This window comes from Panthera tigris, chromosome C2, assembly GCF_018350195.1.
Source record: "Panthera tigris isolate Pti1 chromosome C2, P.tigris_Pti1_mat1.1, whole genome shotgun sequence".
Taxonomy (NCBI): Eukaryota; Metazoa; Chordata; class Mammalia; order Carnivora; family Felidae; genus Panthera; species Panthera tigris.
Window position 1 is genome coordinate 100,597,913 of NC_056668.1, and position 72,089 is coordinate 100,670,001.

The 72,089-nt window shown below is 33.7% G+C and overlaps 1 long non-coding RNA gene across 3 annotated transcripts; it reads left to right on the forward strand.

The window, feature by feature from the left end:
• Positions 1–25,448: 25,448 nt before the first annotated feature.
• LOC122230720 lies at positions 25,449–33,903 on the forward strand. Of its 3 annotated transcripts, none has more exons than XR_006207771.1 (4): positions 25,449–25,496; positions 25,868–26,066; positions 32,081–32,227; positions 33,688–33,903. It is a non-coding gene; the product is annotated as an uncharacterized LOC122230720 (long non-coding RNA). The 3 variants fall into 3 exon arrangements; XR_006207773.1 differs by lacking the exons at positions 32,081–32,227; positions 33,688–33,903 and adding exons at positions 26,556–26,618; positions 30,174–30,207; XR_006207772.1 differs by lacking the exons at positions 32,081–32,227; positions 33,688–33,903 and adding an exon at positions 30,174–30,212.
• Positions 33,904–72,089: the final 38,186 nt, after the last annotated feature.

Here is a 72,089-nt window from a genome sequence, read left to right on the forward strand (position 1 = left end):
TTCTTCTTGAGTGCACATGGAACATTCTCCAGAATAGATCACAACCTGGGGCACAAATCAGCCCTTAACAAGTACAAAAAGCTGAATATTATACCATGCATATTTTCAGACCACAAAGCTATGAAACTTAAAATCAACCAGAAGAAAAACTTTGAAACAAATACTTGGAGAAAAAAATATCCTACTAAAGAATGAATGGGTTAACCAAGAAATTAAAGAGGGAATTAAAAAATACATGGAAGCCAATGAAAATAAAAACATGACAGTTCCAAACCTCTGGGGAGCAGCAAAGGCAGTCATAAGAGGGAAGTATATCACAAAACAGTCCTTACTAAATAAGGAAGAAATGTCTCAAATAAACAATCTAATCTTACTCCTAAAGGAGCTGGAAAAAGAACAACAAATAAATCCCCAAACCAGCAGAGGAAGAGATATAATAAAGGTTAGAGCAGAAATCATAGATATGAGGGAGAAAAAAAAAACAAAACAATACAGCAGATCAACAAAACCAGGAGCTGGTTCTTTGAAAGAATTAACGAAATTGATAACCCCCTACAAGACTGATCAAAAATAAAAAGGAAAGGACCCCAACAAATAAAATCATGAATGCAAAAGGAAAGATCAAACCAACACTGGAGAAATACAAACAATAATACAATCATATTATGAGCAATTGTATGCTGACAATTTGGTTAATCTGGAATAAATGGAAAAATTCCTGGAAATATATAAACTACCTGAAGTGAAACAGGAAGAAATAGACAATTTGAATAGACCCATAACCATTAAAAAAACTGAATCAGTAATAAAAAATCTCCTAACAAACAAAAGTCCAGAGATGGATGGCTTTCCAGGGTAATTCTATCAACATTTAAAGAAGAGTTAGTATCTATTCTTCTGAAGCTCTTCCAAAAGATAGTAATGGAAGGAAAACTTCCAAACTTATTCTACAAGGCTAGCATTACCTTGGTTCCAAAATCAGACAAAGTCCCCACTGAAAAGGAGAACTACCGACCAATTTCCATGAAGAACATGGAATGCAAAAATTCTCAACAAGATACTAGCCAACCAAATCCAACAACATATTAAAAGAATTATTCACTATGATCAGGTGAGATTTATTCCTGGGCTGTAGGAATGTTTCAATATCCACAAATTATTCAATCTGATAAATCACATTAATACAAGAAATAATAAAGGGATCCCAGGCAGTTCAGTCGGTTGGGCGTCAGACTTCACCTCAGGTCATGATCTTACTATTTGTGAGTTTGAGCCCTGCATTGGGCTCTATGATGACAGCTCAGAGCCCAGAGCCTGTCCAGATTCTGTGTCTCCCTCTCTCTCTGCCCCTACCCTGCTTGCACTCTGTCTCTCTCTCTCTCAAAAATAAACATTAAAAAAATTAAAGAAAACTTAAAGAAATGATAAGAACCACATGATCCATTCAAGTGATGCAAAAAAAACCCCCACACACATTTAAGAAAATACAGCAAACTTTCTTGATAAAAACCTTCAAGAAAGTAAGGATAGATGGGACATACCTCAAGATCAGAAAGGCCATATACGAAAGACACACATCTAATATCTTCTTCATTAGGAAAAAAACTGAGGAGTTTCCCCACAAGGTCAGGAACATGACAGGGATACACACACCTACCACTGTTCAACACAGTGTTGGAAGTCTTAGCCTTAGCAATCAGACAACAAAAAGTAATATAAGGTATCCAAATTGGCAAGAAAGGAGTCAAACTTTCACCCTTAATAGATAACGTGATATTCTACGTGGAAAACCCAAGAGTCCACCAAAAAAAATGCTAGAACTGATACATGAATGAATCAAAGTTGTAAGATATAAAATTAATGTACAGAAATCAGTTGCATTTCTATACACAATAACGAAGCAGCAGAAAGAGAAATTAAGGAATCAATCCTGCTTACAAATCGCACTGAAATCAGAAAATACCTAGGAATAAACCTAACCACAGAGGTAAAAATTCTGTATGCTGAAAATTACAGAAAGCTTATGAAAGAAATTGAAGAACACAAAGAAATGGAAAAACATTCCATGATCTTGGATTGGAAGAACAAATATTGTTAAAAATGCAATCTACACATTCAATGCAACCCCTATCAAAATAAAAACAGTATTCTTCACAGAGCCAGAACAAACAATTCTAAATTTGTATGTAACTAGAAAAGACCCCAAAGAGCCTAAGTAATGTTGAAAAAGAAAACCAAAGATGGAGTCATCACCATTCTAGACTTCAAGCTGTATTACAAAGCTATAATCATCAAAACAGTATGGTACTGGCAAAAAACAAACAAACAAAAAACAAACAAACAAACAAAAACAGATACATAGATCAATGGAACAGAATAGAGAACCTAGAAATGGACACGGAAATGTATGTCCAAATATTCAACAAAGAAGGAAAGAATATCCAATGGAAAAAAAAGATAATCTCTTCAGCAAATAGTGTTGGGAAACTGGACAGAAACATGCAGAAGAATGAACCTGGACCACTTTCTTACACCATACACAAAAATAAATTCAAAATGGATGAAAGACCTAAATGTAAGACAGGAAACCATCAAAATCCTAGAGGAGAACACAAGCAGCAACCTCTTTGACCTCGGCCACAGCAACTTCTTACTTGAAATGTCTCTGAAGGCAAGAGAAACAAAAACAAAAATGAACTTTTGGGACCTCATCAAGATAAAAACTTCTGCACAGCAAATGAAATAGTCAACTAAAAGGCAAACGACAGAATGGGAGAAGGTATTTGAAAATGAACTATCAGATAAAGGGTTAATATCTAAAATCTATAAATAACTTATCAAACTCAACACTCAAAAAACAAATAATCCAATGAAGAAATGGGCAAAAGACATGGACACTTATCCAAAGAAGACATCCAAAATGCTAACAGACACATGAAAAGATGCTCAACATCATTCATCATCAGGGAAATACAAATCAAAACCACAATGAAATTCCACTTCATACTTGTCAGAATGGCTAAAATTAACAACTCAGGAAACAAAAGATGTTGGCAAGGATGCAAAGAAAGGGGAACTCTTGTGCATTGCTGGTTGGAATGCAAACTGGTATAGGCACTCTGGAAACAGTATGGAGGTTCCTCAAAAAAACTAAAAATAAACTACCCTATAACCAAGCGTTTGTGCTATTAGGCATTTATCCAAAGGTTACACAAATGCTGATTCAAAGGGGCATATACACTCCAATGTTTATAGCAGGACTATCAAGAATAGCCAAATTATAGAAGGGGCCTAAATGTCCTTAAACTGACAAATGGATAAAGAAGCAGCGATACACACACACACACACACACACACACACACACACACACACTACATATATACATACAATGGAATATTATTACTCAGTGATCAAAAAGAATGAAATCTTGCCATCTGCAACAATGTGGACGGAACTAGAGTATATTATGCTAAGTGAAATAAGTCAATCAGAGAACGACAAATACCGTATGATTTCACTTATATGGGGAATTAAGAAACAAAATATATGAACATAGGGGAAGGGAAGAAAAACTAGGATAGAAACAGAGAAAGAGGAAAACCATAATAGATTCTTAAATACAGAAAATAAACTGAGGATTGCTGGATGGGTGGTGGGTTAGGGGGTGGGCTAAATGGGTGATGGGCATTAAGAAGGGTACTTGTTGGGATGAGCACTGGGTGTTATATGTAAGTGATGAATCACTAAATTCTACCTCTGAAAAAAAAAATTCAGGTACACCTAGATTTCATAATCATTCCTTTGATTCAAATGAATTTTTTAAATGTATAAATTCACACAAGTAACCTTTATTTTAATATCTTTTATTTTTATATAAAAAAACAAAAACAATGATAAAAATACCCCTAAATACACCCACTTGCATATATAAACCTACAGACTCTCCTCCCAGGAAGTTAGTATTCAGTTTCTTGTGAACCACCTAGAAATATCCTAAGCATACAAACTTATCTTTCAAACAACTTTTACTTATATGAGCATTATACATACTCTTTATATGTGCATGTGTGTATAGTTTTATATTTTCTTACAATATGTTTTACATAGTTCAATATAAGTATATAAGTACAGGAAGCCTATTTATTTCAACACCTAATATTACAATTGCAGCTATTACAATTTTTAAGCCAGACTATGACTACAAAACCTTTAGGTCCATTCCAGGATATTACTACTAGCTAATAACACTGAAATGACAAACATTTTATGTGATAATTTTCAATCATATTTGTAAATATATACATAGGTTACATAAATGGTCACATAAAAATATGTACATTTTTAAAAATTTGATATTGCCCAATTGCACTCAAAATGATTGTTACCTTCTTTCAGTTTCTTTTTTTTCCCAGCAGAATATGTGCAATGAATTATAAACTTTCACATCTGTGACAATATAAACAATAAATAGTGCCTCTAATTTTCATTCGTCCTTCTTTTACTCAGGATTTGATTTTTCTAAAGGACTTGTTCATATGCTGCATATTATTTTCTCTGTAAATTGTATGCTACTACATTTGTCCACCTTTTTATTGTTTTGGGTTTTTTTTTTATTAATACGAAAGAATTCATCATATGTCAACAAAATAAGCCCTTTACCATAAAAAATGTGATTAATGCCATAAAAGAGTAGGAAACATTATTTTCTAAAATCTCAAAAGAAGAGGAAGTTAATATAAGTCAGAATATCTATTTAGAAGAAGCAGGGACATCACTGTGGTCTTGAAAAATACATTTGATTTGCATATTGGAGAAGAGGAGTGTCAAATGTGTGTTTTGCAGTTGCCGAAGTGCCCTAAGAGTGTATTTTGGCTCTTCCTAATACATCATTTATTCGACCATGCTGTATATTGAGTTATATTTAAAATAATTGGAAGAGTTCTGGTTAAGATGTTGATGTAGGAAGACCCCGAACTCACCTCCTCCAGGTAACACACGAAATTACACCTATTAATAGAACAATTCCTCTTGAAGAAGAACAAAGGGCTGACTGAACAGCTACTGTACAACCAAAAATAGAGAAAACGTCATCAAAATAGCAAAAGAGACAGAGACATGGCTATGGCTTAAAAGAGTAATGAGCATATACAGCCCCAGCTCCAGCCAGCCAGCCAGCCAGCAAAAGCCACCAAGCACAAATAATCGGCAAGAGAGACTACATGCATAAGACCACTCCTTCCAGTTTAAGAGAAGCGGCCATTTCACCTAATCTATAGAAAAAAAACATATAAAGTGAAGCAAAATCAGGAGACAGAAGAATATGCTCCAAAAGAAAAAAAAACAAAAAGCAAAACAAAAAACAAAACAAAACAGAACAAAACAAAAACAAGAAAAGACCTCAGAAAAAGAACTACATGAAACAGAGGTAATCAATATGCCTGATAAAGAATTTATTTTTTATTTTTTTATTAAAAAAAATTTTTTTAACGTTTATTTATTTTTGAGACAGAGAGAGACAGAGCATGAATGGGGGAGGGTCAGAGAGAGGGAGACACAGAATCCGAAACAGGCTCCAGGCTCCGAGCTGTCAGCACAGAGCCCGACGTGGGGCTCGAACTCACAGACCATGAGATCATGACCTGAGCCGAAGTCGGATGCCCAACCGACTGAGCCACCCAGGCGCCCCGCCTGATAAAGAATTTAAAGTTATGTTCATAAAGATACTGGGCTGGAGGAAAAAGTGGAAGAACTCAGTGACACCTTTAATAAAAAGAACCAATCAGAGTTGAAGAATACAATAACTGAAAAAATATAACACTAGAGAGAATAATTAGTAGATCAGAGTATTCAGAAGAATCAATCAGCAATCTAAAGACAGGGTAGTGGAAAGCAGACAACTGAGCAGCAAAAAGAAGGAAAAATAGATTACGAGATCTCTTGGAAAACATTAAGTGAACATTCACATTATAGGAGTCCCAAAAGAAGAAGAAAAGAGAGAAAGATGTTGAAAACTTATTTTAAGAAGCAATAACTGGGGCACCTGGGTGGCTCAGTCAGGTAAGCATCTGACTCTATATTTTGGCTCAGGTCATGGTCTCACAGTTCTTGAGTTTGAGCCCTGTATTGGGCTCCACGATGACAGCATTGAGCCACTTGGGATTCTCCCTCTCTCTCTTTGTCCCTCCTCCACCAGTCCTCACTTTCTCTCTTTATCTCTCTCTCAAAACAAATAAATAAACTTTAAAAAAAGATAAAAACTGGAAACCTTACCAACCTAGGAGGGTGGGATAAAGGACATTTAGGTTCAAGAAGCACAGGGAGTTCCAAACAAGATAGACCCAAGGATATCCAAACCATGGCACATGATAATTAAAATACATTAACGATAAAGAGAATCTTAAAAGCAGCAAGAAAGAAGCAAAAATTTACCTACATGGGAAAACATACAAAGCTATCAACTAATTTTCTGCAGAAACTTTGCAAGCCAGTAGGGAGTGGTATGGTACATTCAAAGTGTTGAAGGGGGCAGGGAGAAAAAAAAAAACCAAAAAACCAAAAAACAAACAAACAAAACCTATTACCAAGAATATCCAGCAAGATTATCATTCAGATTTGAAGGAGAAATAAAGAGTTTCAGATATAAAAGAGTTTATCACCACTACATCAGCCTTAGAGGAAATGTTAAAGGGAGTTCTTTAAGTGGAAAAAAAATGACCATAGACTTAAGAAAACTGTGTAAAAAAGATGTAAAATATAACAATATATAAAATGTGGAGAAGGGATGGGAAAAAGAAAAAAAGAGGATTTTTTTAAAGAATGTATTTAAACTTAATATATTCTTAATTTGACCATCAAATTAATACGGACTGCTATTTAATTAGGGTATTATATATTAGACATATGGCAACCATAAACCCTAAATCTATTATAGATACACAAAACCCTAAATCTATTATAGATACAAAAAAGTAAAGAGAAAGAAAACCAAACAAAACACAAAAGATGTTCACTGATCATAAAGAGAATAAGAAAAGATGAAATGAACAAAGAACTACAAAAAAGAAAGAATAATAATTTAATAAATTATTAATAAAGGTAATAAATAAAAAAGGCAATAAATAATAGCTATCAATAATTACTTTATATGAAAATACATTCTATGAGGCCAGCATTACCCTGAAACAAACAAACAAAAAAAAACAGATACCACAAAAAAAGAAAACTACAGGGGCACCTAGGTAGCTCAGTCGGTTCAGCATCCGACTTTAGCTCAGGTCATGATCTCACAGTTTGTGAGTCTGAGCCTCACATCAGGCTCTGTGCTGACAGCTCAGAGCCTGGAGCCTCCTCTGGATTCTGTATCTTCCTCTCTGCCCCTTCCCTGCTCATGCCCTGTCTCTCTGTCTCAAAAATAAATGAACATTAAAAAAAAATTTAAAAAAGGAAAACTACAGGCCAATATATCTCATGAACATAGATTGAACATCCTCAACAAAATATTAGCAAACCACCTACAATAGATTAAAAAGGTTATTCACCAAGATCAGGTGGGATTTATTTCTGAGATGCAAGGATGGTTTATTATTTGCAAATCAATTAATGTTATACACTATATCAACAAAATAAAGGATAAAAATTATATGACCACCTCAATAGATGAAGAAAAAAGCATTTGATGAGATTCAACATCCATTCATGATAAAAAAAAAAAAAACTTTCAAAAAGAGGTATTAAACAAAACTCAATTCAACATAATGAAGGCCACATATGAAAAACCCATAACTAACATCTTATTCCATGGTGAAAATCTGAGAGCTTTCCTTCAAGGATTAGGAAGGATGTCCAGTCTTGCCATTTTTACCCAAAATTGTAGTGGAAATCCTAGCCACAGCAATCAGACAGGGAAAGGAAATACGAAGCATCTATATTAGTAAATAAGAATTTGAATTTTCACTAATTGTAGACAACTTGATACTATACATAGAAAATTTTGAAGAATCCACCAAAAAACTACTAGAATTGAAAAGTGAATTCAGAAAAATGACAGGATACAAAATTAATATCCAGAAATAGGTAGCATTTATTTACAGTAACAAAGAATTCACAGAAAAATTAAAAAAAAAAACAAAATTAAATAAAAAACAAAACCATCAAAAAGAGTAAAATACCCAGGAATAAATTTAATCAAACAGGTGAAAGACCTGTACTCTGAAAAGTATAAAACACCAATGAAAAAATTTGAAGGTGATACAAATAAATGGAAAGATATTCCATGCTCATAGATTAGAAGAATTAATACTGTCAAAATGTCCATATTACCCAAAGCAATCTACACATTCAATAAAATCCCTATTAAAATACCAATAGCATTGAGCAGCTGGGTGGCTCAGTTGGTTGAGCATCCAACTTCAGTTCAGGCCATGATCTCACAGTTCATGAGTTCAAGTACCACATCAGGCTCACTGCTGTCAGCATAGAGCCTGCTTTGGATCCTCTGTCCCCTCTCTCTTTGCTCCTCCCCTGCTCACAAACTCTCTCTCTCAAAAAATACGTAAACATCAAAAAAATACCAATAATATTTTCCACAAAACTAGAACAAATAATACTAAAAATTGTATGGAACCACAGAAGACCCAAAATAGCCAAAACAATCCTGACAAAGAATGAAGCTGGAGGTATCACAATTCCAGATTTCAAGACATACTACAGAGCTATAGTAATCTAAACAGTCATGTTCTGGCACAAGAACAGACACATAGATCATTGGAACAGAGTAGAGATGCAGAAATAAATCTTAATCTATGACAAAAGAGGCAAGAATATACAATAGGGAGAAGACAATCTTTTCAATAAATAGTTCTGGGTAAAATGGACAGCTATATGTAAAGGGCCAAAACTGGATTACTTTCTAAAAACATAGACAAAAATAAACTAAAAATGGATCAAAGACCTAAATATTAGACCTGAAACCATAAAAATCCTAGAAGAGAATGCATGCAGGAAATTCTCTGACATCAGCATGGAAATATTTTTCTAGATATGTCTCCTTTGGCAAGAGAAAGAAAATCAAAAAGAAACCATTAGGACTACAGTAAAATAAAAACCTTTTGCACAGCAAATTAAACTACTGACAAAACAAAGAGAGAACCTTATGCATCAGAGAATATAACTACAAATGGTATACCCTATCAGGTGTTAATATACAAAATATATAAAGAACTTATACAACTCAACACCAAAACAACAAGCAATCTGATTAAAAAATGGGCAGAGGAACTGAATAGACACTTTTCAAGGAAGACATAGATAGCCAACAGACGCACAAAATGATGCTAAACACCACTAATATCAGAGAAATACAAATCAAATCGACAATGAGATATTACCTCACACCTGTTAGAATGGGTAAAATAAAGAAAAAACAAAAAACAACCGTTGAATCCCACTCACAGCAATAGACAGATCATCTAATCAAAAAATCACCAAGGAAACAATGGCTTTGAATGACACACTGGACCAGATGGATTTAACAGATATTTTCAGAACATTTCATCCTAAAGCATCAGAATATACATTCTTCTCCAGTGTACATGGAACGTTCTCCAGAATAGACCACATACTGGGACACAAATCAGCCCTCAGCAAGTACAAAAAGATCAAGATCATACCGTGCATGTTTTCAGACCACAACGCTATGAAATTCAAAATCGACCACAAGAAACAATTTGGAAAGGTAACAAATACTTAGAGACTGAAGAACATCCTACTAAAGAATGAATGGGCTAAACAAGAAGTTAAAGAGGAAATTAAAAAGTATATGGAAGCCAGTGAAAATGATAACACCACAACCCAAAACTTCTGGGACGCAGCAAAAGTGGTCATAAGAGGAAAGTATATGGCAATCCAGGCCTTCCTAAAGAAGAAAGATCTCAGATATACAACCTAACCTTACGCCTTAAAGAGCTGGAAAAAGAACAGCAAATAAAACCCAAAACCAGCAGAAGACAGGAAATAATAAAGATTAGAGCAGAAATTAATGCTATCAAAACCAGAAAGACAGTAGAATAGATCAATGAAACCAGAAGCTGGTTCTTTGAAAGAATTAACAAAATTGATAAACCACTAGGCAGTTTGATCAAAAAGAAAAAGGAAAGGACCCAAATAAATGAAATCAAGAATAAAAGAGGAGAGATCACAACCAACACAGCAGAAAAAAAAATAAGAGAATGTTATGAGCAATTATATGCCAATAAAATGGGAAATCTGGAAGAAATGGGCAACTTCCTAGAATCATATACTACCAAAGCTGAAACAGGAAGAAACAGAAATTTTGAATAGACCCATAACCAGTAAGGAAATTGAGTTAGTAATCAAAAATCTGCCAAAAAACAAGAGCCCAGGGCCAGATGGCTTTCCAGGGGAATTCTACCAAACATTTAAGGAAACATTCACACCTATTCTCTTGAAACTGTTCCAAGAAATAGAAATGGAAGGAATACTTCCAAACTCATTCTATGAAGCCAGCATTACCTTGATTCCAAAACCAGACAGAGACCCCACTAAAAAAGAGAACTATAGACCAATTTCCCTGATGAACATGGATGCAAAAATCCTCAGCAAGATATTAGACAACTGGATGCAACAATTCATTAAAATAATATTCACCATGACCAAGTGGGATTTATCGCTGGGATGCAGGGCTGGTTCAATATCCACAAAACGACTGACATGATTCATCACATCAATAAAAGAAAGGACAAGAACCATATGATCCTCTCAATAGATGTAGAGAAAGCATTTGACAAAATACAGCATCCTTTCTTGATAAAAACCCTCAAGAAAGTAGGGATAGATGGAGAATACCTCGAGATCATAAAAGCCATACAATGCTAATATCATCCTCAATGGGGAAAAACTGAGAGCTTTCCCTGTAAGGTCAAGAACAAGACAGGGATGTCCACTCTCACCACTGTTATTCAACATAGTATTGGAAGTCTTAGCCTCTGCAATCAGACAGCACAAAGAAATAAAAGGCATCCAAAATCAGCCAGGAAGAGGTCAAACTTTCACTCTTCACAGATGGCATGATATTCTATATGGAAAACCCTAAAGATTCCACCAAAAAAACCGCTAGAACTGATTCATGAATTCAGCAAAGTTGCATGATATAAAATCAACGCACAGAAATCGGTTGCACTCCTATACACCAACAATGAAGCGACAGAAAGAGAAATCAAGGAATCAATCCCATTTATAGTTGCACAAAAAACATAAAATACCTAGGAATAAATCTAATCAAAGAGGTGAAAAATCTATACACTGAAAACTATAGAAAGCTTATGAAAGAAATTGAAGAAGACACAAAAAAATCGAAAAGATTCCATGCTCTTGGATAGGAAGAACAAATATTGTTAAAATGTTGACACTACCCAAAGCAACCAACACATTCAATGCAATCCCCATCAAAATAACATGAGCATTCTTCACAGAGCTAGAACAAATAATCCTAAAATTTGTATGGAATCAGAAAAGTCCCAGAATAGCCAAAGCAATCTTGAAAAAGAAAACCAAAGCAGGAAGCATCACAATCCCGGACTTCAAGCTATACTACAAGGCTGTAACCATCAAGACTGTATGGTACTGGCAGAAGACAGACACTCAGATCAATGGAACAGAACAGAGAACCCAGAAATGGACCCACAAATGTAAGGCCAACTAATCTTTGACAAAGCAGGAAAGAATATCCAATGGAATAAAGATAGTCTCTTCAGCAAATGGTGATGGGAAAACTGTACAGTGACGTGCAGAAGAACGAACCTGGACCACTTTCTTACACCATACACAAAAATAAACTCAAAATGGATGAAAGACCTAAATGTAAGACAGGAAGCCATCAAAATCCTCGAGGAGAAAGCAGACAAAAACCTCTTTGATCATGGCTGCAGCAACTTCTTACTCAACACGTCTCCAGAGGCAAGGGAAACAAAAGCAAAAATAAACTACTGGGACCTCATCAAAATAAAAAGGTTCTGCACAGCAAAGGAAACAATCAGCAAAACTAAAAGGCAACCGACAGAATGGGAGAAGATATTTGCAAATGACATATCAGATAAAGGGTTAGTATCCAAAATCTATAAGGAACTTATTAAACTCAACACCCAAAAAAAACAAATAATCCAGTGAAGAAGTGGGAAAAAAAAAACATGAATAGACACTTTTCCAAAGAAGACATCCAGATGGTCAACCAACACATGAAAAAATGCTCAACATCACTCAACATTAGGGAAATACAAATCAAAACCATAATGAGATACCACCTTACACCTGTCAGAATGGCTAACATTAACAACTGAGGCAACAAAACATGTAGGCGAGGATACGGAGAAAGAGGATCTTTTGCATTGGTGGGAATGCAAGCTGGTGCAGCCACTCTGGAAAACAGTATGGAGGTTCCTCAAAAAACTAAAAATAGAACTACCCTACGACCCAGCAATGGCACTTACTAGGTATTTATCTAAGGGATACAGGTGTGCTGTTTCAATGGGGCACATGCACCCCAATGTTTATAGCAGCACTATCAACAATAGCCAAAGTATGGAAAGAGCCCAAATGTCCATCAATGGATGAATGGATAAAGAAGATGTGGTGTGTGCATATATATATATATATATACACAATGGAGTATTACTCTGCAGTCAAAAAGAATGAAATCTTGCCATTTGCAACTAGGTGGATGGAACTGGAGGATATTATGCTAAGTAAAATTAGCAGTCAGAAAAGACAAATATCATATGACTTCACTCATATGAGGACTTTAAGAGACAAAACAGATGAACATAAGTGAAGGGAAACAAAAATAATATCTAAACAGGGAGGGGGACAAAACATAAGAGATTCATAAATATGGGGAACAGACAGAGGGTTACTAGAGGGGGGTGTGGGAGGGGAGATGGGCTAAATGGGTAAGGGGCACTAAGGAATCTACTCCTGAAATCATTGTTGCACTATACTGTAACTAATTTGGATATAAATAAATAAATAAATAAATAAACAAACAAACAAACAAACAAACGGTTGATAAGGATGTGGAGAAAAAGAAACTCTCAAGCACTTTTGGTGGGACTATGAACTGGTATAGCCATTATGAGAAATAATACAGAGGTTCCTCAAAAAATTAAAGTTAGAAATACCATATGATCAAATAATTCCATAACTGGGTGTTTACCAGAGAAAATAAAAAGACTAACTTAAAAGATATATGCATTCCTATGGTTATTGCAGTATTATTTACAATAGCCAACACATGAAAGCAATCAAAGTTTCCATCAATATACGAATGTATAAGGAAAATATGGTACGTACACACACACACACACACACACACACACACACATACACACAATGGAATATTACACAACCATATAAAATGAGACCTTGTCATTTGAGACAATATGGCTGGACCTAGGAGATATTATGCTAAGTGAAATAAGACTGAAAGAGAAGTACCATGATCCCAGTCATAAATGTAATCTTAAAAAAATGAATAAACTAAAAGCAATTAGAATCAGAACTATAAATACAGAGAACTGGTGGTTTCCAGGAGGGAGGGGTAGACGGTTGAGTAAAAAGGGTGAAGAGGAGAGGGAGATACAGGCTTCCATTTATGGAATGAATAAATCACAGGATAAAAAAGCAAAGTATAAGGACAACAGTCAATGATATTGTAATAGTGACATAGTGAGATAGCATAATGTATAAATTTGTCAAATCACTAAGTTGTACACATGAAATGAATGTAACATTGTGTGTCAACTTTACTCAAAATAAATAGGTAAGTACAGAATTAATGAAATTGGAAATTGTGTCTTTTTATATTTAATTTTATTTAAAAAGTTTTTTTTTTAATGTTTATTATTTTGGAAGACAGAGCACAAGCAGGGAGGGGGAGAGAGAGAAACAGAATCCAAAGCAGGCTCTAGGCTCTGAGCTGTCAGCACAGAGCCCAATACAGGGCTCAAACTCAAAGACGGCAAGATCAAGACCTGAGCCAAAGTCAGATGCAAATGATTGAGCCACCCAGGCATCCCGGAAATTAATTGGATATTTTATGGACATTTATTACCTTGAGAAAAAGTGTGTTGTTGGTGGTGGTGTTTTCTTCTAGTTCATCACTTAAAAAAAATGTTCCTGGGGCACCTGGGTGACTCAGTCAGTTTAGCATCCAACTTCAGCTCAGGTCAGGATCCCACAGTTTATGAGTTTGAGCCCCGTGTCAGGCTCCATGATGATAGCTCAGAGCATGGAGCCTGCTTCGGATTCTGTGTCTCCCTCTTTGCTCCTCCCCTGCTCACGCTCTCTCTCTCTCTCTCTCTCTCTCAAAAATAAATAAACATTAAAAAAAGTTTTAAAAAATGTTCCCGTAAATATACTGGAAAGAATATGTGATGAATAAATTAGTGAAAATTGGCTGAATTTTTCAAAAATTATTGAATCAAAGATGAGGGTTTCATTCTTCTGATTTTTTTCCTCTTCCTGAAATGTATTTTTAAAACCACTAAATCCTATTTCTTCACTATTTGTATTTAGTGGTTTGGTGTGCCCTTTGAAACATGACCTTAGGCCCCTTTATCACTAGCTCAATGACCCACAGACATCTTTTCATCATTTAAATGTACTTCTTAAGTAGCAAGTCTACTTTCATGGGGTCAGTATAAAGTAATTACAGTACACTTCTTTAGGTACTTCTGTTAAGTGTTTTGGACAAGTTTGTAGAAAATCTACACATATTATTCACCAGATGACATTTATAAAAAGTGTCTCACTGAGATTCAATTGGATCTATTCTCATTAATTGATTTTAAAAGATTTCAAGAGGGGCACAAATCTGGCTTGACTGGTAGAGCATGAGACTCTTGATCTCAGGGTCATGAGTTTGAGCCCAAAGTTGGGCATCCAGCTTACTTAAAAAACAAAACAAAACAAAATGAAAAGAAAAAAAAAAAGAAAAGGAAAAAAAACTTTAAAAATGTATAAAAGATTTCAAAGTTATCACATTATTCTTTAAAATAATTACTATCATAAATTTAAAACACAGATTAATGACACCATTATTTTTAAATAATTTAAAATAAATTCTAATGATGTTTTACATTTAATTCACCTGGTAAATATATTGCACTAAAACTAATCTGGAAGGCAGTATTATTTGAAAAATACTTTCTAGCCACATATTCTGTTTCTTTTGTGAAAATAGCATAACTTTACAGCAAAGAAATCACTTTAATCACCTAAGATAAGCCTATATTTCTGTAATGATAGAACCAGTCACATTACTTCTTTTATTTTATGCAATCATACAATTCTATTTCTTTTATGCTTAAATCTATAGGTACTTTACATTCTAACATTTTCTAGAGAAGAATTTTGCAAACTACTACAAACCATTTCATTAGCAGTGGTGAAAACTTCATAGTAGCTAAGTTGTGTTTGTAAATTATTTTCTTGAAAAATCCAATTGTGCTTTTTCACATTCAAGATGAGCTTTTTCCTTTCATTGATTTAAAATTTTGAATGCCATGTCTCATTTTTGAAATGTCAGTTACTTATCAGATACAGCATACCTCAATAAACCACCTATACTCGTAACATTACTCGTAACTTTGTCTTTTTAAATAAATATAGTGATAGGTAGAAACCTCACATGCAATCAATGTTCACTAGGAATAATTCACTAGTGTGACCTAGATTCTTTAATTAAGCATGTGTGCAATGCTTCAATACTCTGCTGATCCATTATATGGCAATCCCCATCTTTTTCTTTTAGCCAATTTTAGGACACAGTTTTTGAGCCTATTTTTATCTTATTATAAAATATATTTTAAGTAGTTATCTCTGTTCTGGTGCTTGTGATTTAGATCCACTGTAGAATATTGTGTTACCAAATTATTGACAGGAGAGTGAATATCTATTTCATCTTAAACCACATTCTCCTCCAACAGGGCCAACCACTGTCCTCTCAATTTTATTTCAGTTTTCATCTTAGTGTTTACTGAGAGGTTTTTTTGTTTTGTTTTGTTTTGTTTTGAGAGGGTGTTCTGTTGTCATGGCTTTCATCTCATTGAAATTGCCATAATCCAAATATCTATTTCTAAGAGAAAAATAAATGAAGATACCAGTGAATTAAAGACTTAACAACATACCTATGTCTCTTTCATGTTCTACTTTTTTTCTCCCAAAGATTTTATCAATTTCATGTATACTGTATACTCTGCTGTTACTATTTACTATTTATTGTCTATCTCCTCTTGCCATCTGTCCTGTTCTTTCATTACATAAGAGGAATAAGATTATATAAATCCTCATTTACTTTGCTCATAGACATATCCCAAGCATACAGATGCGTATAGGTTGAATAAATATGTGATGAATTGATGCAGGAATGCTTGAGGAAAAGGACTCTAGTCTCAGCTGATATATTCAGACTTTCATTACCTTAAATGTCATCAAAATCTATTAGTATATTTGAATATAAATTTATGCAGATACTTTGGAGGAGAAAAATTTCTTGGCATCTTTTTTCTTAAATTAATTAAACAAATAGAAATACACTCATAAAAAGAGACATTGAGATTTCATTTTATTTGCAAGTGGAATATCTGTGCTTCTCCATTGTTCTTTTTTCTGTTTTTTTCTTTTTTTTTTTTCCTTAAGAGCACTAAAATGCTGAGATATGTATTATTCACCAAACTCAAGACATATTCAGGGTAATCTTAAACATTTTATCCACACTGAATAGAATGTTATACTCTCAATAGATTTTATAGTTTTCAATTTTCCTTCACAAGTCCTAAGTAATCTCCATTTCTCAAAGCCTAATGTATTTCAATGTATGCCATGTGTAACTCAATTTCTCTTTCTTCAAAATTGCTGAAGTCTACTTAAATCCCAATATCTTTGCAACTGCTGGAAATTTTTCTTCAATCTTGCTATTATTTCAAGCTCACAATTTCAACCCTGAAAGGATAATATGCTTTAACCAAAATATGCTGTGACTCCTGCCACTGTTGTAATTTTGCTTCAATCTGTTTGTTCCCCTTTTTGTTTCTATTTTAATTTTATCAGCTATATAAAGTAGATAAGAGGTCATAGAGAAAACCTTTTAAGTTTGTTAGTATCTAAAACTATTCTCCACCAATAATCTGCTAAAGCATATCCCTTAATTCTTATGTTTTGACTTTAATTAAGGAAATAAACCAGATAAGGGAAGAATCCTGAGGGATAAGAACAAATAGAAATTTTAGATTTTCACTGTCTCACATAAAAAGAAACAATAATTTTAACCCATATGTTCAACAGCGTTATTTCAAGTAGATCTTAGTATGTATTTGAATATTGAATTAGACTTAAATTAAACTTTATTTTCACAATATAATTATTTAGGCATATGAAGAAAAATATGATCTCTTGTTTTGCTACCTGGCCCTCTCTGCTAGATGATGAAGAACTCTTAAGGAAGAGGATAAATACTTCAGGGGATATTCTAGAAAGAATTAAGTAAAAGAGTTATTTACAGTAGTAAGTTATATAAAAAAAACAACAACAGTGATTAACCCCTACCATATTGATGTTCATTTTTTTTTTAATTTTTTTAAACGTTTATTTATTATTAAGAGACAGAGAGAGACAGAGCATGAGCATGGGAAGGGCAGAGAGAGGAGACACAGAATCGGAAGTAGGCTCCAGGCTCCGAGCTGTCAGCACAGAGCCCGACGCGGGGCTCAAACTCACAGACCGCGAGATCATGACCTGAGCTGAAGTCAGACACTCAACCGACTGAGCCACCCAGGTGCCCCGATGTTCATTTTCAATAGAGTTAATGAAAGCCTAATTTTCCAAGATGAACAACTGTGTAAAACAGAAATTCTCATTTAGTAATTCACAGTTCTGAAGAAAAGCACAGGGCACTTTTAATACCCCTACTCCTTCAGAAGCAGCACACTCCAAAACTGAGGACTGACATTTTAATTGAAATATCAGTGTTATAACTGAAGGGAGTTTATTATAAAATTTTTACAGAAAACTTGTGTTTCCTAGAACTTTAGCTTTATTAAAGTGACTGTATCTTCTAAACTAATACATATAAAGTTGAATATTTACAAAGAGAAGGCAGTTATAGTTATAAACAGTATTATTTAACACTATGGCTACAGCACAAGTAACACACATTCAACTTGAAGGGCTTAAACAAAATGGGATTTTTTCTTCTCACATAACAAAATGTCTCTTGAAGTAGGTGGTCTAGAGTGGGTGGGAGGCTTCTCAATGTTGCAAATATTGGAGCCTCCTACCACCTTTTTTGCTATGCCATTTATTTCTCTTGTATTATAATGGTTCCTGCAGCTTCAGGTTTCTCATTTCAAAGAAAAAAGTAAAATGTGAGATGTTATAAGAAAAAAGCACTAGGTTTTTTCCTAGGGAAAGTTAAAGAACAAAATTATTCAGCAGTAAGAATATCTTGGAAATTCTATACAAATGTCCTTTATATCCTACTGACCAGTATTTGGGGGGGGGGGTGCATATGGTCACCACCAGGTGCAAGAGGTTATGGGAAATGAAGTAGGATAAATGTGAAAAAGGAAAACCACCAGCAGTGTTTGCCACAAAAGATATTCTTTTTATTGCTAAGAAGGTATATTCTCAAATATCAGAAGTAAAGTTAATATATAGCTACTACATCTATTTTATTGATTACATTTAGGTCTTTTTTTTTTTTTTTAACCTTGCTTTTTTGCTGTTATGGTTCACTTGATTTTTTTGTGCTGAATTTCCTAGTAGTCAGTAAAGCATCCGGCTTTAGCTCAGGTCATGATCTCACAGATTGAGCCCCACATCAGGCTCTGTGCTGACAGCTCAGAGCCTGGAGCCCGCTTTGGATTCTATGTCTCCCTCTCTCTGCCCCTCTCTCTCTCACACTGTCTCTCTCTCTCTTTCAAAAATAAATAAACATTAATAATAATAATAATAATAATAAAGAATACCCGTACCTATAACATATCAACTTCACTAGCCCTACTTTTTTCTTATTTCCATCTTTCAGGTATGCCTTTGGCAATCTTTAATTTTGCATTTCTAATTCTTTTTCAAAAAGGTTTGCCTCTTTTATACTGATTACAGTTACAGCTTGCTTTGTGAACCCAATTAAAAATCTTTTAAAAGAGCAATTTTTTAGTTGTGACATATGGAAATTCATGTTTATTGATATGAATAAATTTTTGTTCTTTGCTCCATAATACTATTTTCTAATTATAATTATATATACTATAGTATATGTGCCTTGTTTCTTTCTTTATCAGATGTGTATTTTTTCTCTTTTATTAAAATAAAGATATTTAATTATACCTTAAGACCCTAAGTCTCTCTTTTGGTTTTAACTATTTTATCTATTTTTAGATGGTACACTTTAATCTCACCTATTTCCTATATAAAAACAATGAAGTTACTCTTATTCCCTGTTTTTCTCTCCATTATCCTTGTTTTTTAGTTATGTTATTTTGTCATAGCATACACATTTTTGCATTAGTTTTACACCCCCATCACCATCTTTTATTTAGTCTGAGATATACTAATATATAAATATTAAGTGCTCACAACAGTCCTTTTGCTAACGTTTTCCCAGTCCTGTCTTGGTTGGATGAAGAGCAACCTGCAGTAGATTTTTCAAGAAAATCTTATGGAGACAGAATTCCTTAAGATCTTATATGTTTACTGCCATTCTAATTATTTTATTCTTGTATGTTATTTGACTTTCGCCTAAGAGTTTGGGAATTGTTTTTTCTTTATTTTAAAATCTAATATTTTCTTTTTCCTAGGATCTATATAGCAGATGATTGTTCCAAAATAATATTCCCATGTGACTCCTGGGTCTTTTCAATATCAAGATTCACATCTTTCATTTCTGGAAGGTTTTACTGGATTATAGTTTCAGACATCAGTTCTGTTCTATTGGTTAGTTTTTGCTCTCTCTCCCAGCCTTTCCCAGGGATGTCAGTTATACAAATGTTATTCCTTCTTTGTCTGTTTTCCTTTTCTACATAGTCTTCAGAAATGTTTAACTCTTTCTTCATCTCACCTTATTCTCTTTCTCTTTTACTTTCATCCAATACCCCTCATAAAATTTTAATTCCTCCTTAGTCACCTTAGTTATTTAGTTTTTATTCTGAGTTGTCTTTTTCATTATTGTCTGAATTCAAAAGTTTTCATCTGGGGATGTGTTTTGAACATTTCTGTTCTGAATTTAAAATAATAATTCCCATAAGAGTGTGTTCTACACACTACAAATGCTGGCTTCAGTATACTCTGTGTAAAGTTTTATCTTACAGAGATTTCTGCTTTATTACTGATTTTGGCAAAAAGATTTTCATCAGATATGGTATGTTAATCTCATATTCTTATTTTTTATAAGAAATTAGTGTATAGTTTTTTTTTTCAATTTTTGTTCCATTCTGGATCTGTGGTGATTTAATATATTCTTAGTTCAATATTAACCTTGACTCAGTGTAGCAAAATATAGATTCTTATTGGGTTTTTCTTTTTTGTTAGTGAATGGAAGCATTTTGTTTCCTAAAAAAAATATTTTCTTTTATCTTATTGCACCCATATTTCCAATATGCTTTATGGAGTTGTTGTATTCCCTAAGTCTACATTCATGATCCAATACTTTTCTTTCCCTCTTCTTTTCAGTTTCCTTATTTTCCATAATTTTATCACTTATTCATTCCTCTGATTCTTAGATCCTTGTGGGCATTACATCCAGTCAGTTTTGCATCTCTGGTTATAGCACTTTTAACTTTGGCCTAGCTTTAGGTCTTTTATCTCTGTGGTAAGGGACTTCCTGGTATCTTCTATGCTTTCCTCAAGCCCAGCTGGTATCCTTATGATTATTGTTGTAAATTATAGATCAGACATATTACTTATATCTGTTTTGATTATATCCCTGGCCTTTTTTGTTCTTTCTTTTTCTTTTGCAATGAATTTGTCCATCTTGACATTTTGTGTAGGTCTCTGTCTTCTTCTGTGTTAGGAAAGCCTGTTACGTTTCCTGTTCCTGACAGTAATAGCTTTATTTAGAAAAGGTCATAAACTGTCTAAGGCATGGCGCTTCAGGATGTATTTCTTATGTATGTTGTGTGCTCCTGCTGCTATGTTTTCACTGCTCTTTCCCTCAGGTCAGTCCTCTGCAGAGTTTCTCCTTGCCTGCAGTGGAGAATGTTTGGACCTTGCACAGTGTGTGGTGAGTTTTAACTGGGTGTGCTCTGGTCTGTTTGTTAAAAGCAGCCTGATCCTATTTCCACTAGAATTGAAGCTTTGCAATACTCTATAGTCTGTAGATGTGGTGTGTGCAGGGTGTTTGTGCTAGTCTTTTGGAAAAGGAGCCTGCTGCTCTGGTTGTCACGCACACTTGTTCTAGTAAAGAAGCACGTGCAGGGCTAGGGTGGCAGGGCTTGTTGTAGGCAGATCATGCCTCCACTGTGGGGGCTGTGCTGCTCCCTAAAGTCAGTTGGTGCTGATGGGTGGGGGAGAAAAATGGCACCTGCCCTCTCCTTCCTCCCTGGAAAAGGGAGTTTGCAACCATTGCTGCCCTGGAAGCCCTCACAGAAGCACAAACAATCGCCCCTCATGTGTCCCAGACATCCCTCAGATCCCTGTCTTCACTCTGTCTTTGTCCAAACCATCTGCTCAGCAAGCAGCATAGTGTACCTGTGTTTTGCCGCAGACAGGCTGGCTGAGTTTCAAAACTCCAAACAGATTGTTGATTGGGATTTAATGTTTCCTTTTTAGTTATTTAGGTTATTTTGAGGTTGGACAGTCTTCATCTTCAGGTTATGTGGAGAGTGCAATTTTGCATAGTTTTATTCCCTCTTCTTATTTTTCAGTATTTGGAGGAAATAATAGAAGACTTAGTTTTTTTTTCTTCTGTGTAAAGGTGAAAATGGAATGTTTATATATACTATCAATAAGAAAGCTATAGTCTTTGAAAATATACAAGTCATTAGAGTTGACGAATAACTTCTTTTATTCAAGGAAATGTTATTTTTGTTAATAGACTTCCATATATAAATGTGGAAACTGGAGTTTATTACCTTAGGAATAATTACAAATTTTGAGTAGTGGAACAATAATAAAAATATTTGGTGCATTATCATAATATTTAGGCTGACTAACTTCATGGTGATGAAGATTCTCAAAATAAAATTCTTGCTACTTCAAGGCTTCTGGATTTTCTGGGCTCTAAGAAATACTTGGTCATTTAACATAGAATGATTTCTAGCAAGTGTTTTTTCTCTTAGTGTACATGTAAAAGCTTTCGTTTTTGTGTGTGTGTGTGTGTGTGTGTGTGTGTGTGTGGTTTATTTTACTTATTTTTTATTTTAAAATATGACAGTTTCACCAGTTTACAAATTAAAACATCACAAATTAAATTACAAATTAATTGTTAATTAAATTATTGCTTACAATTCATAAGTAGAAGAGAAAAATGTCTCTTTTTAGTTAATAAAAACTTAATGATTGTGGAAATAATAAAGAGGCATTTTTCTCTTCTACCAAAAAAGGGAAATATGTTGTAGAATATGCAAGCAAGGAAATAAGGGTTAAATGTAAAATATGAAAAATATCTTGAAAGTGGTAATAATTATACTCTTGCATTCTATTAATATAATCAATTATATGTAATATGTACAAGACACTATAACAAGCATTTAATTCTCAAGAATACCTTTCCAAATGATGGAATAATTATACCCCTATATAAATGAACAAATAGCCAAAGGGAGGGTGAGTTTCCCAAGTTTACACAACTAAAAAATTATGGAGCTAGATTTTTAAAACCAAAACCCATGTTTTAAAGAACACTTCCATTTCTAATTCTCTGTGTCTTCAGTTTACCAAAACATTTTATCTAGAGTCTAAATTGGAGATCATTGTGTAAGGGTTACTTGACATTTAGAAAGACTAAAGCTTTTCTGGCTAATACTCTTAACACTTATTGTTTAGAGAACAAATAAAATATAATATTCTGCTTAACATAAACTAACTTCAGTTAGAGCAGATATTATTCCTCAAAACCATGGGTCATAGCCATTAATATAATAAAATGAAAGTCAAATTTATGAATTTATAAAACACCTTCTGTTTTTTAATTCCATATTTCAGAATATGACTAGTCTATTCACATCCCCATGAAGGATTTTCCTTCATTTCTACTTCACTACAAGTGGGTATTTATTTCTTTACCATTTCTTTCTTCTTTGTAATTTAATGACCATGAAGAAATAAGCATTAAGGTAACTTTATTAAGAAAAATATAGCATTATCAGAGTGTACATAATTATCTAAAATTTCTACATAAGAATACTGAATTTACTTTCTTTAAAAAAATCAATATTAAATACTCCTGAAATCACTGTTTCACTCATTATATCCTAACTAATTTGGATGTAAATTTTAAAAAATAAAAAATAAAATTAAAAAAATAAAAAATAAAAAAATAAAAAATCAATTATATGTGGATTTCATGAGAAATAATAGTATTTAGCATACATTAATAAAAGCTGCATGTAGCAAAATATAGTAATGATCTTCATTCCAAATATTTCTTATGAATTTACAGAGTTGTCTTCAATTTATATCACTCTACATATTTCCTGTCACTTCTCTAAATGTATATTCAAAATCTTATCAAAAAGAAACATCTGTTTTCTAATGCATACTATATGAATACAAAACTATCTGTATATTGTATACTATATAAAGGCACTATCTCTATTGAATATACAATATCTGTTTCTAGTTATTTGGTTGATGCCACAAATGGTGGGTATATATATGTGTTTGTGAGAGGGAGAGAGACAGAGACACACAGACAGAGAGAGAGGGAGACAGAGTGTGTGTGTGTGTGTGTGTGTGTGTGTGTGTGTGTGTGTGTATTTAGCATTTTGTCCTGCCATCCTAACTATTCACAACTGCTCTGCCAGCTATGATTTGGCTCATGCTGTGGAATCAATTGATGTTTTACAGTTCAATTCACAGATTGTAGAAAGTGTAGCAAACTATAATATAAAATAAATCTCATAAATGTATTCTGTGAATTTAGATTTTATGGCATATATATGAAGAGGAAGTATATTTATAAGGAAAATAGGCATTGAGTCCCTGTTTTCAAGTTTGACACAGCAATTTTCTCCATGTTAACTTTCATACAACATTTTCAGAAGATCTCATACTGCCAAATACATTTTTAAAATACTCAATAAAATTATAATTTGTTCCACCACTTTGCTAGATATCATATTGTGGCGTGTTAAAAAGTTTGTGGAGATTGGTAGGAGCTCCTATCATGGAATATAAAGTCACATGTATAACTTGCTAAACAAAATAAACCAGAGTATACAAATTTATTTAAGAAGCATAGATGGGGTTGTTTTACCATAAAACAAAACAAAACAAAACAAAACAAACAAACAAAAAAACAAATGTGAAAATTTGGTTGTGAGGAAGAAAATGCAGCATTTAGTTATTTTAAAGGGGAAAGTGAGACATGGTGTAAAGCTTAACAACACTCATACAATAAGACTGCAACTTCTGGCCAAATAGGCTGAGGTGTAGCACTTGGGCACAGCCCATTACTGTATAAAATTAGATACTCTTTCAAGATATAATACTTCAGTGATTTCAATAAATTTGCCTATTAAGTCCCTAAGCCTATTTCAACATTCTTTTGCATTATTTTAAAATGTTAACATTATAACTTTCAACGTTCCAAAAGTCAACTTCCAAAAGTTTTCTATAAGTTAATATTGCATTCTTATGAATAACCATGCTCTCATAAATGAACAATATGAAAATATAGTACAATGTATCAAAATATTAAAGTGTTACTTTATTGGTTGGTTACATATAACTTTAATAAACAGATATAAAAGATATAGGTAGATAGATAGATAGATAGATAGATAGATAGATAGATAGATACAAAATGCACCACATAAGGCCAATCCATTATATCAAATGTTCATGTATTTAAAATCCTTTAATCCTCTTAAAAACCTTTTAAGGTAAGTGTTCTTGTAGCCAACTGAATACACAACCCCTCCCCTCCCAAAGATAGTCACATTCTAATCCTCAGAACCTGTGATTCTATTACTTTACATGGCAGAAAGGATTTTGCAGATGTAATTAAGTTAAGGATTTTGTGATGGGGAGATTATTTAGGTGGTACAAATGTAGTCACAAGGTTATTTATGAGAAGGGCAAGAGAGTGAGAGTCAGACAAAGAGACATGATGATGAGCAGAAGGAGATTTTAAGATGGAGGAAGGGGCCATAAGACAAGGAATGCAAGTGGCTTCTAGAAGCTGAAGTGAATTCTCCCACAGAATCTCTAGAAGAATGCTGCCAACACTTCAAGTTTGACTTCTGGCCTCCAAAAATGTAAGATGGTAAGTCTGTGTCTTAATCTAATAAAATTTATGGTAATTGGTTAGAGCAGCAATGGGAAATTAATACAGTTATTATCAATTTAAAGTTATTTTTACGGGAAGTCTAATGAAGTTCTATAACTTGCCCAAGGTATCACAACTAATACATGGCAAACAGAATTGGAACCTGTGTCTGACATTTTTAGCCAACTTTTTCACTGAGTCATGATTTTTTAGAAGTATTAACATTTGTATTTTAAAAACTAGATTTAGAACATACTAAAAAGAAAAAATCTTCAATAGAAAAGCGCATACTTCATTAATTGCAACTTATTATGTGACAGAAAGAACTATGACTATTGAACATCTACTATATGTTTTCTGCGTGCTAGGTACTTGGAATATAACAGACTAAATGGATGAAGTGCCTCACCTGATGAACACCATATGTCTCTCAAATATTTATTGTTTCCCTCAGGCAATATGGCGTAGAAGGAAAAGTTTTAGTGGCAAAAAGAACTAAAAAACACAGCTACCTAAAGTCAAACTGTCTTTTGCAGGAGGCTTAGTTTTCTCAAAAAGAAGATAATGGTAAATGCATAAGCATGATGAACTGGTACATCATTTCAGGTTTATTTAAATATTCTTGAGCTAAGAAACCAAAAGTAGTTGATTTTCTTCTGCACAATATGAAACTAGAGTGTTTTCACTATCTGTGTAATATGTAAATAGATAACTATTTCCTTTGAATAAATATAATTTATTGGAATTATACTTCCAACATATGTAAAAGGAAGATAGTTTCTTTCATAAACTATATGTCAATCTATACATCATTCAGTCTTTTAATTTATTTTATCTAGTTGTCAAACTGATAAAATAAAATATATGAATTTCATATATGTGGTTTGATATATACTGAAATTCTATAAACATGTATATAGAAATGCTACACACATATGTTAAAGGAACATTTAATCTGCAGAAGGAAAGAAGACAGGGGAGATATTTCTTTCATTAAAATGTTTTTTTAGAAAATATTTTTGATGATGGTTCTGTGCTCATTGTTTTAATTTGCAGATCCCTAATATACATGATGAAGATCTTTTCATACATTTATTTGTCAACTGTATATTTTCACTGGTGAGTTTTCTGGTCAGGTCTCTTGTCCATTTTTTAAATGTAGTTGTTTATTTTCTTAACATTGAGTTTTAATAGTTTTTTTTTTTTTACAAGTTTATGTATTTATTTTGAGAGAGAGAGAGAGAGAGAGAGAGAGAGAGAGAGCATGAGCTGGGGAGGGACAGGGAGAGAGGGAAAGAGAGAATCCCAAGCAGGCCGCACTCAGCGTGAAGCAGAGGTTCAATGTGGGGCTCGCTCTCATGACCAGGAGATCATGACCAGAGCCGATATCAAGAGTCAGACGTTTAACTACTTAACTGACTGAACCACCCAGGCACCGGAGTTTTAATCATTTTTGCATATTTTGGATAATAGTTCTTTATCACATACGTGTTTTGCAAATATTTCTCCTAGTCTGTGGCTTGTTTCTTGACACGGTCTTTTGCAGGGCAGAAGTTTTTAATTTTAAAGAAGTCCAGTTTATCAATTCTTTCTTTTGCAGATCATGCCTTTGATATTGTATCTAAAAAGGCATCGGCATGCCCAAGATCATCTAGATTTTGTTCTATGTTGTCTTCTAGGAGTTTTATAGTTCTGTGTTTTTTACTCAGGTTTATAATACACTTAGAGATAATTTTTGTAGATGGTGTAAGGTTGTATCTAGATTTACCTTTTTGCATGTATGTCCTATTCTAACACAATGTATTGAAAAGACTACCTCTGTTCCTTCACTCCTTTGTCAAAGATCATGAATTATGTTTATGTGGGTTTATTTCTGGGCCCTATTCTGTTTCATTAATATATCTCTCTATCCTTTTGATAATACCAATGTCTTGGTTACTGTAGCTTTACAGATGATATCAGGAGGTGGGGCTTGTGTGTGTGTGTGTGTGTGTGTGTGTGTGTGTGTTTATTCATCTTAGAGCGTGAGAAACACAGAGTGAGGGAGGGGCAGAGAGAGAGGGAGACACGCAATCTGAAGCACGTTGGAACCAGGCTCTGAGCTGTCAGCACAGAGCCCAATGCAGGGCTTGAACCCATGAGCCCTGAGATCATGATCTAAGCCAAAGTTGGAAGCTTAACAGACAGAGCCACTTAGGCGTCCCAGGAGGTGGGGCTTTTGAAGGTGATTAGGTCATTAGGATGGAGCTGTCATAAATGGCCCTTATAAAAAAGCCAGATGGTCTTCTGTTGTTTTTCAAGTTACCCATACGAGTGAAAACATATCATATCTGTCTTTCTCTGACTGACTTGTTTCCCTTAGCATAATACTCTCCAGTTCCATCCACTTTGTTGCAAATGACAGGATTTCATTCTTTGTTTTTGCCAAGTAGTATTACATTGTATATATAAACCATGGGGGATGGAAGGGGAAAAGATAGTTTCAAACAGAGAGGGAAGCAAACTATCAGAGACTCTTAAATACAGAGAACAAACTGAGGGTTGATGATGGGGTGGAGAGGGGAAAATAGATGATAGGCATTGAGGAGGACACTTGGGACGAGCACTGGGTGTTGTATGTAAGCAATGAGTCACGGGACTCTACCTCCAAAACCAAGAGCTCACTGTATACACTATGTTAGCTAATTGACAATAAACTATATTAAAAAATAAAAATAAATAATAAAAATATAAATAAATAAATAAATAAATAAATAAATAAATAATAAATAAGCAAGCAGAGAACTCTCTAGTCCTTTTCACCATGTGAGGACACAGCAAAAAGTTCAGTCTGGAAACCAGAAGAGGGCCTTCACCAGAAGAACCTAGTCATACTGACACCCTGATCTTAGACTTCTAACTTCCAGAAAAGTGAGAAGAAATTTCTGTTTATATACAAAATACCCAGTATGTGGTATTTTGTTACAGTAGCCCAAATTGAATAAGATAGGGATAGAATAAATTATCTTTTTTGCAAGCATATTATAATAATGAGTGCACCTAGTTTAGTTTCTTAGGTACATACCTGTCTACAAAGAACAAGTTTTTTTTTTTTTTTTCCTTAATCTTTTCTATGTTGTAAAGTGTGTAAAGGCTCTGATCAGCTCTGCATGAGACGGACTGCGTACATCTGTCTAAATCTAGCATTTGGTTAGTAGGACCATTTGGCTCTTATACTAAGCTACATCCTCCAATTTAGCTGTAACTGGTAATAAAGGCAGCAATTTTATTATTTGTATTTACTCTGTTTTAAATTAATTTAACTAGGTATCACAATATGTGTCTAGTAGCTACTATAACTGTACATGTTGTAAGCCTCCTGTATAGGATACATGGGGGGGGGGGCGGTGAAAGTGAGTCTCCTTGTCTGTTTTATTATCTCAAGGAGGAAACCTTTCAATAACTCATGATTGAATATAATGTTTGTTCTAAGATTTTAACAGGTACCATTTATCTGATTAACATAATTCTCTACAATTCTTAATTATTTAGGGCAGGAGCAGTGAACTATGGCCAGTTTTCATAATTAAAGCTGTGCTGAAACATAACAGTGACTATTTGCCTATTTTCTGAGCTAGTTTATTCTACAGTCTCAGTACTGAGTAGTTGTGACTGAAACTGTGTGTCCTACAAAACAAAAATATCTGTATCTTGTCCCTCAAGAAAGAATTTGCTGATTCTCAATGTAGACTTTGTATTATAAATAAATGTTGAATTTTGTCAAACTATATACATCTAGGAATTTTTCTGGGAATTTATTGATTTCATCTATTTTTTAAAAAAAATTATTGCCAACAAAGTTTTTCAAAATATCCTCTTAGAACTTCATTTTTAGTATGACCTGTAGTGATATCCTTTAAAAACATATGACAATATGGGTTTTCTCTATTTCCTCTCTCTCTCTCTCTCTCTCTCTCTCTCTCTCTCTCTCTCTTTGTCTAAATCAGTTCTGCTAGGTCTTTATCAAGACCTATTTAGTATTTTCAAAGAACCAAGCTTGATTTTCTTCATTCTCTTTATTGTACTTTCTCCCTATTTCATTCATTTCTGCTTTTACCATGTAATTTTGCTATTTTCTCAGATTTTTTTGGCCCTAAAATGTCTTTATTATGCTTTCAATTTGAATTATATTCTCACCAGGTATTTGAGTTTTCTTCTCCGGTCCCTGCCTTTGCCTTCTCATTTCTTTGTTCTCTTGGTAGTTCTCTGATATCTCTAAGATGTTGTTTTCTCTGTATTTATACTGCCTGAATTGTGCTTCTTGTATATGTGGCTTGATGTTTTATTTGATCTGGGAAACTTTTACCTACTATCTCTTCATATATTGCTTTTGTATCTTTTTGCATTTTCTTTTCTTCTGGATCTCCAATAAAATTATGTGAGATATTTTAGGATGAAATAATATTCTATTGTAGAAAGTGTCCTATCTGTAACCTGCTGCTTTCCCCCAGTTTCCTTCCCTCTGTATAATATATTCTAGTGATGTGATTTTAGTTTACTAATCTTCTCCCCTTCCATGTCTAATGTGTTGTTAACTGATCTTTTGAATTCTCGATTTATTATTGTATTTTTCAGTTCTAACATTTCTATTTGATTTTTTTAATTTTTTTTAATGTTTATTTATTTTTGAGACAGAGAGAGACAGAGCATGAATGGGGGAGGGGCAGAGAGAGAAGGAGACACAGAATCGGAAGCAGGCTCCAGCCTCTGAGCCATCATCTCAGAGCCCAACGCGGGGCTCGAACTCACGGACCGCGAGATCGTGACCTGAGCTGAAGTCGGACGCTTAACCGACTGAGCCACCCAGGTGCCCCTCTATTTGATTTTTTAAATTCTACATTCTTCTCTTAAAATTCTCTGTGTTGTTTTCAATTTCTCAATAACAGCAATATATGAATCACTTATGGGATTAATGTCCTTTCTTCCCCCCATCTTTCAATTTAGGTAATTTGGTCATGTTTTCCATTATCCTAAGGATTTTTTTTTTTATTAAATGCTGGATATATTATTTGAAAACTTATAGAGATAAGTTGAGGATTCTGCAAGGAAGATTTACTTTTGCTGCTGGAAGGCAATTAGGACAGTTATTGGGCATTTAGAAAGCCAGGCTATAGTAGTGAATTTATAGAAAGACTCTGGTAAATCTAAGTTATGACAGGACATCACTGGATAACGTGGTGTCTATTGTTCTCTAACATCTTCCTGGTTAGTGTTATCTAACACCTTCCCGTGGTGAAACTGCTAGTATTAGACTGATAAAGGACAGCGTGTCATCCATTTTGGGAAAAATGAGCAAAGTCACATAACCACACCTGGGAGCTCTTGTCTGCAAAATCCTACACTATAATATCTGAATAAGAATTTCGAAAAAGAGGATGGGAATCTAAAATTTACTAAAGAATGACTTCTATTCACTACCTCAGTTATTGAGAACATACGGTACATAGAAAAAATAATTTTTGTTGTTACAGAATAGAAAATAATACTGTAAATTTTACTGATGTATAGTGTGTCAAACATTAGTATCGCTGCCATATCTATGTGGTGCTATAAAGGTCTGTAACCTTATTGACAGAATTAAATGAAAACCAAACATATGTTTGGTTGTTTGAAAATAATTGCCTTATATATTTTGTCCAGAGTATGTAATTGTTACAAGAAGATGGATTACTATAGATACGGGTTACTCTGTCTTTACTGGAACCATTTTACCAATATTCTTAAAAGACAATTTCACAAAATATCAAAAGTAAGAGCACAGTCTTGAAAACATGCTAAGTTCCTCCCCCTCTCATTGTTATTATTGAGAAATTAGGTATCAATCTAATTGGAATCATTTGTAAATAGTCTATTCTTCCTTTTGTCTTCATTTTTAAGGGGTTCTCTTTGGTTTTTGTGTTATTCATTTTCACTATTACATGTCTATCATTTTTTTTGTCTTCTCAGAACTGAGATATTTTTTCAGAAATTCTGGAAAGAAATCTCAATTAATGTTGCTTAGACTATTTTCTCTTTCATAAATTTCCATGACATCCCTCTGAAATCTAAAAAAAAAAATGAAAGTTGTATCTTTTTATTCTGATTGCTACATGTCTTACTCTTTCACATTTCCTATGTCTTTGTTTATCTGATTTGAATTCTGGTGAATTAATTCATATCTAATATAAAATTGCTCTTCAGTTTGGTGTAATGTGTGGTTTAACTAATTCACTAAATTTTTAATTTTTTTTAATTTTTATGTTCTAAAATTTCTAACCTTTAAAAACTTCTTAGTCATTTTTATCGACTTTATTTTTCGCATACATTCAGTTTTGTTATTTCTTTCTTGTAACAAATGATATAGCACTTTTGTGTATCCTAGTTCCAATATTGTAAATATTTTTAGCTCTTTTTCTGCTCACAATTGTCTATTTTGGCTTAGTCTCATGATGCTTCCTTCTTTGTGTTGTTATGACCTTTCATTGAGTTATTAATTCATGGAAATGTTTACAGCTGAGTTGAAATTTTACCACTTCAAAAGTGTTTACCTTTGCCTCTGCCAGACAAATGGAAACAGAAACTACTCTAGATCATAGTAAATCAAAACTGTCTGCGAGAATTCCCCATCCCACCACCTTGTATGAAGGCCAGCTTATGATCATAGATTCTTAGTGGAGACTTATCCCCCTCAAGCCAGTACTAAGGCCAAGGTAAGCAAGTCGCTGGCTGATCCCTTCTTTTCACCTGTAAAATTAAGGTATATCTTTTTTGGAGTTTCTACTTTATTCTGGGATGTTCTATGAGCCTTCTTACCTGGGCTAGATACAAGACTTATTATTACATGTCACCTGTGAATCTATTAATTCCGTAAGATGAAGATTCATCTACGTAGTCAGGGTAAAATAGGTAAAATGGGAATTTTACTAATTCCCAAGCCTTCCACTTTCATCTCATTTTGGCTTTTTATTTTCTGGGTGTATCAGTGATTAAAAATTTGTTTTTAGATACATGCTGCATTAAATTTTAGTTGGCAGATTTGTTCTGAGCATCCACTATACCATACAATGAGAAATAAAAAATCATATTCTTTTCAATCCCTTTTGTTTCACACACATGAATGTATGTTTCATACATACATACTTACACATACATACATACACACATATACTCACAACTTATTTTAACTAAGTCATATGAAGGAGTAAGTATAATAACACATTGTTTTTCATTACAATTTACAGATACATATCAAAAGTAAGTACATAAGAATATGAATGATGAATAATGCATCAGGGAAAACAAGTAATTTGATTGCTATTTCAACATTTCAAAGGAGCTAGCATGTCCAACATGCTATTAGAAATATAAACACCATATTCAAACCATAAAGCACAAGCTGTTTTGTACTATGCTGAATATTTATTAAATCTTGAACCAAATCTTCACTCTGTGTATCAATAGAATGAAACTCGATATGTTTTTATAATACCCAGCAGACTTCCTTATATGGAATAGTTTATGTCCTCATAATCATATAACTACAAAAGAAAAGTAAATTAGACCCAACAGAAAGCTCATGAAAGAAGTGATCATTTTGATAAAAGTGTGTCCACATGGAATAGAGATGAATATCTAGACCAATAACTATAGAAACTATTCATTCTATTATGCAAATATTAAATGTGAACAGCTGGCGGAGTGATGAAATTGCCATGCTTGATAGTTAATAGTCAACTTGTTATATAAACACCTTTCTTAATGTGGGAAAGTAATTTCCTTAAATCAAATGCTTCAATCAACCTTCATAAGATTATGTCATATTTCTACAAGCAAAGAGATTATTGTTTTCTTCCATTCCCTATTTAGACCAAAAGATAATTAAACCTGCTCCCATAAATATTTTTTTAAAAGTTTTCTAGTCATTGTGAAAAGCATGGTATTATACCAATAGTTAGAAAATACAACATTGATAACAGGCTTCTTAAAAATATATAATATTTTAATTTTAGAGGCACAAAAACAACATTAATGCAATTAAAAACATGACATTTGATAGAAATTTGTAAAAAGGGAAAAAAAGGGGCTAATTGTCATGTGTTGATTGCCTATAAAGCCCTAGGCTCTGTGGTAGAGATTTTAAATACATAACCTAATTGAACTCTCTCAACAGCACTGGAAGTATACATATGAAGAAAGCCAGCCTCAAAATATAAATGGCCTGCACAAAGATATACAGCTACAGAATGCCATGCACAAGTTGCCAGCTGTAATCTGTCAACAAAGTCTTCAATCCTGATTGTTTCATCAATTGAATGATGAATTTGTTTTCCAATGGCATGAAAATCAAGTTACTATAAAAGTGTACTTTTAAGACATGTAACATTTATTTTAGGGTGATGACAGAAATAGTCAAATACATAAGTGATGTATCCAAATAAAATAGAGGAATTAAGCCATGTAATTTTTCAGTAAATAGATCACAATTTGACTCTTGCCATGTTCCAAAAATAGCAATTTTTATATGCACTTATACTTAACAGTTGCAGTGCTGGTGTCAAGATTAATGATATTCTTGGTGACATTCCCTAACATGAGTAAAAACCAGAATTGGTTTCAATAGATATATTTTGATTTAAATGGAAAAGTGAAAACCTGAGAATGCAGATTCAAGGTGGTGAAATACACTGTTTTTCTTCATTATTTTGGTAAATAACAATGAAGAATTTGAGAAGGCAAAATGAAGAGGAAAAACGGAAATGAGACAAGAGGAGCTAGATGGAGTGGGAAAAGCACAAAGAGGAAGAGGTCAGAGAAGTAGCGAAGCCCAGCTAACGTCAGTCACTTAGATCGACATAAAGCCTTTCAGTTTTATTCTGGAAAAAGACAGAAGTCAAGAGTGGAATTTGATCAAATCAGTGACAAATCCTGTCTTCTTTTCAAAGGAACACTCTGAATATTGTAGCATGAATAGACTGTGAGCATAAATAGCAGATAAACGGCAGCAAGAACATTTAGGAAGCTTTTACAATAATCGAGGCTAGAGAGAAACTAATAGACATGGAGTTGACCTATATCAGAAATAGATGGATTCTGAACACATTTTGAAAGTAGAGGTAACAGGATTTGTTGATGGATTCCAAGCATGAGATTTAAAAAAAGAATATCAAAGATGACTTCGAAGATTTTGGTCTGAGCAAATTGGTGATAATTTTATAAAGAAGGAGATAAACAAGAAAAAAGTAATTAGATCACTCAAACAGTTTACATATTAGTCATATTAGTCATATATAGTCATATTTTACATATTCTTCATATAGTCATAGTCCAGTTAGAAGGCAAAGTAAAAATTGGCACGATCTTGAAAAAAACTTGAAGCTAAAAAAAAGACATTTTTGACTTAACAGGTATAAAATACCTCATTTGACAAGAATAATAATATTAGTGTATTATTTGACAAATAGATATATAATACATATTTACATACATATGCATACTAATGTATATGATCTATACCACTTATGAAACTATAGATAGAATACTGAAGGATTACTTATGGTTATAAAAGAGACTTTGCATTTTGCTCAATTTATTGTGTTTGAAATGATGCATCACAATATGTTAACTTTAATAATAAATAAAGTTAGAAGGATGGAGTTTAAGAGGAATAAGAGAGTATGATGTGAAAAAAAAATGGATCAAGGGCCTAAATGCAAGTGAAAACTGTAAGATATGAAACTGAAAACAAATAACAAAAAAATAAATTGGACGCAGTCAAAATTAAAAACTTTCATGTCTCAACAGATATGATCAAGAAAATGAAAAGACAATCCACAGACTGGGAGAAAAAAATTCTTACAACTCAACAATGAAAACATGAATAACCCAATTAATAGATGGTTAAATTATTTGAATAGATATTTCTCCAAAGAAGATATACACATAACCAATAAGCACATGAAAATATACTCAATATCATTAGTCATTAGGGTAATGAACATCAAAATCACAATGAGGTACCACTTCATGCCCATTGGCATGGCTTTATTAAAAAAGGCAATATCAAGTGTTAATGACAATAGGGAGAAATTGGAACACTCATAATTTGCTAGTTAGGATTTAAAATGGTACCACTCACTTTAGAAAACAGCTTGGCAATTCTTCAAATAGTTAAATGTAGAATTACCATATGACCTAGCAATTCTACTTCTAAGAATATATGCAAAAAAAAAAAAAAAAAAATTGAAAGCTTATGCGTGCACCAAGTACACGAATGTTCAAAGCAGAATTTTTTATGATAGCCAAAAAGTGGGAAAACACAGATGACCATAAGTGATGAACAAAGAAACACAAAGTCATATATCCCTGTATATATGTACATATATCCATGTATCCCATTATTCAGCCATCAAAGCAATGGAGTACTGTTACGTGTTACAAAATAGATGTAGCTTTAAAAGAAGTGTGAAAGAAGCCAGACACAAAAGGCCACACATTTACAATTTTATTTATATTAAATTTTCAGAATAAACAAATCTAGAGAGAAATAAAGTAAGTTAGCGGTTCCATTGGTTGTGGGTGTAGGAAATACAGAGGCTAATGGATACATGGCTTCTTTTTGGGATGATGAAAATATTCTGAAATTATTTAGTAGTGTTGGTTGTACAATTCTGTGACTATACTGAAAACAATTAAATTTTGCACTTTGGAATGGTGAATTTTATGGCATGTGAATTATATCTCCATAAAAAAGAAAATAAAGAAAATAAAAGAAGAAAATTAAAATCCATCATTTTAAATTTTGAAGTTTATGGCTCATTTTACATCTCCAAAATCTAAAAATTAATGAAGAAATAATGTATAAACTTACATCAAAGAATAGGAAAGAGGCAATTTTATAATTAAATAGTGGATATAACTAATAATTCTGCATTGAAAACTCACGTATTCTTACTGTATGGCTCTGAGGAATTCTTTAATTTCTCTGGTTTACAGTTTGAGCATCAGAGATATGACACAATGCCTTACTCACATGATGGCTAAAAATACTGAAAAATCAGGCATGAGAAAGTTCTTCAGAAAGGTACTCACATGATGACTATAAACACTGAAAATTCAGGTGTGAAAAAGCTCTTCAGAAAGGTATTTTGTTTTATTATGGTTGATAGGGGTTTACAGCTCATTTCAACACATAACATATAGCATGATCAGACTCTGCTAGTATAGCCACTCCTTGAGTCAAACCTTAAGTGCCTCTAAGTTTTCTTTACAATTCAAAATTCCCGCACTTCTTTAGGAGGACTAACAATAAAAGTTGAAGCACTTCACTTGAGTTTTAAAGATCACAAGTAGCTGGAGTTAGCCATCTCCTGGTTTTCATCCTGGGCACATTATTACAACATGGTATTTTCACACTTCTAGAAGTCTACTGCTAAATGGACACCACACCCTGTTTTAATATTTTCCTCAACACTAAAGGGGATACAAATTATATTCTCCTAAAAAAGTTCTTGCCATGTTTCTCCCTAATCACTGGAACACCAGAGTGGGCCTGTAGATATCTCAGCTTAACAAACATGCAGCCATCATGCCAGTTTTTCTCTCTGGAACGTACTATCAGACTCTTGGAGTTTTCTTAGAGCCTCATTATTGTTCCATTCTTGTTCCATTCTCTGATTAATTTACTTTGATAAATGGAGGTATTGGAGAAGCTAGGATGTTGCTACTTGGGGGCAACTTGACTTTAACTCCCCACAAGTCATGAATGGAGTATCTGGCCCAAATAATTGAAATCTCTCTTTTAACCTGGATATTTAGTTCCTCTTTTCTATTAGCTATGAGCCATAACCAGTGGTCAAAATCCTTTACATTATTATTGCAACTATTAATATATATATATATGTATTATACAACATAATTTTTAATATATTATAAACCTAATATATACATTTATAGTTATACAATTAAATTATTATTTCCCATACTGGCATACTGTTTTTCTTCTATATGTACTAAGTGGTTTATTGACTTACCAACTGATAAGTCTGTTAGATCAACAAGCATTTGTTGATATAAAATATTTCCCACTTCAAAAAAAGAAGTGTTATTAATAAGCTTAGTTACTTGAACAAGCAGTTGGTGACAACCCACTTTCCACCACAGAAGTATGTGGATGTGTACTCCTAACTCACCTAGGAAAACATCATGTAGAGAACCAAATGTGGGACATATTTTGGTTAGGAAGTATTAAGAATTATTTGTTAGTTTTTTTTTATACAAGGACTCTATGACAGAAATAAAAGAAAACTGACATTGATAAAAGAAAGTACTTTTTAAAGCAATATCCAGGTTCTTGAATGTGATTACTTTTGAAATATATTTTTTCCCAGATCAAACTTAATAGCTCTAAAATTAAATAAAATTTAATACACTTACATTTAGATATACCTAAATGTTTAAAAAAAAGCAGAACATTCAAAAATCATTCATTGAATATCAAACATATGGTCACTTGAGAATCTTCCTTTTTGTTGCTGAACCAATACGGCAGAACTGCATTTTAGAACTCAGCCAGCAATTACTGATAATGTTTCTTAATATTAATTACAGATATTCAATTACTATAAATATATGTAAACCATATATACTTATAATTTATTATTATATGTAATATATATTACATATATATAATTATATGTATTTTACATTATAGTACATTATATATTTATGTATAAATATATAAATTATATTATATACTTATATTTTGCATATAGATACATTTATATTTATATAATATATATACTTCTTTGGTTGTTACTCAGAAGACAGAAGATTGAACACATCCTTTTAGAAATGTGTGCATGCAACCACAGGGAGGGATAGAGAGAGGGAGAGAAAGAATCCCAAGGGGGCTCCATACTCTCGCTCTGCTGAGAGCATGATGTCTGACACAGGGCTCAACCTCAAGAATCTTGAAATCATGACTTGAACCAAAATCAAGAGTCAGATGCTTAACCAACTGAGGCACCCAGGCACCCTTTAGAAGTAAACTGCCTTCAAGTCTCCTGTTGACTTTGGACCTAAAATTTGAATTCCCCTTTTTTATATTTATAAACACATGTACACACACATAAACCACATGACTTTGGATAGAATATTTTATTTTGAATTCCTAAATAGTTTACATGTGATATTAATTGAAAAAATGAAAATGCACTATGATTTCACAGAAAGAAACTGACTTATCTTGCAAATATTATGAAGTATCCAGAAAGTTATACTGATCACTATCCAAATTACTATTTATCATAATATACAATGGGCAGATAAATCATAACTGTCTTTGTTTTTAACTTTTTTTAAGTTTGTTTATTTATTTTGAGAGTGAGAGAGACAGCATGAGCAGGGGAGGGTCAGAGAGAAAGGATGCCAAGCAGGTTCCATGCTGTCAGCACAGAGCCTGACACAGGGCTCGATCTCACGAACCTCAAGATCATGTCCTGAGTTGAAATCAAGAGTTGGACATTTAACCAACTGAGCCACCCAGGCACCCTTCATAACTCTTTTTAATGTTATAATAGTTTTTATATAATTCCTTTTACTATAGCATGTTTGAGTTAATTATTTAAGACAGTATTTAGCTATTTTTTAAAGTTTACTTTTTGAGAGAGAGAGAGAGAGAGAGAGAGAGAGAGAGCAAGCAGGGGAGGGGCAGAGAGAGAGGGAGAGAAAGAAAATCCCAAGCAGGCTCTGCACTGTCAGAGGGGGGCCCAGTGTGGGGCTTGAACTCAGGAACCATGAGATCATGACCTGAGCCAAAATCAAGAGTCGGACACTTAACTGACTGAGTCACCCAGGCACCCCAACAGATAGTATTTAAATAATAGATACTATATACATAAAAAAAATAATAGATGACAGAGGTCACATCTTTTCAGGTAAATACTGAAAAGTCCTTTGAACAGTGTATATAAAACTCATATCATGAAATAACTGGTATTTTTAACAATTTAAATGCCGTTAAGAAGCATCAAATGTTATTAACCTAACAATATTAACCTACAATATTTTCATGCTAAAACTGTATACAAAATAAAGTTATTCTATAACATAAATTTGTAGCTAATTGTGACTATAAATTAATATACTTAGAGCATATGTATATATGTCTGAATTAAATGTAGAGCTAACTCTTTTTAAGAACAACACATCGGGATTTTCAAATTGAAAAAAAAAATGAAGTGTCTCTACAGAAATTATTTTACTTGGATTCAGTAACATTACACTTAAATTATTTTGAAAAGTTTGCATCTTGGCAAAAGTAAATCCTGAACTTCAACTACAGCTACAATTTATATGGGGTAAGGGTTGTGACAGTTCTAGGAGAATGAAATAAAGTTAGGTGAAGATTGATTACAGCACAAGCAAGAATTAAGGTATGGGCAGGTCAAGGAGAGAATGATTGCTGATTATGCATAAGCCTAACAGCATCTTAAGAATATAGACAAAATGTATTAAGAAAACAGGTTTTAGCTCAAGAATGACTAATATTTTTAGCCTTGGGAATAAAGCTAATGTCTGAGTTAAAGAGACAGATTGTTAGTGCAGTTGTCAGCATAGTCATCCAGCTGGAATTGTTTTTTCTCCCTTGTTTTTCAGTTTTTCTATTAAAATAATTCTCTCTGTTGAACAAAATGAAAAGTAACATGCAATTAACATGAATATGCTCCCAGATTATCTTTTGGCATTAGAGTTGTCTCTGACATTTAAGCAAATCACCTAATTAGTCTCTGTCTACATTCATCAATGTGTGAAGCAGATTTTAAAGATTTTATATTCTTGATAACAAAATTGGTAAATTTTAATGTGTTTAATGTTAAAATAGTGTTTCATAGTATATAATCTTTATAAAATGCTTAAGTTAATGATTTAACTATTTTATTATTATTATTATTATTATTATTATTATTATTATTATTTTAATTTAAAGAATGTGGTCTGTTGAAGGTCTTGGAGTGTTATGTCTGCCAGCAGAGTAGCTAGAAAGGCTTGTGGGGTGTGGAAACCAGTCAGAACTAAGCTGAAGGTTTTTTCTCTTTTTTTTAAGTAAGTTCTACAGCCAAAGTGAGGCTCAAATTCATGACCCCAAGATCAAGAGTTGAATGTTCTACTGAGCCAGCCAGACACCCCCCTCCTTGCCCCCCCTTTTTTTTCTTTGGTTGATCAGCCGTGCTTATTGCAGCATTGGCAAATAATGTAATGTATATACATTAGCTACATACATTTATTAACTATTTTATAAAAGAATAAACGAATGGGGCAGAACTATCTTAAAGACCCAGAAACTGGATTTTAAAAAATGGTTGTTTTTTAAGCACAAACTAGTTGACAAAAGGTTGTTTGATTTTTTTCAAAACACTGTGCCTACTTTACATAATGGCATATAATTGAACTTTATATTTAATGTCATCTTTTAAATTTTAGCATACAACCCACCCATACATACACACCGTGCAAATACAGAAATTTCTTTCATAATGAAAATTTGTGATATGAAATTCTACAGTGAGGATTCTTACTATTTCATGCTATTTATCACTTTTAAGGAATGCTAACTGAAATATGCAAATTTTGAGTCATTCTGTTTGAGATCAATTACCCAAAAGCGGTTTGGAATTTATGAAGAGGGATGCATATAGTGGAAAACTCAGCCAGACAAGAAGTTTTTGTAGGTTTGCCTTTGAAAAATAAAAGAAAAGTAATGTGAAATAAACCAAAGCCTTAAAACTCCCCTACTGTCAGAGTTAGGAATCTAGGTGCAGGAGCCCAGTGAGCATTTCTGCTAAGGGCTAGTTTCTAACAGGGGTGGAATTAACACTAGTTGATTCCATGGTTGGGAAGGATAATAAAACATATTTACACAGCAATGTATAAGACTGAAACTTAATACATGTCATTAAAAAAAAAGTCTTTTAGAAAGTCTGTGATTCTGGAGATGAATGCAGAATGTGACAAAGTAATCTAACTGTATTCAAATGTATAAAGAAGTCTCACTGAAGGGGACAGGGAAACAAGATGCTGAACTAAGTAACTTTCGAAATGAGTGGAGTGTGTAAGACTAAAGGCAAAAGAAATTGCATATAAGTACTGTACTGTAGTTGGTTAATATTTCTCATGAGAGTACAAGTTAAAGATTGTGAAATCACTATACAGATGTTTTGGAACTGAACGATAAAATAAATGAATGGCAGATGGTAGGAGCCAATTTTCTCATAATTAAAGTGGAGAATTATATACAAGCAAGGGGAAGAAGATAGAAAGATCCATGTGATTATGGATTAAATTTGGAGATATCAGTTTATTTAGTATAATATAGATATAGCTGATAAAACACAGGAATTTTTATAGATTTGTATATACCAATATACATTGGTTGATATATACACAGGTATTTTCCTTCTCTGTCACCTCAGAGAGCTTACATGAACTCACAGTATCAAAGAGCACATCTAGCACCCAGATCTTGGTTTCTAATACCATTTTTCCAAAGAAAGATATCAGGGCTCCTTGGCAAGAGGACTGATTCCATGTTTGAGCAAGAGATAGACACAAGCCTGGAGCATTTTGTAGGGAAGGAAAGTCAAGTCCTCAAACAAACGATCAAATAAACACAAAAAACAAAACCCAAAAACCTAAATCCAAAAAAACAACAACATAAAGCTCTCAAAACCCAAAAAACAAAAAAAATCCAACCCTACAATTATGGAGATGTCAAAGGGATTCAAGAGATAGCTGAAAAAGCTCCCAACGTCAGCAAGAGAATAATTCCATTAGCATATATTAATATGAATATTTAAATAAATGAATAAATAGAAAAGATTACTATGCCACATAATTAAAAAGTATATACATATTCCACCCTCAAAGAGCTAGAGCGTAACTCCCCACTCAAGTGTGGGCTGCACATAACATCCCTCCAAAGAGTTGAGTACACACAAGGTGAACAACAGACTAACCTTACAATACCCAAACTGAAAAATGCCACCTGAGCCAAGTGATCAAGGTTAACAATGGCAGTAATGTCATTTTGATAATATATATTCTTTTTTCTATATTTATTTATTTTTGAGAGAGAGAGAGAGAGGCAGAGCATAAGCGGGGGAGGATTTGAGAGAGAGAGGGAGACCCAGAATCTGAAGCAGGCTCCAGACTCTTGAGCTGTCAGCATATAGCCCAACGTGGGTCCCAAACCCATGAACCTCGAGATCACGACATGAGCTGCCCTTGGATGCTTAACCGACTGAACAACCAGGCGCCCCAATAATATATATTCTTAATATGATGCGACAAGAGATGCACTTGGCTTCTGTGGTCTTCCTGTCTAAAACACAAACTCAGGCAAATCATTGGAAAAGAATCAGGCAAATGTCAACTGAGGGATATTCCACAAAACACCTGAGCATTATTCCTCAAAACTGTCGAAGTCATGAATAACAAGGAATTTCTGAGAAATTGCCAAAGCCAGAAAAAGCCTAAGGAGACATGATAACGTAATGTATCCTGAATGTGATGCTGAAACAGAAAAAAATTAAAACTAAGGGAATTTGAATAAAATGTGGATTTTGATTAATCATAATGTATCAATATTGGTTCATTAATTGTGAGAAATATATCTTACCACAGTATTGATGTTAATAATATAGGAAAACTATGTGGGATTAGAGGAACTTCTCTGTACTATCCTCACAATTTTCCTATAAATCTTAAACAATTCTAAAAGAAAAGAAATATTTTAAAGTATATCAGAGAGAGGTGGGGGTGGAGAATAATGACATTGATGTTCTCAATAACATAAATATTATATGAGAGGACTATTTATTGGGCAAAGCAATTCTAGATATCTCCCCTCTTACATTTCATAGAACACTGATATTGGGCAGGAACATATACACACACGTTTCTGTTGCAAGGAACATGGTTAACTAAAATATTCATGACACCAGTTACTTGAAATTGAATTAAAACTCATCTCTTTACCACCAAAAATAAAACAATATGAAAAGACCCCCCAACTAGTACTTTAAAAGCAAGGTAGTATCTTTTGGAAGAGCTCTCTGCACTATTTTTTTTTCACTGTAAATTTGTTCATGTTTTCTTAATGGAATGATGACTATTTTGCCATCCACTTCGACAATGAATCTAGAAAGAAAAAAAGGAGCATTGTGGGTATTATATTCCGTGAAGTTAAAGACAAATACCACAGTGGTGACTTATAATCATACGTAATAACAAAGAAGTAAAATCTGAGTTTAGGTGAAGATGAGGACTTGGGGGGCATGTCATACATAGCCAGGGATGAGCGTCCTGTGGGTTTATAGTAGATTCTAAGTTAAGTAGGACCTAAGCGTATCATGGACACTTCTTGTTATTGCTATCATGCGATTTTCTGCTTGTAATGCTCAAATAAACATGGAGAATATATTCATTCTGAGCTTCTAGCAAAAGAACATAATAACTGCTTATTTCTACTTGTAGAAAAAAGATCCTTTGTGTCCGGTGATGTTGTTCTTTCCATCCATCTGATTAGCCAATTCAACATCAGTGAACAATGTAGAGACATCTATCTCAGGCAGATCTAATCCTTCAATTTATTTTTAAAGCATGTGGAACCTACTTCACAGCAACTCATACATTTTGCTTGTGAAAACTTTCTTCCCAAAGATGACCAGGGAGGTCATACAGTAGAGTACTAAGTAGTATATTCTAGCCAGGTAAATTACTTTCTTTCCCTGAAACAAACATGCCATTTAGTCTTCCTATCACTGTATGTTCCTATTTCCAAAACCTTAATTTATCTTGCTTATACTACAATTTATATTTGAGAGCCATTGTAAGTCACTGGTAATACAGGGCTAGCTAAAGTCAAAAACCATAAATAAAGTACTTTTCTCCTTATTTTCAGATTTCAGGATGAATCTTATCTTTATTTCTGCTAAACAAGTTTACGACCTCACATTAATGACTAGTCAGTGTGCACAAAGCTAATTTTGACATAGGTCCTTTTTTATTTCAGTAATTAAAGTCATTTAAAAGTTTTAATTAGAAAGTGCACTTTATGGCCAGTAATAGAGAAAGGAAGGTGCCGCTTCGAGAGAGATTCTTTTCTACAGTGTTCCTACTGTGTCAGAAAATTACAGTATGTCCATCTTTTAATTTGGCTCAGTAATAATGGATTTCCACCTACACATATAATGTTTTTCCATTTTTTTAAAAGCTTACTGCTTCAGTGGAAATATGCAATATGCTGCTGTGATAGTGTTTTGCTATAAAATAGTATTACGTTGGTATAAAGAAGCCCAGGAAATGTTAGAACAGGAGGAGGCCAGGAAGCTGTCCACAGTTCTATTGTAGTTAAGGTAGAGTCAGAATTGTGTGGTGCCAGGGTTTTCTCTTTTAACTGCAGCAGTTGGCTAATTACTTTTTGAGATCTGTTTACTCTAGTTTTTCTGAATGGGCAATTTAGTTTTCTATTAACTACTTGGAAAATTACATTGCTTAATTTTTTTTTTTAATTTCTGTCTTTTCCTGAATGTCAGACTCTTAACTCTTCTTTGGAGCACCTTAAAAACAATTTACATATCGGGGAACATAGAAGAAGAGAGAAACAAATAAACGGGAAAAGTATTCCACCACTTGAGACAAAATTGCAAAACTGAGGTAGTAATCTTAATAGTATCTCATTGTCTTCACCCCCTCTAAGTATTCTTAGATATTTCTCATAGACATGTATTTGTCATACTCTTTGTGAAGGCCCTGGACAAAAATTTAAATCATTTAAATTGTATAAATCCTGGGGTGCCTGGGTGGCTTAGTCCGCTAAGCATCTGACTTCAGTTCAGGTCATGATCTCACCATTCATGAGTTTAAGCCCCACACTGGGCTCTGCACTGACAGATTAGAGCCTGGAGTCTGCTTTGGATTCTGTGTCTCCCTCTCTCTCTGCCCCTTTCCCCTCCTCTCTCTCTCTCTTTTTGTCTCTCTCTCTCTCTCAAAAATAAATATTAAAAAAATAAAGAAATTGTGTAAATCCTTTGACTCCGCAAATATTCTTCTGTTAATCTATCCTTAGCAAAGATCCATAGAAAAGTGTAAAATTTTGACTGAATAGCTAAATCTAAGAAACATCTTAATGTTTAAATATTAGTTAATAGGATGTGATGCCAATATTAAAATCATAAAGATCAAATGTTCAATGATATGAAATATGTGATAATTTAAAAGAAATGTATTCTGTTCAACTGTGTATGTATACACACTACATACACACATATAATATGCTCCCTTTTTCAATTCAAAAACGTTTGTGTGTGTGTGTGTGTGTGTGTGTGTGTGTGTATGTGTGTGTGTGATCTAGAACCTAGCACTGTTCCCTGTCTCCACTGTTCCCCCATTAATCTGAGCCACCACCCCCAATCTATTCATAACATAGCTCTCAGAGTAACCCATTCCAACGAAAACCCAGGTGACACCTCCACTTTTCTAAAAATCATGCAGTGGCTCCCATTTTACTCAGAGTGTAAGCTGAGTAAAGTCCTCACCATTGTCTGAAAGGCCCCACGTGATTTAGTTCCCAGGTATCACCCCTCCTATGACATCTCCTACTGTTTTCCTTCTCACTCATTCCTCTCACGTCACCTGAGTCTTCTCATTCTATTTGTCTCTGTGACAGTTTATTCATTCCCTCAAGCCTGCATAATTTTCTCCCCAGATATCCAGAGATCTACCTCTCTTGTCACCTTCAAGTCTCCACTCAAATCACCACTTTTCTCAACAGAATGATCCTCACCCCTATTTAAACTGCTGCACCCCCTCATCCATCAGTCAGCCCTACCAACTCTTTTTGTTTCTTTCTCACTTATATCCTTCCAGTGTATTCTGTTTCCTCACTTGTTTGCTGTGTTTATCAGCTCTTTGTTTATTTGTCAGTGTGAAAGAACAGAACTCCACAAAGGAGGGATCCCTGCTTTCTTTACTGTTGTATCCCAAGCAGCCAGAGAGGCAGATGCCTGCCCCATTGTAGACACTCAACAAATATTTACATGTGGGTATATAGGAGTCAGTGTTTTAACCAAAATGGTATTAAATAAATGTGGGTTAGCTCAAGGTGGTAAACTTACAGAATTTTATAGGTGACTTGTCACAGTATTTCCAAAATTTATGTTATGAATATTTATGTTAGGCCAAGTAAATATGCAGTTCCTGGAAGAAGGAAGTAGAGAAGGAAGGAAGAAATGTGTTCAGTTTGAATTTTTCAATACCAGTAGAAACTCAACCTCATTTTTGGTGATTTGTTTCATATTTCCTTCCTAAGATTTGAAGCTTTACAAAACAATAATAGGCAAAAGAATGGTGACAGACCCCTAGGTTTCTAAACAGGATAATGTCAAGATTCCACATGCAAGTAATCTGTTGTTATTAAATTTTAGAGGGTTACGCATTATATTTTCCTTTACCCAGATAATTTGCCTAATTGCCTTTTTCCCTCATGTTTCAATACTATCACTACATACTTAGTAGTTTTGTTATAAATGATCTGCTTTTTCCTCAGATAAAATCTCTCTGGACTATGCTTTATCAAAATTAGAAATATAGATTTGAGTGTAAGCTAATTCAAAACATGGTTTAATATTGTAGACATTTTCCATATCCTTATATAAAATTTTATATTAAGTGACTTCTTTCATACCATTTAATGATTAGCCTTTTATTTTGTCTAAAACATCAAGAATGTTTGAATATGTATTAAGTCTATAGAGGAGATACCATAAACACATATACATAAACAACTTTACAATATCTATGTTTAATGTATAAGACAATATTGATTTCAAATGCTTTCAAAATTATAAATATTTTGGTATCCAGTCATACAAACTTATTGAGAAATGTGATTGATGTCTTAATTTCTTCCTACTCTAACTGACAACGTATATAGTAATGGGCCATACATGTAATGAGGGCTTGCTAAATGCTGAGGTTTGCAGGAGAAGGTGGTTAAAAGCATAATGATCAGGGCAATAGCATAGATGATAAAGTAAACAGGTATCCATAATCCCCCCTTCCTGCTTTCTCTCATCTCACAAGTTACAAAAAAATAGAAGGAACAGATGGAGTCGATGTATTAACCACCACTGAACCAAAACTTTCTTTTCTCCTTTGGAATAGTTTGTATTTCTGTTTGTATTTCTCTTACATAAGGGCCTATTTTTAATCTAAACGTGTTTTTTAATAAAATCCTATCTTCTGCTAATATAATTAACACAATCACTTTACAATAAATGTGATCACTCTTTCATTACTTCCTTAGAATATTTAGAAGTGGTATTTCTTTTTCTTTTTTTTATCACACATTTTGTTCTTCATATATAATACCATCATGCCCTCTAGGAAAAAAATCATTAACTTCTAATTCGACCAATAGTCCATCAGATGGTTTGAATCTCAAATATAGCGGAAATGGAACATTTTAACTGCACTTCAGTGTCTTCGACAAACTGAAAAATAGCAGAATAGAAATTGATCCAAGATGTTTCTTATAGGTCAAAATGAGGTACTGTTTTCTGAATCTTTTATATGCTTGAATGGGTTTGTAACATACCAAAAACAAAAACAACACATTCCAGCTTAAATTCTGTGGACTCAACTCTAAGTGCAAGTGAGTAAATAATGAGTGGCATCAATTAAAACCCCTCCTGAAAAATATGTGTGATAGACCCTTCCTAAAATAGTTCCCAGTGATCCTATCCACACCCTCATGTAATCTCTTCCCCTTGTGAGTGGCTAGACTTATATGCGAGAGAAAGAATTACTTTACTGAAGTAGTAGACAGACACATGTGTCTTTTGCATCAGCTTTCCAGTAAGTTGATGCCAATCACCTGCTTACATCTGACATACAGCTGAGATTTTCAGAGGTGGCTTCCTGTGACTCTGGTCTTTCATGATTTCCTGGAAGGTCAGTTTCTCTTTGACACATTCTAATTGTGTTGTAACCCATCTAATTTGCTATATTGAATCATTTCCTGCTGAAATATGTAAGTGATTTATATGTTTATGATGAAGCAGTAACTGATACTTTTTTAGCATGATATAGAACAGGAGATCCTCACAGAAATGCTAATCAGAGCAGTGCAAAAGATCTAATCATTTTGCAGTTATCACATACTGAAGGCAGAAAACTCTGGAAGTCACTTTCTCATTTTTCCATTTTGCATTCCTGAATTTAATAAATATTTTGGAGCTGAAAGACTAACAAAATGACAAGAAGAGTTTGAGAGTGAGAAATTGAGAGAAAAAGATTTTTAAAAGGCCAACAAGAGGGAAGGGGGACATAGGGTGTGCAGGAGACCTATTGAGCAGGAGTTAACAGTCACTTACGTATCACTGGGGTACAGAATTGAGCCCTTGTGATCATAGGAATTGAGGGAAGAGTACAGTTGAGTAAGAAAAAAGAAACATTTCAAACTGTTCAAATTTTCTCCTCTAGAATAGGCTAGGAAATACAAATTAAAGCCTCAGTAAAATGTTTTATAAATTCTCTCAACTGTGCTGCTCTAGATAGATAGGTCATTCTTCCTAAATAGGATGGTTAGTTGCTGGTTAGTTGGTTAGTTGTTGGCGTGAATAACCCCACAGTGTAGTTCAACCTACTAGATTTCCGTATTGAGTTTTAGGGGGGTGCAGACTTGTTTTACTTTAATTACTTCTCATTGAAACGGGATAATTTTCAATCCTCTTATTTTATAGAGACAATATCACTGTATAATTGACAATGAAACTGAACAAGAATGTGTGTAAAATGTATTTGTGAAATTTAAAGCATCCTATGCATATTTTGCTAACCATGAATTCTTTATGAGCAAACCTGTTCTAGTGTCTGAAGCATTTTTTTTAATTTTTTTTAACGTTTTTTATTTATTTTTGAGACAGAGAGACAGAGCATGAACAGGGGAGGGGCAGAGAGAGAGGGAGACACAGAATCTGAAGCAGGCTCCAGGCTCTGAGCCATCAGCCCAGAGCCCGACGCGGGGCTCGAACTCACGGACCGCGAGATCGTGACCTGAGCTGAAGTCGGAGGCTCAACCGACTGAGCCACCCAGGCGCCCCTGAAGCATTTTTTTTTATATTTATGAAATAAGCACTGTTAAAGATGTGTTAAACAAATAAATAAATAAATACTCTGAAAATAACTCTCTTGTGAAAAAGCCCGAGAGGGCAAATCTACATGCTTTTTGTATCTCCAGAGTTTTGGGTTAAAAACATGTTTCCTCTAGCAGTATAGACACATTCATCTTTTCGTAATTCACAGAAATTTTTCAAATTAAAAACCATGATACTTCTGTACTCCTTGAGGCTTGTTGGTCATTAAAAGAACAGCACAAAAATCTATGATATGATAGGTGCTACATTTCAAATTGTGTGGGTTGATGAATTTTGGGGATCAGAAAATATATTCTGATGGATTTTAAGTTTGTTAATCTAGAGCGATTTATCCATATATCTATATAACAATATCTATTTCCATACCTAAATGTATCCAGAGACTTTTGTATTTAATATATTTGTTCTAAAGAATACATCTACTCTTATGTCCAAATATACTTTATGCGAAGGAAGAAATTGTTCTGTACTATATATTCAATCACTTCAAGAATTTTTACAGATAAAAGCAGCACCACCTTGAAAGAAAACAAACTTGCAGACTTAATTTTTCACAATGATAAGGCATGAAAATAAACCTAATGAAGATAATGGAAATGATTATAATAATATATGAGCATAGAGAAAATAAATACCTAATGCCAGCTAATTTAAATTTAAATATAATTGTCAGCCAATGACACACAGACACAATCCTAAATATTTCATGCTTATCAACAAGGATACAAATACTTCATCCAATACCCACACACATTTAAAAGAGCCTTTCTGAAAATGCATCACGCTGAAGCCCAGGAAAAGGAGTGATTTTATAGGAAATAACACATTACGGTGTTCCTTGAACTCCCCATCACATATCACATGATTACATTAAAAAATTTTTTTAATGTTTATTTATTTTTGAGAAATAGACAGAATGTGTACGGGGGAAAGGCAGAGAGAAAAGGAGACACAGAATCTAAAGCAGGCTCCAGGCTCTGAGCTGTCAGCACAGAGCCCAACACGGGACTCAAATTCACAAATCTTGAGATTATAACCTGAGCTGATGTTGGACGTTTAACCGACTGACTGAGCCACCCAAGTGACCCACATCTTAAGCAAGTTATTTTAAATACATGGTAATGGGTTCAAAGAGATGCCAGAGCTGCTGGTTCCCCTGGGCTTTGGAACTGTAGAGAAAGGTGCACCTGGGGATTTTAGGTGAACACAACCAAAACAAACAACGAAGGCAAAAGAAATTCTCACAAACCAGGTACATATTCTCAAATGGGGATATTTATTTGTTCAGGATCCATGAAATATTATTATCCATCTATTCTGGACAAGGCACTGTGCTGGGCATTAGAACAAGGCAGGAATAATTTTGTTAATGGAATATATTTCAGAAAGTATATCTTGTTCCTTAGTATGTGATTAAAGTTAAGTAAACATTACATAAAACACAAGAAAAAATTAATAACCCAATTAAAATGATACTTAAAGTAACCCTAATGATCACTGAGAAAATAATTACTTAAATGAGCTATAAAAGTTAGGTAAGATGATACACAAGTGGCATTTGAACAGACTACTGAAGAATACTGAAGTAATCTTATTTCATTCTGAAAGTCAAAATTTGAGTTACACAAAAACATTAAATGAGATAGATCATTAAAGAATTCTCCTTTACAAAATGATTTCTCATGAAAGTAGCTCAATATTGTGAAAAAAGTACTCAATCATGCTAAAGTACAATGTTATCTTCCACTCAATTCTTCATTATTTCTTCAACAAGAAGTTCTCAAACACAAGTTGTTGGTTCAATATGAATATATAAACATTCAAGAATGAGGATGAGAATGTGGAATATGAATTTATTTTCTCTCCTTCGACATAGATATACATGTATCTTTGAATCACTCTGTGTACTCTGTTGGTACACGTCATGGAAAAAAGTCATTCAAACTATTTCCATATATTTTTGTATTGAGTATATTCATCAGTATTAGAGCTATTTTATAAATATTTCACAGTTTTGCTTTCACCTAATTCTTGAGATTCACTACTTCAAGAACTCACATTTGGTACTCTACCGTAAATTTTAGTTTATTCAAAATACAAATATTTACATAATATAAGGATCCTGGGTCTTTTTCTACAAATGTATACACACACACACACACACACACACACATATATACATTTCTAGAAATGTATATATATATATATACATTTCTTCATATATATACCTTTCTAGAAATATATACATATATATACATATGTATACATATACATATATGTATACATATATACATATACACATATATGTATACAAAATACAAAAATATATACACAATATATACAAAAATATATATTTCTATATATTCCTACATATACAAAAATATATATTCCTATATATACATAAATATATATTCCTATATATACATAAATATATATCCCTATATATACATATATATATTCTTATATATACATAATCCTATATACACATAAATATATATTCCTATATATATGTAAATATATATTCCTATATATACATAAATATACATAATCCTATATATATATATATATACACATAAATACATATACATACATATATACATAAATATAAATCTTTTAATATATTGTTTTGGAAAATAATTGAAAAAAATTTTAACCTTATTTATTTATTTTGAGAGAGACAGAGAGAGAGGGAAAGAGTGCTCGTGAGCAGGGGATGGGCAGAGAGAGAGGGAGACAGAGAGTCCCAAGCAGGCTCTGCATTGTCAGCACAGAGCCTGACGAAGGACTTGATCTCATGAACCATGATCATTACCCGAGCTAAAACCAAGAGTTGGACGCTTAACCAGCTGAGCCCCCCAGGCAGCCCTGGAAAATAATTTTTAAAATTCTCTTTAAAATGATATATAAGATAGATATATCAAAATTAGCATGGATTAAAATTATTTCCAGTACTTATACATACATATTATATATAAATACGCAGACTTCATTAAGAGTCTTCTCTGAGATTACTTTGGAAAACAAATCTTGCCAACATTCAGTTATTTACAGTATATTAAACTCATTCTTGGAGTAGACATGCAAGACATGTTAACTGGGCTTGGAAGTAGGGAAGTTGCAGTTGGATTGGTGACTGATGAAACCACTTGTTGTCAGGGTTGCACAAATAAGTAAAGATTGCTGAGGTGAAAATTCACATTTTGGTTCAAATTTCTGGGCTTTCATCCAAATCATGCTTTACTTAATCTCATGCATTAGTCCGCTTAGACTGCAATAACAAAATACCATAGATTGGGTGGCTATCACAGACATTTATGTCTCACATTTCTGGAAGCTGGAGAATCTGAGATCAAGATCCTAAGAGATTTGGTTCCTGGTGAGAGCCCTCTTTCAGGGATTACAGATGACCTCCTCCTCTGTGTCCCCCACTTGATGGAGAGAGAGCACTCCGGCCTCTCCTTCTCTTCTTCTAAGGGTACTAAGCATATCATAAAGTCCCATCCTCAGTACCTCATCTACCTAATTACTTCCCAAAGCCTCCTCTCTAAATATCATCATGTTGGGCGTTAGTCCTTCAACATATGAATTTTGGGAGGACATAAACATTCAGTCCACAAGAACTAGTTTGCTTCATTTGTAAATTTGTAAATCTTAGTTTGTCTTGTTTAAATTATATGGCTCAGTGAAATCAAATTACATATATTCACACACATATATACACACATATAGATTACATATACATACACACACATATATATTTAAGTCTGCTATAAATGACATGCTGATATGTTAAGAAAATCTCTATTTTTTTTTTCACGTTCATTTTTGACAGAGAGAGAGAGGGAGCACACACAAGTGGGGGAGGGGCAGAGAGAGACAGGAACAGAGACTCCAAAGCAGGCTTCATGCTGACAGCAGACAGCCCTACGCAGGGTTTGAACTCAGGAACTGTGAGATCATGACCTGAGCCGAAATCAAGAGTCAGACGCTTAACCAACTGAGCCACCCAGACACCCCTATTTTATTTTTATATAGCTGTTCTAAAGCATTTTAGAATATAATTTAAAACACATTATATTGTTTTAGGAGTGCGTTTTAAAAACATATCTGCTGTGTTGAGCTGTATGAAAACCAGAAATATGAAAATTCAAGTGGAAGTCTGTACAGTTAACCAATTGTTACGGGATACCTGGAATTGTCTGTCCAGTACCGCTTCCTTTAGAACAGCTAACCCCCCTATTCAAATATTAGTGCTGGATCCATTATATAACTACAATACAATTTTACCTTCTGGTTCAACTAATTATGCCCCTAGGTTAATATCCAACTCAAGCTAGGGAACACCCAGAATTTCACTCCTCTAGATTTTGGACCATGAAGATATTGTTCAAAGAGAAGTCTCTGAGAAATAGTTTGGGAAGTCTGACTTACCTAGGAGCTAGTTTTGCTGTCATGGAAGAGTAAAACTTCCATAAAATACCTGGTACTATAAATTACCCAACAATTGCTGACCAATAGTCTATGTAATGACTTATGGATAAGTGAATAAGTCTCCCCCCTTTTCTCTTTTGTCAGTTAAGAGTTATACTTTGGATACCCTGCCTTCTCTTTTGGTTTGTTTTTATTTTAAGAGATTTACTAAGGAGGTATAATTGATATATAAATAAATGCACATATTTAAAGTACAGAATTTGATAAGTTTTGATAAATTCTTGTGAGACAGATACACCATGCCCTTTTGCAAGCCAACTCTCGTACCACGCTCTAGCCACTTACTGCTACCCCCCATATCCAGACAACCAGTGATGTTTCTGCCACTATAGATTTGTTTGCATTTGCTAATATTTCATATATCTAGAGTCATATAGTGTATACTACTTTTTATCTGGCTTCTTTGATTCAGCAAAATTATTTTGAGATCTACCCACATTATTGCATATGTCAATAGTTCATTCATTCTTATTGCTGAGTGTGGGTATACCACAATTTGTTCACCTATTAACCATTATTAACCATTTTTTTCCAATTTGAGGAATATTACAAATTAAACTTCTGGGAAAATTTGTTTTCAAGTAATGTCTATACCCAACATGAGGCTTGAACTCATAACCTCAAGACCAAGAGCCATGGTAAAATTTGTTTTCAAATTGTTGTATGAATATATGCTGTGCTACGCAGAATAGTGGCTCCCAAAAGCCAAGTCCTAATCCTGGAGACTTGGAATATGTTACCTTACTTGGTGAGAGGAAATTAAGGTTGCAATTGCAATTAAGATTGCTAATTAACTGACCTTGACATGGGGAGATTATCAAAAATTATCTGAGAGGGGCACCTAGGTGGCTCAGTCAGTTAAGCGACCAACTCTTCATTTCAGATCAGGTCATGATCTCATGGTTCACGAGTTTGAGTCCTGCATGGGGCTCTACAGTATGACAGTGTGGATCTGCTTGGGATTCTCTCTCTTTTCTCCCTCTCTCTCTGCCCCTACTCCCCCCCCCAAAAAAAAATAAATAAACTTTAAAAATAAACTATTAGATAATACATTCATATTTTTTTAATTTTTATTTTTTTAACTTTTTATTTCAATTTGTTACTTAACATACATGTTATATGTTTTACACTGGTTTAAGGTGTATGATATCGTGATTCAACAATTTCATATATCACCAAGTGCTCATCTTGACAAGTGCATTCTGTAATCCCAATCATATATTTCATCCACTCCCCAATCCTCCTCCCCTCTGGTCACTCAGCAGTTTTTTCTCTACAGTCAAGAGTCTGTTTCTTGGTTTGTCTCTCCTTTTTTTTCCCTTTGCCTGTTTGAAACTCATATTAAGACACTAACTTTGTTTTGTTACAGCAATAGAAAAACCAGCACATATGATTTCATTTATCTTGCATAAATATCAAGGTGTGAAATGTCTCAACCATATGGTAGGTATGTGTTTAAATTTCTAAGACACTGCCAAACTGTCTTCAAAAGTGGTTGCACCATTTTACATTCCCACCAACACTTAAAGAATTTCCGTTGCTCCACACCCTCATCAACAATGGGAATGGCCAGTCTTTTAAATTGTAGACAGTCTAATAAGTATGTAGTAGTGTCTCATTTTGGTTTTACTTATTTATGTTATAAAGTTTATTTATTTATTTTTAGATAGAGCATGCAGGAGCGGGAGAGAGGCAGACAGAGATGGAGAGAGAGAGAATCCCAGGCAGGCTCTGCGCTGTCAGCATGGAGCCTGACACAGGGCTTGAACTCAGGAACCTAGAGACCATGACCTCAGCTGAAATCAAGAGTCCAGTACTTAATTGACTGTCAACTAACTTAACTGACACTGGGTGACTGAGCCACCCAAGTGTCCCTCATTTTGGTTTTAATTTACTTTTTCCAAATAACTAATGATTCTGAGCATCATTTAATGTGCTTGTTTTCTATCCATATGACTTCTTTTGAAAAGTGTCTGTTCGAATCTTTGCCTATGTATTTAATGAATTGGTGTCTTACTGTTGAGTTTTGAGAGTTTTTATAGATTCTGGATACCAGTCTTTTTATCAGATACATAATTTGTAAGTATGTTCTCCCAGTATGTGCTTATCTTTCATTCTCTTAAGAATGTCTTAAAAAGAGTAGAAGTTTTAAATTTTGATAAAGTCCAGTTTACCCATTTTTTCTTTCATGAATTATACTTTTTATGGTGTATCTATAAAAAAAAATCTTTGCCTAATCCAAGATCTCAATGATTTTTCTATGTTTTCATTAAAGTTTCATTGCTGTAGGCTTAATATTTAAACTTATGATTAATTTGTATATGATATGAGAAATAGGTCAAAGTTAACTTTTTCTTACATACAGTTATCCAATAGTTATAAAGCCACTTGTTGAAAGACAGTTCTTTTTCCAATGGAATGTCTTTGCATCTTTGTCAAAAAAAAAAAGTGTGCATTCACTGACATATTGGAGTCTCGTTTCTGTTCAATTGATATACATGTCATTTTTATGCTAATAACACACTGGTTTACTATAATGTATCTCAAAATAAATCTTGATATTTTCTAACTTTTAGCTCTCTTCCAACTTTGTATGTCTTTAATATGTTGCTCTGGCTATTCTAAAAACTTAGCCTCTCCATATGGATTTCAGAATCAGCTTGCATTAGTCTCACCCGCATGCCCCGCTATCCTCCACCCCAACCCAAAGAAAGAAACAAACAAAGAAATGAAGACACAAAGAAAGAGAAAAAAGCCTGATTGTTATTGTTTGGGATTGTGTTGAACCCATAGATCAATTAGGGGAGAATTGGAATTTTAAAAATATTGTCTTTCTAACTCATGAACATCTATTTATTTAGTTTTTCTTTAATTTCTCCCAAAAATCTTTTTTCCTTTTTAGTGTACAGTTCATGGTACATTTTAGTTAGATTTATTACTAATTATTTCATTCATTCAGATGCAATTATATTTGATATTTTTTACTACAGTAAAATTATGTGACAGCAATATATAGATATTGAGTTTTTGTATATTTTGTTTCCTGCAGGAATGCTAAATTCATTAGCTATAGATATTTTTTAAGTTTATTTATTTATTTTGAGAGAGAGAGAGAGAGCAAGCGAGCATGTGAGCCAGGGAGGGGCAGAGAGAGACAGAGAGGGAGAGAGAGAATTCTCAATCCCATGAAGAGTAAGATCATGACCTGAGCTGAAATCAAGAGTTGAATACTGAACTGACTGGGCCATCCAGGTGCCCCAACTACAGATTTTTTTATTTCATATTTTTATACAAATGTTTTATAAATTCTCCTTATATTAATCATATTATTGGTGAATAGAAGTATTTGCATTTCTTCCTTTTCACTATGGATGCATTTTACTTACTTTCCTTGCTTTTCACTGGCTAACACCATCCAGTACAATGTTGAATAGAAATGGTGAGAAAAGACATCTTTGGCTTATTCTAGCTTTGGATGGAAAAACATTCAGTCTTTCACCAGTAGGTATGATGTTAGACACAGATTTTTCATAGATGTTCCTAATCCAGTTGAGGAAGTTCCTTTGCAGTCCTAGTTAACTGAGAGGTTATTATTATTTTTCTTTTTTCCAAGAATGGATACTGGATTTTGCCCAAAGCTTCTTCCGCAGGCATTGAGACAATACATGTTTTTTTTCTTTTCTTTTCTAATTATTAACATGTGGAATTACATTGTTTTTATACAATTTTAAATAAGATGTTATTTTAATATAATTTTAGATTTCCGCAACAATTATGAATATAATAGAGTTCTCATACACCACACACTCAATTTTTTCTATATTATTAGTATCTTAAATTGCTGTGGTACATTTGTCACAATTAGTGAATGGGTATGGACATTTTATTATTAACTGAAGTTCATACTTTTACTTTTTAAATTTTTTTTTGTTTTAGAGAGAGCGCGTACGAGTAGGAGAGAGGCACAGAGGGAGGGAAAGAGAGAAAGAATCTTAAGGAGGCTTCACCCTCATTGCAGAGCCCAACATGGGGCTTGATCCTGCAACCCTGGGATCATGACCCGAACTGGAATCAAGAGTCGGCTGCTCAACGGACTGAGCCACCCAGGTGCCCCAAAATTTCATACCTTAAAAAAATTTTCTTACTTTTCACCTAATGTCATTTTCTGTTCTTAGATCCCATCCAGGATACCATATTATATTTATCTGCCATGTCTCCATAAGCTGCTCTTGGCTGTGACAGTTTTTCAGACTTTCCTTATTTTTTATGACCCTGACAATTTTGAAGAGTACTGGTCAGGGATATTATAGAATGTCCATCAACTGGGATTGTCTGATGTTTTTCTTCCTATTAGACTGGGTATATGGATTTTTGGGAAACCACAGAAATAAAGTGTCTTTTTTTTATCACATCATATCAAAAGTACATACTATCAACAAGATTTATCACTGTTGATATTGACCTTGATTCCACAGCTGAGGCAGTATTTATTAGGTTTCTCTCCCAGTAAGTCACTCTTTTTTACCCTTTCCATACTGTAATCTTAGGAAGGAAGTGACTCTGCAGATCCCATACTTGAGGAGTGGAAAGTCATGTTCTACCTTCTGGGGAGTATCTAAATAAATTGTTTAGAATTCCAAACAGGAGATTTTTCTATCCTCTAAATAAATATAAAATAGGGCGCCTGGGTGGCTCAGTCGGTTAAGCATCCGACTTCAGCTCAGGTCACGATCTCACGGTCCGTGAGTTCGAGCCCCGCATCGGGCTCTGGGCTGATGGCTCAGAGCCTGGAGCCTGCTTCCGATTCTGTGTCTCCCTCTCTCTCTGCCCCTCCCCCGTTCACGCTCTGTCTCTCTCTGTCTCAAAAATAAATAAAAAAAAAAAAGTTAAAAAAAATTTAAATAAATATAAAATATATATTTACTTAACTAATAATTTATTTTTTATAAGTAAGATTCATAAATATGTACTGTACACTTTGAGTTATAATCCAATACTACTTTATTTATTTTATTGCCTAAATTGTCCAGCTTTGGATATTGGTAACATTTTCAAAAAAAATTATTTATTTATTTTTTTTGACAGAGAGACAGAGACAGAGCATGAGCAGGGGCGGGGCAGAGAGAGAGAGGGAGACACAGAATCTGAAACAGGCTCCAAGCTGTCAGCACAGAGCCCGACACGGGGTTCAATCTCACAGACCGCAAGATCATGACCTGAGCCAAAGTTGGACACTCAACCGACTGAGCCACCCAGGTGCCCCTTGGGAACTCTTTCAATTGGTTAATTCATCCCTTTGACATACTCAAATTATTTAAGTGTTTGTTTTTTAACTGAGCCCTTTCTTACTTTCTGTCACAGCAAGATACAGCAGGTACATTTTGTGTAATTCCTGCCTTAACCCTAAAATTTACCATTTCTACAAGAAGCCCTAATTCCTGTCATTGGAGATAAGTATTAGAAACTAGGATATGGGTACCATGTGTAGTGATTGCTACTAGAGTGTCATTACTTCTAGGTCCTCTCTGCTAACAGATCAAGATTATCTCTGTGTGTATGCTTATCCATGTGAATACAGATCTCTCTTTATCTATCTATAAACCTGCATTTATGTTAAGTTAAACATGCCTTCATGCTGATGTCTCTAAATCTAATCCTTCCCACATGGATCATTCTTCTTCCTCCCTTTGCTAATCTGTAGCCTGTCACTTCAATAAGGAATCTGGCTCCTGCTATCCACTATTCATTGTTTTATTTTAGTATAAAGATACAGGCACCTTCAGAATTGTTAACCTGTGTGCAATAGGAAACAATTAAACGACTTTATCAACTAAAGTTCAGTGCTTCAGTACATTTCATTTTACTTTAGTCTTCTGGACTGCATTAATTTCCAGTTACAGTGGTCGTAGTGTTTATATCTATTCCTTTCTTAAGGAGATTTCATACATTTGTAATACAATTAGTTTCTTTTGTTATGGTTTTCATTGCATGCTGGGATTGTCTTTACTCCCTAAAAGTTGTATATAATTTACATACATTAGTTTAGGGTACATTTTTTGCTGTAAAGATCTACAGAGATATCCGAATAAGTAGTGTCCTGCAACCACTATCAGAGTATTATACAGAATTAGAATACTTTCACTTCCCTGTGTCAACATTCAACCTTCCCCTATCAATAAACCCCTGGCAAACATTGATCTCTTTACCATCTCTACATTTTTGCTTTTCCCAGAATATCGTGTAATTAAAATGACACAGTACATGGAATTCTCAGACTGGCTTCTTTTAAATAGCTATATGCATTTAGGATTCATCCAGGTTTTTGGATGGCTTAAGAGCTCATTCCCTCTCTTGCCGAGTAATATTACATTTTAAGGATTTACTACAGTTTGTTTATCCTTTACCCTATTGAGGGACCAAAAATCTTCCAATTTTTGGTGATTGAGAATAGAGCTAATATAAGCATTCATGTGAATATTTCTGAGTGGATATATGTTTTCAAACCATCTGGGCTTGCATGTAGAAATGTGATAGCTTGGTCATATGGTATCTTCCCACATAGCTTTACCATTTTGCATTCCCACTAGCAATGAATTAGAGTTCCTGTTGTTAGGATGTTGATTGAGTTTCAAATGTTAAACCAATGTTTCATTCTTGGAATAAAGTTCACTTGGTCATGAAGTATTGTTCCTTTTGTATAATCTTGCATTTTATTTACTAAAATAATTTTAGAAAGTTGTGGACTTATATTCATGAGGGATTTTGGATTCTAGCTTTCTTTTCTTTTAATCTCCTTGTCTGAATCTGTTTTAAAAATAATGATTCATAAAATGTCCTCACAGAATAAGTTGGGAATATTATCCTCTTTAATTTTCTGGAAAAAATATTTAGCAGTGGTATTATTTCTTCATAAAGGTTTGGAAGAATTCACCAGTGAAGGCATCTGGACCTAGAGTTTATCTTATTTTTGAAAGAGAGAGAGACAGAGCATGATCAGGGGAGGGGTATAGAGAGAGGAAGACTCCGAATCCAAAGCAGGCTGGTCAACTTTCTTTTAAAAGATCCTGCTTATCTTTGCTTATCCCTCCTTACCCTATAGCAGAAGAGCCTTTTTCCGTTCAATTTTGTGTTGTTCCAGTTTTCTAAAATCACAGTATTCTCCCTATGGAAATAACCTTTCTTTTGAGGAAAAAAAATTCTCTCCCTAAATTCAGATCTGTTTTCGTTTCACAGTATATTTATTTGCATTATTTTTTGAGTGAGTTTTGATAGTTCATGTCCTTCAAGTATTATGATAATTTCATTAGAATTGTGGAATTTATTTGCATAATAGTCAATTATACAAAATTATAATTTCTTGTGTAATATTCCCATATTTTCAAGATCAGTAGTATCTATAATGATTTCAACTATCTCATTTCTTATGTTTCTTATAATTGTTTTAATCCTTCTTATTACTCTGACCATTGGTTTACACTGGTTTCTTCACCCATTACATTGATGTCTTCGAAGAACCAGCTTTTGATTGTATTGATATTTTTCTATTCTTTTCTATTTTCTACTTCATTGATTGTTGTGCTGATCTTTGTCTTTTTTTATTTTCTCTTTTTTTCTCTTCTTTCTTTCTTTTCCTTTCTTTCCCTTTCTTGCTCTGTTGATTTTATGTTCTCTTTTTTTGAAAAAAAATGTTTAAAAGGAATCAGACTTTGTTGATTTGAAGCCATTCTTCACTTTCTTCCTTTTTTAATAAAGGCATTTAAGAAATGCTACAAAATTTCCCTCTGAGTACTGCTTTAACTGTATCCCATGACTTTTGTTGCATTGTGTTTTCATTCCTATTATCCTGGTTTTGCATGCCTAGTAATTTTTGTTTGATGTCAAGAATTGTTAATTTTACTTTAGAACATGCTGAATAGTCTGTATTGCTATAAATATTCCTGAGTTTTGTTCTGGGAGACAGTTTACGTACTTGAAAACTATTGATGTTTTTGGATCTTGCTTTTAAGATTTGTTAGGAAGACATAAGCAGCTTTTAGAAAAGAGCTAATTATTACATATACTCCAAGGAAAAGCCTCTTCTGTGTACTCTATACAGTGTCCCATGAATTCTGAAATTTTCTCATCTGGCTGGTGGGAATCAGCACAATTTCTGGTACTGTGCAAGATACAATTACTGCTTCCTCTTATCCTTTTAGGAATTTTTTCCCCTGCCCTGGATAGTTCTCTCGTATTTCTACAGATAACTGAGGAGTCCAGCCACAGTTCTAGGCAGAGGATCTAGACTTTTCTCTCTGTGAAGCTCTTTCTTGGATACTCTGCCTTGCCTCCTTGGTTTCTCTAGACACTCAATTCTCTTCAATTCAGGGATATAAACTCTAGGCTTCCACTGGGATCTCCCTCTTTGATCCACAGCCTAGAATCTTTCTCTAGCAACAGGCTGGTGCAATCACAGTGCTCATCACACTTGTTCTTAGTTCTACTTTATATTATAAAGCACATTAATATAGCAACTAAAATAATAATAATGCAACCAACACAAATTTGGACAAAGAAGTAGAAAAGGGTAGATGGATTTCTTTAAAGCACCTGAAAATAAAGCCTATAGTTAACAAATATATAAAATTTGTTTAAGTATAGTATTTGAAGTTGCTAAGTTGATGAAAGACCTAGATAGTGGCTTCCTTGGTTAGCAGAATTGGAAGTTCTCTGTGTATTTAAAGTTAGATTGAAAAGAATGTATTCTTTCCTGAAAGAAAACTTTCAAGAGCAGATGTGGCTATTTAAAATCACTGATGAAAAACAGCTCAGTTGTACGTGATCCCTAATATGTAATAAATCTATATATTTTTCCAAATTAAAATCAAGATTAAAAAAATTGACCTTTAGCTCATTTACTGTTCTCCTATTCTTTTTCTCTACTAATCCATTTGAGTATGCTGACTTAAGTAATACATGTTCTAAATAACAAGTAATTTGAAGCCTATCAGGATGTTAAATTGTGTGATTTTTTAACTAAAAACTTAACTCTTTGAGGCATTCAATTTACTGATAATATCTGCACGAATCAATGAACGGCTGAAAGTGTCAAAAAAGAACAAGGGGGAAAAAACATCAAATTTTCAATTTTAAGGACCTAAGGAAATGAGGTTTTCACAGGAATGAGAAATCATTAATTTTTTTATGCAAAGAAAATAAGAAATGAAAATATCAGATTGTTTAAGATACTCCACTACATTACAAGCTCTTACTATTACTGTTTCTCTGCAAATTACTTTTTACTACTCAACATTTGAAAAAGCTAGATTAAAAATTACATTTGTTATGTGAATGGCCAAATTAGTGAATACATGTAGGTAAACCGGATTACACATTTCAACATAAATTTTGGTAATAAAGATAACAATCATTGGTTTTTTAAAAATTACAGTATTTTTAAAGTTCTATTTAAGCATCTGAAGTCAACATAATTAAACATTACTAATAGTGTTCAACATAGTGAAAAACACTACAAATATTACACAATAGAAATACAACTAATTCTTTATCTGGTATTTCAAAACACAAATCATTATAACTTATTAATAATTGCTACCATTTATAAATGGCATGCTATATTCTTGCTAGATAGGATGTCTTAGGAATTTGACATAACCTACCAGAAAGCCACAGAATGGAACACTGAACTCCTAGCCAATAAAACGGAGAAGTGGGGTGCCTGGGTGGCTCAGTCAGTTAAGCTCTGATTTCACTTCAGATCATGATCTCACAGTTTGTGAGTTCAAGCCCTGCATCAAGCTCTGTGCTGACAGCTCAGAGCCTGGAACCTCCTTTGGATCCTGTGTCTCCCTCTCTCTGCTCCTCCCCTGCTCACACTCTGTCTCTCTCTCAAAAATAAAATAAACATTAAAAAAAAAAAAACAACAACAAAGGACCAGGAAGTGATTTGATATTACATTACATTCTAGTATAGAAATGTGGGCATCAAGCAAAACATAAAAAAAAAATTCATTTTTAACATAAATGGAAATATTTAACCCTAATATCATCAAAAGACATACATTTAAAAAAATGTGCTGGCATTCCTAAGAGAGGACCTTGTGTAGCTCACTGTTCAGAAATTATGTTTTTTCTTTTTTATTTCTTCAAAAACAATGTGTATCTGTGTGGTGTAGCTTCTAAAGGAAAATGGGATGGAAATAGTGGTATTAATATATTGGGAATTTTTTCTACATAATGCAAATACTTAGGTACAGAGCAATACCCCATGGACAGGGACGCAGATGAGAGAATCAATTCTGAGGAGCTGAGTAACTTGTAGTTAAGTGTCCTATGTAAATATGTAACAGACCTGGGATTTGGATACATGCCTCAGACATCAAAGCTCATACACTTTCCATATAACTGGCTTTCTTATTCAAAGTTCCTCTTTGTTTAAAAAAAAAAATTGAAAAAAAAACCCAGGATTCTCAGAGAGAAGAAAGTTGATTTGTTCCAAATCACATCAAAAAAGCATTCAGCTACCTCAGCTGTCACTAATGATGAGATCTATGAAGTCAGTTGAAATTATGGATTGTAATTTTCTTTCCTCTCATTTCTGCTCTCCACCATCTGGTGAAAACATAAAGAGAAATCCTCACAAATGTTTGGGTGTTTTTATAGGAGTATGGAACTTTTTCAAGTTTGCCTTTCACCAACTTTGATTTATACGCGATTTTAAAACATATTGAGTCTTACTCTCCACTCACTGGCAGGAGGGAGCAGCTGTCATAAATCCTTCATACTGCTGCTTACACAAAGAAAAGGATTGTCCTGTATTGCATGACATATATAATACCAGCTCAGGGGCAGGGAAAATGTGATGGGAGAAGAATTCTCTAATGTCCTCGAGGCAGAGAAAGGCATGGAGCAGGACTTTCATTATCAAGGAGAAATTTAGCTAATTCATTTGTAGTACTAACATTGTGTAAAAGAAAAACTGTTTTCTTTCAAAGATCTAGTCATAATCAAAACAAATGGAGCATGTTCTTACTAATAAAATACAAGTGCCATCAATTATAACTGCTGGAAATAATTACTCTAACGATTATGTAATGCACTATTATGAAGAATGTAAGTTTTTCTGATCCATATCAAAGAAATAAGTAGTCTACCTTTTCCAAAGCATGCAAAAAATTGAATTTGAAGATAAAAAATAAGATTGAAATTCAAATAAAAATGAAGGTCTGATAAATATTATTTAGATCATGTGTGGAATATCAATATGTTTTAGGGGTACACACAGAATACAGAGCTTTATCACAAAATACTGTGAAGGTTTTTAAGCACATCTGATTATTTTTATTCCCTGAGAGGTAGCAAATATCATATGCACACCAATGTAATTTTGGACTCTGAATAATTGGCAGGATTATGTAGCCATGATAAATCACTTTACTTCAGATAGAAAGATATGTTAAGATTATTTTACATAAAATGTACAATTAGGGCACCTTGGTGGCTCAGTTAAGCGTCCGACTCTTGATTTCTACTGAGGTCAAGATCTCACAGTTCAAGATCAAGCCTGGCATCTGGCTCTGTGCTGACAGTGCAGAGCCTGCTTGGGATTCTCTCTCTCCCTCTCTCTCTGCCCCTCTCCCACTCATTCTCTCTCTCTCTCTCTCTCTCTCTCTCTCTCTGCTTCCCTCAATAGTTTAAAAAATGTGCAATTAGATTTTTTCTAACATACTCAGAGATGATAGAAAATACACGTATATTAATATTCCACGATATCCAGTGATTTAAACTTATAGAACTTATTTTAAAATGGAAGTACTGAAGGGCAGACAATGAGAAAAGTCAAAACTTGGACATATATTAAGCTCTGCTCCATTCTCATTTAAATTCTGACAAATAATCAGTAATGAGTAAAGGAAGAAATGAGAGAATTCAGTCATTCATTCTTTAGTATCTTCTATTTTTGTTTAGTTTCTGTTGTTAATTTTAATTGTATCAGGATTTAAAGCTAATTCTCTAATAACTGATTTAGCTGGAAAGCCTCTCAGGCAAAAGACACAGGATTAGAAAGAAAGTTTGTAACATAACTGAAATAAGCTGATTTCTAAATGAATTTTTACCAAATATCTTGTGAAACCTACGATAGTCATTAAGCTGATAGAGTAGGCAGTTAGCTAGATAAGAGCAGTGAACAGAACTCCTCGACTGTTGAAGACAGAAACTGCGAACCCCTTCCAGAATGAAAACAGCTGGGAAATAACCTGGGAGCGTGCATGCGCCTTTCTGTATAACCACTGCCCTAAAATAATTTATATGTTCATTATAATACATTCACATCGCAGTTTTGACTACTCCCTTTGCAGGGGATGGGTGCCATGACAGTTTCAACAAAGTCTATATAGGCCCCAAAACTCCCACTCCCCATTGGTAGGAAGAGTCCCTTAGATGATAGGAGGCAACCTTAGTCAGAGAGCACTCTAGCTAAGACCCATAACCCATGCAAGTATAACAGTATGACAAAAAAGACAACTCCAATCCCCAGCACACCACCTCTGGACCCACCTGCTCTCCCACCTTGAGAGTGTACTTTTCACTTTGATCGCTATTAAATGCTTGCTTAAGAGTTTGGGTCTGAATTCCTTCTTGACTGAACTCAAGAACCCAGGTGGGAAACAGAACTCTCTGCTAACAAGGCCATCACTATTTTTTCTAGCAAGCATGAATGTAGACATTATAAAAATGCTAATAAAACAAGTCAAAAATACTGTTTTTAAAGAAATTATAATGGTTCTGTATTTGACTGTTCATGTCCACTTTAAACCAATTCATGATGAGACTTAATGACAACTGAAAGAAAAATGTAATGACAAAAAGATACTGCATATAGAAAAGACTGAACAACTTTGGGTTTTTACATTTTCAACACAGATAAATATGTTACATAATCATATAAAATATCAAAATGGAAGTAACACAAATTATTTTCCTTCATTGTTTGTAGCTACTGTGCTACCACTGTTTTTTGTTTTTTTGGTTTTTGTTTTTGTTTTATTTTTATGAGAATGCAGGAATATGTAGTCCCACAAAATTGGAGACACAGGAACAGAGCAAGGATCAAAACACTTACAAACTTGCTCTTAAATCCATGCTGCTGAATGTGTGGTTTTGTTGGGGGCTAACTATATCAGAGTTCTCCAAGTTAACTTTCATGTAGAATATAATATTTATTAAAAGAAAAGTGACCAAATGTACTAATTTAAAGCTTACATATATATAATCAAACCTCATCTGTAATCGTAACAATTTTTAAGAACCTAGACCAGAAAAAGATTTGGGGGAACTATAGTTGAATCTCTGATTTTATTTAAAGTTGGTGGCACAAAGGTTAATAAAAAACAAATTATTTAGTTTTTTTTTCTATTATACCTTAAAGGTCATTAATAGACAAAGCACATATTTATTGCCTGACACTTCACCCTTGTAACGCCACTATTAATACGTGCATTATGCTTTAATACATGCTTATGTGATGGAAACTCAGCACTGGGATTTTATTCTCTCATGCATTCTGTCTCATTTTATAGGAGAGGTATTTATTGACACAACATTTCTAATTAAGGTCCTACTTATTGTGAGAACATATGTGAAATAAAGTGGCTTCTGTCTTTACATATCACTTAAATACACACTTACTCACTATAAATAGATACAAGCATCTGATTACTCTACTGTGTCTTCTAGTGTAGTTGTGTCCAAACATTTACATATTGTGCTGAATGTTATCATTTGACTCCTTCAGCTTTCATTTATTTCCTTTTAGTTTGAGGAGTTGGGAATTTAAAGGCTACATATCATCGATAACCTCATGCTGTTTTCCTTTTGTCTTTATCTGGTGACAAGTACAGTTGGGCAAATGAGAGAATTCTCTGCAAAAACACTACAATTCCTACATTCCAGTGTCTTTAATGACAAAAAGTACTTTGGTGTTGATGGTGATGGTTTCTTTATTTTCCAATATGGTTTCTCAATCTGGGCAACAGATAGGGGTGTCCATTCTTAAGATTGCTGAGTAATGCCAAGTTTAAGCCTTAGTATTGGCATGCTTGCATTTCAGCACAAGTTCATGGTGGCCAAAGAGGTAGATTGTCCTCTACTTCAGTTCTGTGCTGTTCTGGTATCTTTTCTGGAGTCTAGACCTTCTTCAACCTTCCAATATTTTTGTAGACATCAATATTTACGTGAAATCACTGATGCTTAACATACTTTAAGTGGTTTCTGTTTCTTATACTTAACTATAGATGATACTCATATTGGTATTTATGCATTCTGCTATAATTATTACATACACTTTTCTGAAACATCTTATATTGTATAAAACCATGTACCAAAAACTGAGCTTCGGGAAGATTAGATTAGAAAAAGACCAACCAAAACTTATGCAACTTCGTGACAAGAACACTAGCAAAAGCAGTAACAAGACTAATAGAGCACCAATATTATTTAAAGCAAGATATATTACATTCATAATAAATAGAGAAGTGCCATAACAAGTAGAAGTTTTTATCGCTTATTGAAAACAGTAAAGTTATCTTGTTGGAAACTTTGAAGGTAGATGGCATTTTATGGAAATGAGGGCAGAGGGTCATTATCATCATCAGAAGATTTCAGGTGGAAAAGCAGTTAGAGGCTTTTCACGAGATGATGTGATGCACCAGGTAGAAAATTGTGATTCACATCGTAGCATGTTTATTGCTCAATTTCTCCCAAGACAGACTTTGTGGCAAAATGGAGCCAAGCAGAAGAGTATGGAGTCAATGATTATTGTATACACTGTAGTCTGTGGCTTGCAGCAAGTTCATATATTTTACATTCATTTTTGTTATTTGAAGGTACAGAACTTTAATTTGCTGAGAATATTTATATTGACTGATAGATATTATTCATCATGCCTGAGTTAATTTTCATTACCGCAGAGCAGATAAAACATGTAGTTTTATTTCAGTTTTATTTATTATTCTATTTTAAAAGACTCATTATTAGATATATGTGTGTGAGTGAGGGCATTTTATACACAAATTTTATTTGAAGGCTTACTGTTACAAAATATTTATTTATTTAATTTTTAAAGCAGGTATTTTATCAGATCTGAAATTTTTGAGGTCTTTCTCAAACTTCATGCTATTTAAAGACAACAGTCAGGGAAATTTGTTGCTTTGAATTGTGATCACATATCTCTGTGTGCCACTCAACATTTGTGATTTTACTTGTGAGAACTTGGAAGAGCTCAAGACTCCATTTCCATATACTTAACTAGTATCTTGACTCGGTGTATCCTTTCTTTCTTCATTTTCTGGTTTGTTAGTAAAGCAAAGGAAATTACATCAAGCTGAATATAAGCCATCATTCTTAACCCAGATCAGACTTTGAATCCAGCCCCTGGCCTACCTCACATATAACTTTCCAGATATTCTAAACATCTGTATACATCAGAAAAAAACAAACAAAAAAAACACCTAATCTTTTGGCTACCACCATGCTCAGCCTTTTATGAATCTAAGAGTAATGCACGCTGGGATAGCCAATAATACCTACTATTTTGTAATTGATACTCCTACTAGGCCAAGTGCCAGATTCACATACGCAATGCCTAGAACTTGACAGTGACTGAGAACCTTCAGCCTTAAAATTATCCCATTTAACATTTCAGATTCTCACATGAAGTGATAGATTTTAAAGCACTTCTCAAATCAGTGGATTTCTTCTTCTGTTGTTTATTACATTATGAAAATTTTTATTATATAATTAAACTAAAGTGTTACATTTTATTGTAAATCACCACTTATGTATGAAAAATAATATCTGATTGTTATATTTGTCCACAGATTTATAATTAGAATTACCACAATGACAGGTTAAAGCTATTATATTAAAGAAAGGCTATATACTCGTAATGACTAATCAACTTGGCACTTTTCCTTAAAAATATAAATAGTCTAGTGAAACAGACAGAAAGGCAACCTGTATCCTTTTAAACCAGAGATCATGCTTTTTCCCAAGTGGTTTCCCAACAAATACCATTATGGTTAAGATGTATGCAGACTATATAGTGCAGTATTTACATGTTTATATATTTTTAAGTTTTTTCAAATATTATTTCTGAAATTACTAAACTCTTTCAGGTCCTATTAACATACACCGTGCATATGTTCTAATTATTAATTGCCAACTACCTTATCTTTTAAACTGCCACTCATTCAGAAATTTTTCAATTATGCCCTTTCAAGGCCAGATTTAGCATTATTATATTTACATTACATTAAATTTACATTTACATTACATTTACATTAAACGTATTTACATTAAATTTTAGATACCAATAGTTTTTTCAAGAAATTCATATATAGTATCATTATATAAATTAATCTGTGGTTGGATTTCTAATCTCTTCTAGTGATTTTAGTGCCCTAGTTACCTACTATCTCTAGTAAAATCTTTGAATCATCCTTTTATTTATTTGTGTCCATTCAGTCCACCTGAACATACATTATTGCATTTTTTCTGTCTTACCAGTTTACCCTGAGTATTTTCCACAGAACAAAGTGTTTTCAGCCTCCCCTAAGTGACTCTATTCTCATCCATTTCTAAAATTACAATTCAAATACTGTCTCTTCCATGAATATTTACCTAGTCAGCTGAGAAGCAAAAACTTGTCTCTCTTTTCACATATGGAATTCAATTTTGTCACTAATTTTTACTTATAGAAAACCTTGCATACAAATATGATATAAAAATTTGAGGCTTGGAAGGGTTGCAGGGCTATCTTTGCACTAAGTGCTCACCTTCTGAATGCTTTCCTTGTATTAGTGGGGAATCGAGTTTGCAGCAGGTTTATTCTATTCCTCCACATTTTAAGCTGTATACGATTTCAGTTCTAGTCACTGTTTCTTGACAAAAAATATCCTTTATATTATATCTTGTCTCTATTTCCACTCATTATTGACTAAAGTCTGTAACAGTGGTATTTGAATATTGCTAAAAGTTTTCAGAATAATACAATTACTTATATCACCTAATTTAATCCTGAAATAATAATATTTCTCATTTTATAGAAGAGTAAGCAGCCTTAGAGTAGTCGTTTTCTCAGTTTCACAGATCAACTATGAGGCAAAACCGGGCCTGAAATCCAGGCTGACTTTTTATAACATGCATTTATCATGGCATTGAGTGGGGAAAGGGTTAACATTAGGCAGGGAGAAATAAAGGACCTTCTGGGAGGCAGACTGCTGCTCAAGTGGGAGGCTGAAGAAGCAGGCAAGGCTTGGAAAGAAAAAGGGATAAAGGTACCCTAGACCTGCCTGGGCTAGATGCCATGAATGGAGTCTCACAAACATTCTGATAAGGTCCCAATAAAAGTCAGGGACAAAAATCCTTGGGGGCTACCAAGTCTTGCTCTCACTCTTGAGAGCTATATAATTTCTCTCAATAAACTCTACCACTTTGCTCACTCTCTGTTGTCTGCAAGATCCATTCTTCATGAGATAAGGACCAGCATCTCTCCCACCCTCCTGTTACAGCATGATTCCCCTTGCTTATTATTGCTTTATTCATGATTATAGAATAACTAAAAACATACCTTCCCTCACCTGCTCTCCCCATTCATTTAATTTAAAAATACATTTAATTTAAAATTTAATGTATTATTCTTTCAAGTACATATTTCAAGTATACCAATTTCAACAAAGTGAGGTGCTATTGTTTCAAAAACTTTGGGTCCAATAGCTGACATGATGAATGAAAGGGAAGCAAAATGGTAATTAATCATGACTTCTGTGGTGTCTAGGTAAACTTAAAGTTCTCCTTATTCTAAATACTT